Here is a 72,089-nt window from a genome sequence, read left to right as displayed (position 1 = left end):
TTTGACTAATTTGAATTGTGTTTGGTAAGATATATAAAACGAAGAACAACTCCTTATCAAAAAATAACCATTTACGGAGTTTAAACTCGAGATCTATAGACTCAAATTACAACTAAAGAGATCTTGTACATCTCACCTTAACCCCTTTATATTATGGAAACATTACATATCTACACACCTTATATTACTATATTTACTATTATTTCCTACCATTTGTAAAAATCTCAAAAATCTCTCTTTTTTTAACTCTCTCTCCAACTCACCGATACATCCTATTTCAGTTCTCCCAACTATCCTAAATTCACACCAATTTTCAACCCACAACTACTGCGGTTTTGTTTTTGAATTTTCAGTTCAAGTTTTACTGAATTTCAAGCTTCTAATTAAGGTAATTCATTTTTTTCCTTCTCTGTCATCTTACTTCAATTTCACCTCCTTCGATCTTCCATTGATTTCTACTATAATTTTTTATTCTTTTTACTCCTTTGTTCACTGATACATATGGATTCCGTTTCATCTTTTAGTGTTGATCTCACACAGTTGAATCAAAATCAAGGAATTCTTGTTTCACCGGATTCTGATTCATCTTATGAAGGTTACCAAGAAATTAGATCCAAACATCGTAACGATCCCGTAGTTATGGATAAATTACGTGTGAAATTAAAGTCGAAATCTCCAATTTAACAAGCACCCACATAAGCAGAGAAAAAGATTGAAGGTGTTACAACACGCCCTAATCTTTCAAAGGTATGAGTTCATCTAATCTTTATTCTGTTATTTTTATTTTTAAATCTCAATTTTTCTAATACATTTTAATGTATCATTCTTAAAGTTCGTATGCTGATACATAAGGTTCTGATATGATTTTTGTTATTATGTTACTGATACATAAATTCTACTGCTTTTTATAATTTTCATGATACATCATTTACTAATCATGATACATAAGTTTTTTTTTTGATTTTGCGTTGTTTATGATACATTAATTTCTGTTTTTTCTATTGTTTTTGTTATATAAGGGCAAAACAAAGTGTCTTATATCAATATAAATAAGCTCTATATGTATACTGATTGGTCATGCACCTCATACATAAAATCACTTTGTATCATCTATTCTAATGTATCATGTTATGTTATGTTTTTCTTAAAGTTAGATATATAATGTATCAAGTATAAGTTGTATTTATTCATTTGTTCTGTCAATGTAGGGACTGAAGTACGTCATCAAAAAGATCCTTTCCCACTCTTTGAGATTCGACACTACATATACCGCTAATTTTATTGATGATTTCAAATCATCAATAGGTAAAGAAGGTATCCAGTAGTTTAGGCAAACCATCTTTGGTCACTACCTAAATATTCCACACTATAATTTTCAAGTCAAATCATCAAATGTCTCTTACTTCTCGAGGTAAAGCAGAAAAACACAAATGAATTGCACATTCGTCACGTTCAAGGTAACATACTCCATTTCTCCATCAAGGAGTTTGCTATTATTATCTATTTGCGATGTACCGATAATATCAATGAATTTCGATACCCGAATGCACCCCCAAACAAATTGTTGTTTAGATATGTAGCACCCCCTTTGGGAGGTTGCCACTTACGAAACAAAATGTAGTTTTTTTCTTTTTTTTAAATCACAAATAGTCAACAGCATTGCGGGTCCATAAAATACATAAGACTCGAACCAACAATTATTACAAAACTGCTATCTTCCTTTGTGCAAAATGATAAGCCAACATATAAACACAGTACAGACATGACTTGAGTTAAAAGCACACTCCAAAATAGCAAAACCAGTCACCCTATTCAAGTTACAAGCATACAGTTTTATTTCCACAAGCCTTCAAAATATCATGTATAAGTGCTACATGTATCCTGTACAAGTCTCCAAAATATTTATAAAACTAGATGCATATGCAGATGTGATCTTCACAAGGGATCCAAAAAGTCTACTCCAAATGGCCATCTTCATACCTCGTCCCACACATTACCTACGATAGAAAATAACTATCGCTAAGCATAAAGCTTAGTGGTGTAAAAACTTTGGGCTTGGAGCCATTAAATTCTTCAACTCCCTAGTTTATCGCAGGTGGCTCAATAAGGTAAAAGTAAGCCCAAGTGAACAATTATATCAAAGTATCGAATACAAACCTTGAAGAGTTTCAAAATCAATATCAATATTCGAAGGCTCAAGTATCAAGAAACTTATAATTCAATTTGAAAGAGTTGTCAAATAATCATTTTTGCCCAATAGGTACGTCATGCCTTCACACTAAGCACAATCAATATCAAGATGGACCGAAGCCTCAAAATCAAGAAGGACCGAAGCCCATATCAAGAAGGGTCGTCACCCAATAACAAGAGAATCAAGAACCATGTTGAAAGTGGCTTTCCACTCGTACTAAAAAATGGACGAAAATCCCATCGTCAAGATAAAATATAAATCCAAAGTCAAGATGAGCAAGATCCGAATCGAGAGGCATGACAATATCGATGACAAGTCACCGTAACAAGAAGGACAAAGTCCCATCAAAAATGCAAAATACTCAAGCAATTTGTACAAATGGGGGGTTTAGCAAAAGTTTTACAATACTTGAGATAATAGTCATACCATAATACAAGACAAGGAATAAGGAAACAATCCATCAAAATACTTCAAATTTCAAAAAAATAAAATATTCTAAGTTCAAGTGTATACACAAACCTTGGCGTTTTAGCATACAATAGGTTCTACCACAACTCGAGAAGCTCAATTCCTCTCTGCCATAGACCAACCAAAATCCACTTCGTCAAACAGTTCCTCTTAGCTTGTATAAGCACATATACACCTTAAATACACAATAAAATATCTACTTAAGTTTAAGAGTCTCATCATAACGAAACTAAACATGAAATTATTAAAAATCAGCCTAAACTATTCAAATCGGAATTCTAGACAGCCTACTGTCCTGTAGGTTTGCTCAGTTTCGAAAGGGTAAATAGGGGAAATAGGCTTTGTGTCCTCAAGAAACATTATAGACATGTGTCTTAGGGTCGCATAAAATTTTGAATCACCTCTACATCAATTCTGTACAAAAGGATATGCCCAAAATACTAATAGTTGTCCATGTAGGATTTCTAAAACAAAATCTGGACAGCACCTCTCCTATACTTCATCATCCTTTTTCGAGCAGCTAAAAGCAAAATTAGATTTTCGAGCCTAAATAAAAGTTATATCCCTATGAAATAGGTTTCCAAAACCTCTTGAATCACTCGAAACGAAGCTTTACACAAGGATTTATATTAATATTACTAATGGCAGTCATATCCAAAAATGAGTTTGCTACCAAGAACAAGTACCTCCTCGCTGCCTCAACTATAAATTTTACGTTGTTAAACACCGCTACTTAACTGAAGAATACCTTAAATAATTAATTGACAAAATGAAATCGGAGGGCTTACCTTAATTGGCCAAACCCGTAGCTCTCTTTCTTCCTTGTTGCTGCCGTAGGTACTCTATCTTATTCTCTAAGTTTTTCCTCTCAAATTTCTATGTGTAAGGCTGAAAAATGACTTCTTAGTCATCTTAACATGTATATATATGCTCCTTTAAAGTGTGACATGTGACATCCCCTAGAGCGCCACCTCATCCATGCACCCAATCCAAAGCTTCCACGTGGTAGCGTGGGGTCCACCTCAAGTAGGTGTGTCACCTACTTGGTCCAAGTAGGTGCATTACCTACTTGTTTCAAGTAGGTGCATTACCTACTTGTTTCAAGTAGGTGCTATGCCTCTTTTTCCCTCTTCCGTGGGTTCGTAATCTCGTCTCACTTTAAGAATCTATGTAATCCTTGCTACCTAAGCTCAATGTGTACTCAAGTAGCTTTGTTTTGTAAGACATATCAATCAATAGCTTACGTAGAACTTCATAGATAAAGTGGATCACCTGGCAATCCTTTAGAAAAAACCATAAAAAGAAAATTGGAGTGTTACACCTCTCCCCCCTTAAGAAATTTCATCTTGAAATTTACCTTATACTCAAAACAAATATGGATATTGAATTCACATATCCTCTTCTCGCTCCCAGGTTTCTTCATTGCCAGTCTGATTCCTCCAAAGGACTTTTACTAATGGAACTTTCTTGTTTCTAAGATCTTTAGTCTCACGGGCCAAGATTTGGATAGGTTCCTCATTATATGTCAAGTCAGGACTTATCTCAATGGATTCGACAGGAAGAACATGAGATGGATCGGAGCGATATCTTTTAAGCATAAAAATATGGAAGATATTGTGGATTTTATCTAACTCCGGTGGAAGAGCTAAATTATATGCAACTGGACCAACTCTCTCAAGTACTTCATATGGTCTAATAAATTGAGGACTAAGTTTTCCTTTTTGGCCAAATCTCATAATCTTCTTCCATGAAAAAACCTTTAAAAACACCGTATCTTCTACTTGATATTCAATTTCACGCCTCTTAAGATCAGCATAAGACTTTTGTCTATCTGAAGCAATTTTTAGACGATCCTTGATGACTTTCACCTTATCTTCTGTTTGTTGCACAATCTCAGGACCAACCAGTTTCCGTTCACCAACTTCACTCTAGCAAAGAGGAGTTTTACACTTTCTCCTATATAAGAATTTATAGGGTGGCATGTCTATACTTGATTGGTAGCTATTATTATAGGCAAATTCCATTAAGGCTAGGTGTCTATCCCAACTACCTTCAAATTCCATAATGCAAGCTCGAAGCATATCTTTCAAGATTTGAATCACCCTCTCAGATTGACTGTCTGTCTGAGGATGGAAAGATGTACTAAAGTTCAATCTAGTGCCCAAAGCTTCTTGCAATCTAGTCCAGAATCTAAATGTAAACCTTGGGTCTCGGTCAGATATAATGGAAACAGAAACTCCATGTAACCTCACAATCTCCTGAACATACAATTCTACTAGACGTTCAAGTGGGTAGTCCACATTGATGGCCAAGAAATGAGCACTTTTGGTTAGCCTATCAACTATAACCCAAATTGCATCATGATTTCTTTGAGTGCGTGGAAGCCCAGAAACAAAGTCCATAGTTATTCTTTCCTATTTCCACTCAGGTATCGACAAGAGTTGTAACAAACCAGTTGGGACTTGATGCTCGGCCTTTATCTATTGACAAACTAAGCATCTTGAAGTAAACTCCGCAATGTTCTTCTTCATACCATCCCATCAGTAGTGTTCTTTAATGATTTGGTACATTTTAGTACCTCCAGGATGCATTGCATATGTTGAAGTATGTGCTTCATTCACCTGTTCACGTAGAACTAGTTTGATTTGCAAACCGGCAGCAATAGATCCATCAGAGTTAAATGCAAGACAAGCATTCACGGCTCTTAATTTAAGAAACAAAGGCAAGTGGCTTAGAGATAAACTAGCAAAGGCTTTACGACTTAGTGCATCTGCTACCACATTGGCTTTATCCGAATGATAATCGATCGTGTAGTCATAATCTTTAATGAGTTCAAGCCATTTACATTGCCTCAAATTCAACTATTTCTGTGTACCCAAGTACTTCAAACTCTTGTGATCAGTAAATATGTGACACTTTTCACCATATAAGTAATGCCTCCATACTTTCAAGGCAAATAATATGGCAGCGAGCTTAAGGTCATGAGTAGGATAGTTTAGCTCGTGTGGTTTTAATTTTTGGGAAGCGTACGTAACCACTTTCCCTTCTTGCATCAATACACAACCAAACCACGATAAGAGGCATCACTATATATCACATATTCCTTCCCTTCAGTTGGTGGAGTAAGTATAGGAGCTTGCGTTAATAAAGATTTGAGTTTTTCAAAACTCTCCTGGCATTTGCCATCCCATACAAACTTGACATCCTTTCTCAAGAGTTTAGTTAAAGGGGAGGCTATAATGGAGAAGCCTTTAACAAACCTTCTATAGTATCCCGCTAAACCCAAGAAACTACTTACTTCAGTTGGGCTTTTAGGTGGTTTCCTATCAACAATAGCGTGAATTTTACTAGGATCCACTTTCACACCTGCCGCCGACACAATATATCCCAAAAAGGCCACTTCACCGAGCCAAAATTCCCATTTAGAAAGCTTGGCATAAAGCTTCTTCTCTTGCAGAATTTGCAAAATAATTCGAAGATGCTTTCTATGATCTTCATTATCCTTGGAATATATTAAAATATCATCTATAAAAACCACTATAAATTGATCAAGATAAGGTTTAAATACGCGATTCATCAGATCCATAAATATCGCAGGAGCATTCATCAACCCAAATGGCATCACGAAAAATTCATAATGGCCATATCGAGTCCTAAAGGCAGTTTATGAGAGAGAGGAATTGAGCTCCTCGAGTTGTGGTAGAACCTGTTATATGCTAAAACGCCAAGATTTGTGTATACATTTGAACTTAGAATATTTTATTTTTCTAAAATTTGAAGTATTTTGATGGGTTGTTTCTTTACTCCTTGTCTTGTATTATGGTATGACTATTATCTCAAATATTGCAAAACTTTCGCTAAACCGCTCACTTGTACGAATTGCTTGATTATTTTGTATTCTTGATGGGACTTTGTCCTTCTTATTACAGTGACTTGTCATCGATATTGACATGCCTCTCGATTCGGATCTTGACTATTTGTGATTTAAAAAAAAAAAAAAACTATCTTTTATTTCATAAGTGGCATCCTCCCAAAGGGGGTGCTACAAGTGTTGGTATCAGAGCCTAGGTTTATGTTTTTAGGACTTTTGTTGTGACTTGTTGATGTACTGTTTATTTTGTTATATGTTGTTTTTTGTATATAGTACATATGCATCATGTACATGTCCCTAATGCAATGTGATATTCCTTGAGAAAGGAATCAAGTCGTGGCATCTTCTACTTCTAATAGACTTATGAAAGCCGCTCGTGAGGGTTTAAATACCTTTAATGCCTAACTTCATCTATAAAAAGGGGTTGGAGAATATTTTTCTGATTCTAATCTTCCTAGTACAAAGAGATCAAAAGCGGGAAGTAATCAGGGTACGAGAGTTGGGCCACATCCGCAAATGAGTCATAGTGCTCCTGCTGTTGATCCCCTTTTCAACAAATGACCGATTTATTTTGTCACATGGCTAGAAGAGTGCCTGACCCTGATGAAATGAACTTTGAGAAAATGAGAAAAATGGATGGAGCTGAGTTTGAAGGCACTGTTGATCCTACAGATGCCGAGCAGTGGTTGGAATGGATTGAAAGAGTGTTCGAGCAGTTAGAGTGTTCTGACGCTGCCAAATTTAAGTATGTTGTCTCACTGTTACAAAAAGATATGCCCAAAATACTAACAAGTGTCCATGTAGGATTTTCAAAACAAAATCTGGGCAGCACCTCCCCTATACTTCATCACCCTTTTTCGAGCAGTTAAAAGAAAAACTAGGTTTTCGAGCCTAAATAAAAGTTATAGCCCTATGAAATAGATTTCCAAAACATCTTGAATCACTCAAAACGAAGCTTTACAAAAGGAGTTATACTAATATTCCTAACGGAAGTCATATTCAAAAATGGGTTTGCTACCAAGAACAAGAACCTCCTCGCTGCCCCAACTATAAATTTTACGTTATTAAACACCGCTACTTAACAAAAGAATACCTTAGACAATTAATTGACAGAACAAAATCAAAGGGACTACCTTAATTGGACAAACCCGTAGCTCTCTTTCTTCCTTGTTGCTGCCGTAGGTACTCTATCTTATTATCTAAGTTTTTCCTCTCAAATTTCTAAGTGTAAGGCTAAAAAATGACTTCTTAGTCATCTTAACATGTATATATATGCTCCCTTAAAGTATGATATGTGGCATCCCCTAGGGGTGACACGTGTCCAGCCCTTAGGGCGCCACCTCATCCATGCACCCAATCTAAAGCTGTCATGTAACAGTGTGGGGTCCACCCCAAGTAGGTGTGTCACCTACTTGGTCCAAGTAGGTGCATCACCTACTTAGTCCAAGTAGGTGCATCACCTACTTAGTCCAAGTAGGTGCATCACCTACTTAGTTCAAGTAGGTGTATCACCTACTTTTTTTAAGTATGTGCTACGCCTCTTTTTCTCTCTTCCGTGGGTTCGTAATCTCGTCTTACTTTAAGAACCTATGTAATCCTTGCTACCTAAGCTCGACGTGTACTCAAGTAGCTTTGTTATGTAAGACATCCCAATCAATAACTTACGTAGAACTTCACAGATAATGTGGATCACCTGGCAATCCTTTAGAAAAAACCATTCTCTACTTCATTCACACTTTTGTCTTTTCTCAACTGAGGTGTTATAAGATATTTTCCTGGTGCAAAAAATAGGGTAAACAAAAGATGTTTCATTTAGCATTTCCTGATTGGAGGATAGAAAATCAATGAAGACGTTGTTCAAATGACCATTCTCTACTTCATTCACACTTTTGTCTTTTCTCAACTAGGTGATTCACTATTTATGTTGATGAATTTAGGATGGTAAAGGATGGCAGATATGAGCAGTTCACATGGGGTAAAGTAACATTTTTCAAATTATTAAAAGGCATGAGGCAGGAGTTTACTACTGCCAAATAAATGTATCATTTGGGCAGCATGCCATACGCTCTCAATGCATGGATTTATGAATGTGCATCTCAAGTCCCTTCTGAAATTGATATAAGAGTGAGTAATCGTATCCCTAAAATTCTTAATTGACGTGTTATTGCGGTCAAGCCTAAATATGAGACTTTCATGTCTAGCATTTTCAGTGAGGTATATTTCATAAAATCCTATTTATATTTATATTAAATGTATATATATCATCTGATGCTAATTAACTGTAGTTTAAGATTATTTAGTTTTCAATTTTGCACTGATTCAGTATTCATAATATTTATGATACATTCATTATTCTTGAATATGATACATTAGGTATCTATGATGAACTCATGATATATACTTTTAATAATATTAAATCGGATATATTAGAGCTCTGTATATATTAGGTCTCTATAATGATATCATGATACACATTGATCCTTTTTTTTCTTTTTATACTTTTCACTCTTATTTTTTCCCCAGTATATATGCTTCAATCTTATCCCAACACGAGATGAATTGAAATCACTTACCATTTCTAGCAGTGAACCTTCTATTGAAACTACTACATCGACTGTCAAAGCCAAACGAATGAAACTTCAAGAACTCCGTGCTTTGAGGACTTTTCAACAACTAAACCACCAGAAGAATTGTTAAGAATATCTAGTCGTGTTGCTGATACATCTTCTCTACCTCCTCCTAAAAAAATGAAGATTGCCCATGGTAAAAAAATCATTCTAGTAGAAACGTCTAACAAAGAAAAAAATATCCTACCACCAAAACCATCAAAAAAGTATGTTTTCACTACTTCAAAATCAATGGCAAAGACTGCGCATGGTAAAAAATCCATTCTAGTAGAAGGTGAATCTTTTGGTCAATCGGACCAACTTGCTCAAGTGAAATTCAAAGCCATAAAGTAGTTTCTAAAAAAATACGTAAGTTATTAGTATAAGATTTAAGTTATTCAATATACTGTTAATAAGTTGATATATTCTGATTTTTCATATTATTGTATTAAGGTTGATCGGAAGTTCAAGCGACTAGAGAATAAAATTGTTTCAAATTATATTGATCTCTTGAAAGTTATTGACAATACAGTGCACCACTGGCACATCATCTCCAATTCAAAAAGATGATTTTATTCAACCAATCCATGTGGTTGAACAACAACAACCACCTATTGTATTGAAGGAGCACACTGATCCAAATAAATCTGATTCCCCTATAGCACATGCCCAATCTCATAGCCAGAAAGATATTCAGATAGATACATCATATAATTCTTGATAATCCTGTTTTTCTATTTTGATATACTTTTAAACAATTTGATATATTTTATGGTCATATATCAGATCATTAATTTTCATTTTAATAGTTATTTTTATAAGTAATTGTTATTATAATTGTAGGAAGCAGAACCATCCAAGATGATACAAGAAATAGAGGATGTATCAGAATATCACATGATATCACATGCTGCAGAATACTTGAACAACAGGTTGCTACTGATACATTAAAGGTAATGCATCAGAACTAATTTTATGATCAATCTGATGCTACATAGCTCTTGTATCTGATACATCTGTGATGATCTATATATCTTGATACATTTCATGGTCATATATCAGATTCTTTATTTTTCATTTTAATAATCATTTTCATAAGTAATTGTTGTTGTTGTTGGTATTATTATTATTATTATATTTATCCAAGAAGATATAAGAAATGGAGGATATATCAGAACATCACATGGAATCAGATGCTACAGAATTCCATAGAGAGCAGGTTGCTATTGATATATTAAAGGTAATGTGTCAGAACTAATTTTTTGACCAATCTGATGCTACATAACTCTTGTATCTGATACATCTATGATGATCTATGGCTCTTGATACATTTCATGGTCATGTATCAGATCCTTTATTTTTCATTTCAATAGTCATTTATATAAGTAATTGTTATTATTATATTTGTAGGAAGCAGAACCATCCAATATTCCACTATAATTGAAGGATGTATCAGCACATCACATGGAATCAGCTACTGCAGAATCTTTTGAAGTGCCTATTGCTTTTGATACATTAAAGATAATGTATCAGATCAATTCTTATGATACATTCAACATTAATAAGTTTAGTATTGACATGATACATTTAATTTAGGATAATGCATCAAAAGAATCAAAATATGCCATGAAAGATGCAAGAGAGACTTTAAAGAAAATGTTGAGCAGATTGATAAAGACAAAATCAAGCTCGATGTATCGATAATATTCCATACTTGTATCTGATTCATTAAATTTAGTACAGATTATTATACTAAAGTCATAATATTTTTATCATTCTTAAAAAGTAAGATTCCAAAACTTCAACCTCAATATCGTCTGAAACTCGAGAGGTGGTAGATGCTCTAATATACGGAGTTTTATTATCGATTACGCCATTGACTGCCATTAGTCATGAACAAGTAGCTCAAGCTGAATGTCTACTACGTGATAGCCAACTGCCTACCACTCTTCTATCCAAATTCATTGTGTTGTCAGATGATGCGAAGACACCTCTTCCACGAAGTAAGATGCCTTCTAAGATCTTACAATCACCGTACCTAACAAATTTTGAATCGAGTAAAAAAGGTAAGAAAAAAATGTTGACTGATAAGTATTAAATACACCTCTTTGAAGGCTTTGGCATATGTTATAGTCTTCAACCGAGCTTATCACCAACTATTCTCAATGGATAGATAAGGTACTATTAAAGTCGCATGCCAACAAATAAGTATGAGATTTACAATTTATATCAATACAAGCTGTTTATTATCTATGTACTCTCATTTTAATATAAATTTTCATTTCGAAAATTAAAGGAGGAACACTACAAAGCAAAGTGCTCTTCATTCGGGTTTGAAAAAATAGACTTTGTAGTGGTATTTCCTCAGGATAAGAACTGATTCTACCTCATGTCACAGCCGAACAGATATTGGAATGATGAGGTAATTATTTTTTGATATAGTACAAGACACTGTCTGATACATTTCAAACACACTGTCTAATACATAAGAACTATGGATCAGATACATCTAATATAGATGTTTCTAATTTGTTTACTAACTATGTATCAATTTGTATAACTAATATTTTCTTAAAATGTGCAGCACATTGATGTAATATTTTACTACCTTCAGAAGAAATTCAAAATGCAGTTGGTCAATCAGTATCGATAATCAATAACAAGCTGTATTTTCAAAGTTTATATCGAATCTGCACACACAAGATACTATCACAATCCTCCTGATATTTCTACCCAAGAAGAGATGGCACAGACCTCTGTTGTAGCTCATCACGAGAGGTCTGTAAAAAAAATAATCAGAGGTTTCTTAATCTCCATTTATTGCCATGGTATTTGGTAAATGAGTTATACATTCTGATAAACTGTGATAAGGATTTTTATTGGGTTCTGACAGTAGTTGTGTTGAAAAAGAGGTTGATACGCGTCTACGATTTATCCTCTGAAAAAAAAGTAGAAATCCTTCCCAGAGATTCAAACGATAGCAGTAATGCTACCTACATACCTTCAGGATAGTGGTTTTTTTAGAAGAATAAACGTACTGATTGGTCATCACTTGATTCATACAAGGACAAATCAACCGGTAACATGATTGAAGCATGTCACCCTTTTGAAGTTGAATATGTTGAAGGCATTGTGCAACAAGGAAGCGATAGCTTGTGAGTATTAAATACTATGCATATTTAATTCATTAAAATATCATTTTTACTTTTTAAAAGTTGGTTAATACTTTATTTGTAGGGATTGTGGTGTGTTCGTAGTTATTTTTGCTGAATATCTTAGTGATGAAATTTCTAATCCAACTACTGAAGTACATGTCGAATATTTTTGTTCAAGATACGCCTCGTTATTGTGAAATTATGGTTGTTGGAGGGACAAGAATGGTTATGTTAGTGAAAATGACGATTCAAAAAAGTCTAAGAGAGATTTCGTCTCTCCTGGTCAAGGAAAACCGGTGGACGTCGAGTAATTTTTTTAAAATAGATAGTAGTAAATGTAGACTTTTGTTTTGGCACCAATAGTAAACATTTTGTTGGTTATGTACTATTTGTAAGGTTTTTTGGAAAAAATACTATGTTAATAGTTTGCTGTACAACTATTTAGCAGGTGTTGTTGAATATAACTTTTTGTTATTCATAATATAAATCTTTGTATCAGTTACATCTCTCTTATGTATCAATTCTATGTACAAGTCTTTAATATATCAATCTAAAAATATAGATTATAAACACTTTGAATCTGTGGTGCATTGTATGTAATAAGTCTAAATTAATATCAGTTTTGTTCATGATACCTAGCCTTTCAATATACCAGTTACATAACAATGTTTATGTATCATTTTTTGTGGAAGATACATTATTCTGATATATCATTTACAGATAGCAGTTGAAAGCTTATACAACATTCTTCAATGTATCAATCTTAAATATATGTCGAATGGTCATGTATCAGTAATCAATGTATCAAACTCAAATATAAGTTGAAAGTTCATGCATTATTTTAATGTATCCGTCTTTAATGTATTTGATACGTTTTAATAAAAAACTTGCAGTGCTTTGTACCAAATAAGCCTAAATCAATATCAGATTTATATCTAACACATTCTCTTTGTTTTGAAAATATATGAGAGACATCTATCAGATGTACCAGTGACACGTGTCAGCTTAAATATCTTACTTAATCTATTTATTTTGATATTTAATAACTTTAACTACTTGAGTATCAAGTAAATTACAATGAAAATAATTATCAATCATTCATGTGTTAGTTATTAATATTCAATTTTTTTCTGACACATAGAGTATTCATCTGTTCATGGGCATCTACCAAGTTGAACTATGTATCAAATATAACCACTAAAATGTTAAAACTCTTGGTTTTCTAAATTTTTTTTAAAAAACAACTACGTCATTATAAAAAAATACTAGATACATAAGTACTTGATCTAAATTGAATGTATCTTGGGAAATCAAAATATCATTTCTTTTTGGGATTGAAATTACAAGTCCTTCTGTTATGGCCTTCATGACCACAACAACCACAACAGTTTGTACTCGTACTTAGCTTCTCATTAAAGTTCTTTTTTCTTCCTTTCTTTGGTCTTCCTGCATCTTTTTGTATCTTGGTTGCAAAATGACCTCTTCCAAAATTTCTTTCGAAACAGACACATCTTGCTTATCTAGCATTGGAACCGTTGGCAATTCATAAGTATTTGTCAATGCCTCTAGCTTGTAGTAATCAGAGCAGTATCAATTGAAATGTTATGTATAAATATTCAATCTGTCAAACTCAAATCTCATTTGAAAGGATACTTATTAGTTGTTGTTGAATATATCTTCGTGTTGGTAACTTTTTTTACTCCTCTAAATTTCTAAGGTTAAATATCTAAATTCAATGTCTCTGATACATTTCTAAAATAAAATCAATACCATCCATTTATCAGTTATAAAATGTTACTTATGCAAATGAGAAACGAGTAAACAAACTCTTGCACAAACACATGAATATTCTGATCTTTACCAACTAAATAACTAATACATATCATAAAATATAACCAATAAAATGATATAACATTGATTATTTCTCCCCCAAATTTAATGTATCATTTTCTAAAACTTAAGATAACAACTAGTCCAGTGTTAAAAAAGAACCAGTCACGCAACTAAATGATAAATCTATATTGAATTTCTCAATAATTCAAAAAATAAGATACATTGTTATTCCAAACGATTAAATAACATTTATTCAAATTCAATATAAATCTATATTGAAAGATTAAAGTATCAGTAATATTAATGTATCATAAGAACATTATATCACTTCTTCGTAGGAATAAAAGTGCAAGTTCGTCGGTTATGACCTTCTTGTCCACAACAATTTGTGTTTGATGTTAGCTTTTCATATGAATTTTTTTCTTCTCTTTCTTGGTTGTTCGACATCCTTTTGAATTTAGAAGGCAAAAATAATTCATTTGAAATATACTCTGAAACCGATCAATCTTCTTTATCAGACATTGAAACCATTGGAACCTTATAAATTTTAGCTAATGCATCTGGTTTGTAGTAATCAGAGTAGTTTGGATGCATTTCTATAATATTTTTTCTTTTTAAAATAGCAAATTCATGTGCACGAGGTATCTCATCTAGTTGAAATCTTTCACAATTACATATTTTTCGCTCAAGGCATACAATGTATCTTCTTCCAGATTCATAAACTGAAAACATAAACTCAGATGATGGAACAACCTGCAAAGATTAAGAAAGTTTGGGACACATTACATGATCTAAATCAATAAATCTGGAAAGCACACTGTTACATCACCTCACCAATGATACATAACCCTTTGGGGCCAAGATACATACCTTCATTCTTGAACTTTTAGACGCGTGTTTAGAATCAAAATCTCTTTAAACCTTCTCCCTAATATTTCCTTTGTCTACGAGAAAATCTCTCTATTTTTACAGTGCCAAGAATCAAATAGAATTCTAGCCTCCTCCAAGAATTCTAATATAGGTAGCTGCCGTGCCTCAACAAGGCATCCATTGATACATTCGATGATGTTAGAAGTCATCATTCTTCCTCTGTTTATTATTGCATGAACTCTTGACCATTTTACATACACAACATTCTCAAGATACTCCTTAACCCGTTAATCAATTTCTCCACCTTAACCATTAATTTTTCAAAATCTTCTTTAATATAGGATTTGGCCATTGAGTAGAATAGATCACTTAGTGTGTTTTATCTCCTCTTGAATTTTGTACACACATTCTTTTAAAGATGTCATATGCATGAATGATGGGGAATATTTGGGAAAACAATGCTTAAACTCTTCATTATACTTTCATTTTTATCCGATACAGCGCATATTTTTTCCCTCTCCCCAATCATATTTTTGAATTATTGAAAGAACAAGGTCCATGAAGAATCATTTTGGATGTCGACAACTCCATAAGCTAATGACAATATGCAACCTAATCAAAAAAAGTCCAGCCAAATATTTTTTTTTCGTTAATAGTTGAAAGGTGTACCAAATTAAATACAACAGAATATCAATAACAAATAAATTACCTGCACCATCAAGTGTGCTTGCTGATACAAATGTCCCTTTGTAAGTTGCACTAAGATGTGCACCATCACCCACAAATATAGGTCTACAGAAATCAAAACCCCTCATAAAGGGCCTCAATGATATGAACAGATACATAAATTGATTTTGTTCTTACTTGTGCATCCTTACATACGAATTTGGATACACACTATTGAGCATATCTATGTATATGGGCATCTTTCTATAACCATCGGTAGGTTTACCCCTTATTATCTATAGTGCACGCCTCTTAGCCCGCCATTCTCGTTAGTAAGAAATCTCAATCCCAAAGATTTCTCTAATATCTTCAATTACATCATTTGGAGTATGTATTCTTTTATGATTGAACAACTTAGGAGCAGTTACACCATTTAAAAATTTCACTATTGCTTGAACCTTTGTTAACATCCTATTTCTTAATGGACAGGTGTGTTCACTATTGAAGTATTTAATTTTGAATATCTCTGAATTTTTTCGACACGATACCTTCAAAGTACAACCACAGTCAGCAGAATAACACACTAAAACATAGCTGCATGTATCCAATTCATGTTAATTCAAAAAATGTATCATGTATTAGTCAACAACTATAACATTTCACAAAAAAAAAACCAATCACATATATAATAATGTCTCATGAACTTTATCATATTCAAAACAAAATTTTGGCCTGACGTATTATGTATTGTGGCAGATACATCATTCAAGTGTATCACATAAATGTATCAGTGAAAGTTCATGTATCAGTATTCAAGGTGCCAAACTCAAATCTCAGTTGAAAGACTATGTATCAGTATCCAATGTATTATTATTTGACGTATCTGATATATTTAATTAAACTATTTTTTTTATATACATTCACTTACAATTCAAATTAAACTTTGACATTTTAATACGTATCAGATGTGTACATATTCTCATGTATCTAACACTTATTAATATTACAATAAAAGGCACATATCTATAATTTTATGTGTATTTTTTGAACAACAATGTATCATTAATAGTAAACAAAAAAGAGTGTATCATAATAATCTGTAGACAATAAAGATAGCTTTGTATCAAATACACAAAACACTTAACGACTTACGTACCTTTTTACATCAGATCTCTTTACCTTGAATTTGAAGTTGTGCTCTATTTTGTATTTCGCCATAACAGAAATCAGTGGTTATTTATCCTTATACAGTTGTTTCTCCTTCACATCTGTACTATTCGAATCACTTATGTAATTTGTAATTTCTAATTCGGGAATGTAACATGAATCGTTAATTTTTGACTCAACCAAAGCAAGAGCTTGTGTATCACTTTCTAAACCTTCGACACATAAAATTTCACCTGACAAAGGATCAAAGCAATGTATCTCTTCACCATTTTTATCATTTGTATCAATGCATAATGGATAAATTCCAATTCCAGGCTCGTTTTGGTTTCTCCCACCAAATACAGTCTTACTCCCATATCATTTCTAATTATCAATGGAGATGAATTTCCTTCAATTATGTATCGGATTTCTAAGTTTTTCCTCATCTCATCGATATTTAATTTCGCTGCAATTCCAAATTTGAGATTCACAAATGAAATTGTTTGACTAACAACTATTCCTTGGCTCTTGTATCGGGCATAACCCATATCACTCTCCCAAATTATAGAATGTCTCAACAAAATTGTTAAGTTCATCATGTATCAGCCTCTATTTTTTGAAGAAGCAACCTTTGTTCAGTATTGGGTTGTGTTGGAGGCAGAAGGAAATTTGAATTCTAAATGATTTGAAACTGATGCGAATTGATAGCGATTGATACCAATTCCGTGCGTGATTTGCTCAACTAAAATTTAATTTTTATATTTTATTTCTTTTTAAAGCTCAACAGACTCATTAAACTTATGTATCATAAGTTATGTATCTGCTCTCCAAAGACGTATTCGGATGATGTTATTTATAAGGAATTTTTGTAAAATTAAAAAAGATTGGAATAGAATAAAATTAGACTTATATAGTATGTGATTCCTAAATTTTTTACTTATGTTATACACGTCTCTTAATTCGAGCCTACAAAGTTTGAATAGCCTTTATGTCACGCCCCGGGAGGGTACCCTAGACGTGGCCGGCACTCGAAAACCATTTCTGGCCTTCAAGCGAACCACTTGATCCAATCACACTTTCATTCAGTTACACTCTATTAGCGGAAGACTCAAATCATAAGAATACTATTCATAATAAAGCCAAAGGCCAACCACATCTCCATTCAACAACTAGAAAAAATAAAACTAGTCACAACGAAACAATTCAACATCATCCACACTCTAGTCTATGAGGCCTCTATCAACAATATAAGAGGTGCCAATGACAAATTCATGGCTACCACAAATCAAAATAAAGGAAAACTAACTCAAAGCTGAAAAGATAACTGCGGTATCCTCCGAAAACAAGGAGGACTCACCAACTAGCTGGAAATTGTCACGCCCCGAGAGGGTACCCTAGGCGTGGCCGGCACTGAGAAACCATTTTTGGCTTCCGAGAGAACCACTTGTTCTCATTTCTTATCATTAGCGGAAGACTTAAGAATACTAATGTGGTCTTGTCATAATCAAAGGAAAAATAGATTATTCTTATAAGAAGTAGTTTCTAAGGAGAACTACTCCGATTACATCATCAGACTCTGTCTATGAAGCCTCTAATACTCTTAGATGGTGCCAATGACATGTCCATGGCTACCTCAAAAGAAATATCACACTCAACAATAATAAAAGGATAAGGAGTTCCTTCGAATACAAGAAGGACTCACCAAATAGCCGAAAAGAAATGATTTTCAACAATGTGTCTGTTGAGGATCTCTAATACCTGTATCTGCATCATAAAACGATGCAGGTCGAATGACGTCAGTACGTGGAATGTACGAGTCTGTAAAATGGCAGGAAGGTAAGGACAGATATCAAGAAACTCCTCTCAATAAAACTCAGCTCAGAACTCAACATCATCTCAACATGAATATGTAATGCAAGTGTAAAATATAATAATAAAAATAATAGTAATAAGCAATGTTTACTCAGTTGGAAGTTTATCTAACCGACAACCATCACTTATGAGCTAGCGATGATACAACGAAGCGATGTCGTTGCCACATCCATCCAATACCTTGCCAGGGTAAAGGATATCACCATCTTGGATCCACTCATCAAAGTCCTCTTTTTGGGACTTAAGAGGCATAACCTCCATCCTACGCTGGCTACGTAGTTCTGGGATTTGAGTCAATTAAACTCTTACCCAACTCGGTGCTCAATACTACTCCCAAGATATATGCTCATATTAAACTCATCATCTAGTCTCATTGGACTTTAATTTAAATCATCAAACTCATCTCATTTCATGTTCATCAATCATTATACTTCAAAAAAAACATCATTTTCATCTCATCAAAACATCTTGCTCAAAATATCATTTGCTCAAATTCATTCAAACTCAACTCTTTTGCTCTTTTAAAACTCAATAAAATACATATATAGTATTAATTCATATAACTTTCTTTTTATCAAAAATAATAAAAAGGTCAACATCTTTACTCAAAACATATGTAAAAATATTCATGAACATCAAATCAATTAGGATTCATGGGAAAGTAGCCATGAACAATAATTCCAATAATATGAGAGATAATAATAATAATATTAATGCATAAATATATCAAACTTAATAGAAGAAGAATTAATTCATCTAGAATTCAAGATTTGGATAAAACTCAACTATAACTCAATTATAATGAATTTAAATATTGGGCACATGGACGAACTCAATCCAATGCTATGAAAGCCTTACATACCTTAAATCCGAAGGTTTACTCCGAATTGGGACACTCTTGGACCCCTAGCCTTTTTTTCTCGCTGGAGCGTTTTGTGTACTACTCGGAGTATAATAATAACCGGAGTAGTATTTTTATACTACTAAAACTATATTTGAGAAGAAGTATATAGAGAGAAGAAATGCTTAAGAAAGCTTGATGAATAAAATGAGGAAATAAGGTGGTTATTTATAGGTGGGAAAGAGGGACCTAACAATAAATAAAATAATTATAAAGAAAAATCTGAAAATTTAATGGAATATATTGATGTCATGGATGATGTTAAATGGATGACAGTTTATGTCATGAATGATGTCAAATGTATCTAGATCTTTCCATGGTAGGTAAGATGAGTTCTTTTTAACAGAATACTCTTTTTCGGAGCTCCGTTTGAATAAGATAAATTCCTTATTAGGATTTGGTGTCTTCATAAGAATTGTAGATATGGAAGTCTAGTTTCATATCGTTCAAGAATCAACCAATTTGGAGCAACCGACAGTGAGATGTGAATTTTTTTCTATAAACACTCAATTCCGTCACAGCACTATATCTTGCAAAGATTAATTTATTTGATCTACTTATACTCCGAATCTTAAGATGTGTTCTTCATGAAAGTTGTAGGTAATGATGTTGTGGTTACTTAGAAATTTGAATCACCTAATGTGGACCAACCTATGAAAAGTTATGCCCAAAATACAGAGGTTGTATTATTTTCATCGAGAATTGAAATACCGACATACAACATTTTAGGGGTTGTTACAGAAATGAATAGATCTTCAACGATGCGCCTGTTGATGATCTCTAGTACCTGTCTCTGCATCATGAAACGATGCAGGCCAAATGGCGTCAGTACGTGGAATGTACGAGTATGTAAAATGGCCGAATGAAACATACATCAAGGTGGGATCAAATCAACTCAGAATCTTAACTCAGAAGAAGGTACAACTCAATCAAGATGTTCTGAGTCTAAACAAAATATAATTTAGACAGGACCAATCACATACAATCCAGCCCAATCCATCCCAATCCGACTCAGAGTACTATCAAGACCTATATAGGAGTTTCTCTTATCCGACAACCATCACTTATGAGCCAGTGATAGTACAACAAGCCGACGTTGTTGCCACGTCCGTTCAAACCTTGCCAGGGTACGAACGAATCAACAAATCATAAATTCATAACCAATCAAGTCCTATTATATTAGGACAGTAATTTGGAAAACATCCGACTTTAACGGTCCAATTCCTTCCTACGTTTGGCGACGTAGTTATTGGATTCGAGTTATTACTTACTCTTACCCAATTTGGTGCTCGATACTCCTCCCAAGACTCAATGCTCATAAAACTCTATCTAATCAATTCAATCTAATCGTATCGACCAGTCTCATTTGGACCTTTGTCAATTCATCAATTCTATCCCAAATCAAGCCTCTTGACCAATCATATTATCCAATCAACCCCAATCTTATATATATATATTTTTTAAAGGCATGTAAAAGACAATGGCCTAGTTTATATCTTTTTTAATTTATTTTTAGGAAATCTCAAGAATATTGCTTACTTTACTTTTTGTCATCACCTTTGACTAGAAAGAATGTCTTTCCATAGAGTTCTTTTGCCAAACATTATTATTTAATAACTATCCAAGTTGTCCCAAATCAAACCAGACACTTCACGTAAAATTAGGAAATAAATGATAAAGTTAGCTTTTTCTATATTATTAGAATATATCAAAGTGGAAGTATTATGTGAATATACTAATAGGAATATAACTTTTTCTTAAATATAATTTAATTTCATGATGCTAATGGAATTCTATTGAGGCATCAACTCGCAGAAATTGGATTCATGCTAACTAAAAGGTTAATCAAATATTGTCCCCATCTTATTTCTAGCAATTTGGATCTGTGAAGGTGTTAAACTAATGAAAAAATCCTAACCAACATTTTAGTATTCTTTCTATGTTCCATCATTTGGTAATTGAATTAAACTGTAACGTACCAACGGATTTCAAGTTACTGCAAGTTAATTATCTATTGTTAATATAACAAAAATATGTTTAACAACTCATATCAATCAACTCTTAGACATAGCAAAATATGTATAACAACTCATATCAATCAACTCTTAGACATAACAAAATATGTATAACAACTCATATCAATCAACTCTTAGACATAACAAAATATTTATAACAATTCATATCAATCAACTCTTAGACATAACAAAATATGTATAACAACTCATATCAATCAACTCATATCAAACATGAAACATTTATCAATTTCTCAACTTATCAATATCAACATAACAAAATCAAGTTAATAGATGTATGAACTCATTAGGACATAAATCTATTAAGAAAATCCAATTCCTATGAAAATTCAATCTCAAAGAAGATGTAGGGAACACGGTGAATTTAATCCATGTTTTTAGTAACCTTACATACCTTAGTGTAGATTTTGAAGAAACCTTGATGTTAGGTCTTCAAAGGGAAACTTGAATCCTTGAGTTTGAGAGGATTTTATGGGAGATAATTTGAGAGAGAAGGGATGAAGATTAGGGTTGTTTGAAGAGGAAAAAGACTGAAATTATGATCCAAAACGCGTCCAGTTATGTATATAGATATTAGGTAATTTTACCAAAATATCCCTACAAAATCTGGAAAATCGGCCAAAATTCGCTGCAGGTCTTCTCTGTTCGATCAAGCATAACTTTTGACTCCGAACTCAGAAAAATACAATCTTGATGGCATTGGAAGTTGACCCTTATACTAACTCATTCGGAAACTTAGCCGAAAGGAATTCTTTGGACTTGGCTTGATTTTTGGGATCCCTTATGACCCTAAATCACATCTAATATATTTTAAATACTTATGAATCAATCATAGATCATATATACAATTTGAAGCCTTCGAGTTCGAACTTATACGTACATGAAGAATGGTTCGAATCTTAGTGGAAAAAAAAGTTGGGGTGTTACACTTTATTTGTGGCCCAACAGAAATTTTAAGCCATATCCAATAACGACCCTATTTTCTTGAGCCATATTTCCAAATATAGTTCACATGACCAAATTAGAAAAGGTACACATTTGATCGAGCGATAAAATTATAATGACCCATTAGGTAATTTTGAGAACGAGTCTTCCTCCTTTCATAGAAGACCCTTTTCCTAAATTTAAGTTAAAAATATTGGACTTTTCGGTAACTTTGGTTAATTAGTTGAGGGATAATTTTAGAGAATTAATTTAACTGATGGGATAAAGTGTTAATTTATTTAATAGACTATACCACTTTTCTTATATTTATTAAAATAGGTTAGTAGGGTTTGTAAATCTTAATACATAATTAGTTTGGAAAAAGAAAAAAAATAATAAAAGAAAAAAATATATATATTTATATATATAATCTGATGGCTTAATGCCATCAGATGTAACGAAAACAAAAAGAGAGAACAGCGACGCACGAACATAAAAACTGGAGAGAAAAAAATACGGAGGAAGAAAGAAAAAAAAGGGGAAAAGAAAAATAAAGGAGAAGAGAAAAATATGGATTTTCATTCCAAAGCGTCAAGGTAATTATTCTCATCCTTTCCATTAAATTTTCATGTGATTATGAACATATTTTTAGGATATATTGGTGGAGAAATAATGCTGAAATAAGAAAATATGACCATAGGGTTCTTCATATAAAATCTTGATTTGGAGGTCGAATAACGATCCGTTTTAGCTGAAATTTGACATGTGAGTTTATTTTATCATGAGTGAACATAATCGGAAAGAAAATTTTAAATTTGATTTCAATGACATAAAATGAGTTAGTTCCCGAATTTTGATATATTGAGATAGATAATTAAATATTAAGTATATTATATTTTATGAATTCCATTAAATTTATGATATTGAGGAAATTAGAACCTAACCTTAGGCTTAAAATTTGGAAATATGAGAGTTGACATGTTATTTGACATCAACATTAGGAACTTGATTATAGTTTTGGGTAGATTTTGAGTCTAGGCTAGACATATAATAATATGGGTGTTGTTAGTTTCAAAATCTTATTGTGGTTATTTATTTGATTAGATTATACTTATTTGGAGGCCCAACGAAAGGAAAGACTCAAGTACCGGAGTAATTGTTTGATTAATTAAGGCAAGGGAATTTCTAAACCTCAATTTAAGCTGGTAGATGCTTGTATTTTTGTGTTATGTGTACTGGGGAGTAATGAGAATTGGACTGAGTTATTGACTGTATGATTGACCTTAAAAATAGAGATGAGGGGTATAAAATGGTGATCTAATAACATGAATTGGTAGAATTGATATGTTGTGATTATGGATTTATTTTGGACATGTGAAATGACTATGTTGATAGGAAAAATTATTGTTGTTGTCATGTTATTATCGTGAATTATATGAACATGAATTGATTTCATTGGTTCTGACATATTGTGTTGAGACTGAAAATAATATGAAATAAAAGGGGTCGGGCCACACGTTCCATGACAGGTATTATGAAATAAAGGGGTCGGGCCACACGCTCCGTGGCAGTTATTATGAAATAAAGGGGTCGGGCCACACGCTCCGTGGCAGGATACGTATATTGAGGGACGGGCCACACGCTCCGTGGCAGGTTACATGGACAGAAATGTCCCCCATGAGTTTCGAACTGTAATTCAGCAGATGTGTACCGATAGGACAGACATGCGTCATCTCATTGCATTGCATCGCATTTTATTGATATTTGTAAATTCGTGTTTACCCCTTTATTGCTCTGTATATGCCAAACTTGACTTGATATGATTCATTGATGAAACTATTGATGAGTATTCGTGGATTGTATTACTGTTATTATTGTACGAGTGTAGAGTTGGGCTGATTTTATGCAGGTTGTAGTTAAGGAGGGTCAATTGGAAGGACAAGAGTACTTGTATCTATTGAGCTTTGCTTAGTTTTAGTTGTCCACTTGCTGAGTACCGTGTTGTTTGGTACTCACCCCTTGCTTCTACACTTGTGTAGGTTGTGAGTCCGGACTTGCTTGATCTTCTAGTTTTTCCACTACATCCGAGGCTATCATTTAGAGTGTTGAGGTAGCTGTTACATCCATCTAGCGGACACCTCTTACTCTTTTATTATGTTTTAATCCTATTTTAGAGACAAAGACATTGTGACTATATTTTTTTTTGTACTTCGGTAATGTATTAGTGGCTTGTACACGTGATAACCAATTTTGGAGGATTTTGAGGTTGTTTTAGGTGTTTTCGGTTAAGTTAAATTTTGATTTATGTCTTTTTCTTCCGCATCTACTTTCCGTTGGGTATTAGGCTGACTTGTCTCGGTGAGTAGAAATGAGTGTCATCACACCCGTATTTGGGTCGTGACAAAAATAAAATTATTAGTTAAATATATATTAAGATATAATTTTTTTGTATATTTAAATAGATGACTATATAGTATAAAAAATCTCTAATTAAATTTTAAGGTGTGAATGGATGAATTATATTAATAAAATACTTAAAGAGAAATACGTTTAAAGTGTGAAAACAAATTTATGGAGCATATTTGAATAGTATTTTGAACAGAATATTTAAATGATTTATCATTTGTTTCATTCTATATATGTGAACGTATTTAATTAAATATATAATAATAATAAAGAAAAACTTTTAGCATGTAAGTTAAATTTATGCAAGTTAAAGGATAAAAAATGTCTTAATTATTATTGATTAAATGAGTGATGCTGAGAGTTCTATATATCTTTTTGTTTTTTTCTTTCCTAGTTAATGTAATTGGATTTGGATTGTGCCATGATTTTTATCATTTTCATGTGTTGAATTTGGATTATTTTTAGTTATGGTTAGAAGTAGTTCGCTAGGGTTGTTGTTAGGTAATTCTCATGAACCTCGAAACTTTTAGATCGTGACAAATATAATATCAAAACATAAGTTTAAGGCCCTACAGGTCATTATGAAGAACATTAATAGAGTGGTATTTGTGAATATTTAAACATACGTATTCATATATAGCAAGAGGGGTAGAGCTCCTAAGGTTGCGAAAGGTTGTGTTCGAATTGTGAGATATATTCTAGTTTTCTTTTTAAAAAGGCAGATCAATGCACAAAACAATTCGTGTTCATGTAGGGTCTAAAGAGTAATTAATTAATTTTGCTATAAATTCTCTATATATCTTAAGAGATTGAAGAGGGAGTCAATATATTAAATATTAATTAAATAATATTGTATTATCAACTTTTTTGTATATTATTGGAAAAAATAAATATTGACGGCCCTCAGGAAAAAAAATGAAAGTTTTAATTTACACGTGAATTGCATATCAAGAGTATATATCAAAGGAATACAAAAATTATTATCCTAATTAAATGTTAAACTCTTAATTACTATTTAAACTTATTACTCACTAACACAAAAAATTCAAGATAAGATTATTGGATCAATACATGAAATCAGCCATTACTTAACAGATACGTACATCCCATCCTTTTTCGTGTGTTTGTAACTCAAAAGGGTTAATATATGTAAATTAAAATTGTCGGGTATAAATGAATATAACAACAATAAATCCAGTATAATCCCACCGTGTGGGGTCTGGAGAGGGTAGAGTGTATGCAGACTTAACCCCCATCTTAAAAGATAGAACGACTGTTTTCGAAAGACCCTCGGCTTAAGAGAAAAAAACAAGGGGGTATAAATGAATATTTAAAGAAATTTTAAATGGGCCAAAAGGACCAAAACAGAGGTACAAACAGTCGAATAACAGTATTTACTTTTGTGGAACAATTGATTTAAAATAATTGAAGGGACAAAATGTAGGTAGTAGTAAAAAATCACATAATTATATTAAATAAACATTTAAAATGAGGAACTAGATCTCTTAAATTACATTGGTTAGTCAGTAACTGAAAACAGTGTAATCAACTGTATACATGGTACCCATAAAATTATCAGGTTCGAAATTTTCTTCATGCTTTCTCGATCAAGTTTATTGAAATTTATCTAATATAATTTACGAGATATTATATTAGAGTAAGATTTATTTTAAAAAATGATATACGTTAGTGTAATAATTTCTTTACTCTTCAAGTCACCCGATAAATATCCACACGTAAGTAGAAATAGAGCTATAATTTTAATTTTTATGAATTTTATTTTTAAATGACGACTTAAGTGATAATATGATAACTGCGTTATCAATTTAGTAATGAATTTCTTAACACAAATATACTATTTGAGCAAAAATTACTAAATCGATCAAATCATATCTTCTAATTTAATAGTGTAAAAAATTCTTATAATAATTGTGATTTGTGTGTATATCTTAACTTCTAATTAGAGCTCTCAATTTCAATCTCTAGATATAGAAAAGCCCTTAGTAGAAAGAGTTTCCCTACCTGAATTCTATATTGCCCAAAAATTTAAATTAGTTGTACTCCAATGCAAACACAAACGATGAATTTTTTACTTTTTTAAAAAAATATAAAATAATACTCTCTCTATTCCTATTTTATGTGGCATTCTTTCCTTTTTAATTCTTCCAAAAAAGAATGTCACCTTATTATAATTAGAAATAATTTAATTTTAAATTTTTTTAATCTTAATAAAATGATTTACAATCATACAAATATCTAAATATTATTTTAAATCACAAAATTCAAAAATCTTTTTTTTATTAAATAAAGTGTCAAATCAAGTGGAATGGGGGGAGCATTTTAAACATGGGGCCTATAAATACTCTCTATTTCTTTCCTCACCACAAAGGCTAAAAAAAAAACTTTGCCTTGTTCTGTTTTCATTCGTTCCCAAAATTCTCCTTCTTCTCTTCTTTAACATACATTTTGGTCTAATCAATCATTATTTACAAATATACAATAATATATACAATTAAATAATATATATATCTATATATACACAGAGAGAAGAGAGAAATAAGACAAAAATGGAAGAAGAGAGAAGATCAAAGTTTAAGAGGATTTGTGTTTTTTGTGGAAGTAGTTCTGGAAAAAAACCTACCTATCAAGAAGCTGCTACTGAATTAGGAAAACATCTGGTAAACAAAAAAAATCCAATATTTATATTTTCTCTTCTTCTTCTTCTTATTATTCATTTTCTGCTTTTAAAGAATCAGAAAGTTTTGTGCTTTTCATTGATAAAAATCTGTTCTTTTTTGTAATGTAATGTGAAAAGTGCTTGAAATTAGAAACCCCATTTTGAGTTTTGAGTTTCTGTTCCATTTTTCAAGATTCCAACATGTTTTTATTTTTTCATTCATTATGTCTTTTTTGTTCATTCTCTGGTTTTCAAGAATCAGAAAGTTTTGTGCTTTACATTGAAAAAAATCTGTTTCCTTTTTAGTAATGTAAGCTGAAAAATGCTTGAAATTAGAAACCCCATTTTGTATTTTGAGTTTTTGTTCCCTTTTTAAGTTCCATATTTCATGATCCTAACAAAATATCCAACATGTTTTGTTTTTTTTTCATTTTTAAGAAGTAGAAAGTTTTGTGTTTTTCTTGAAAAAGGTCTGTTCTTTTTGGAAAAACCAGTATACTGTCATCAAATGTAAGCTGAAAAAAGCTTGAAAGCAAGAATCCCATTTGGTGTTTTTGAGTTTCTGATCGCTCTTTTCATGATTCTGACAAAATTTCCAACATGGGGTTTTTCTATTCTCACAGTTCTTTCTTAAAAAACAGAACTTTTTAATGTAGGGTTTATCTTTTGTTTGGCATGATAGAGAGAGAAAATGGTGTGTGTTGTGGTGGAGAAAGAATTGTTGCTAGCTGCAATATGTCTGTCAGTTGAGCAGCCTTCTTGCATGATCTTAGTTTATGGGGTCACTACAAAAAAAAAAAAAAAAAATTGCCTTTACATTAGGAGCCAAACATGCCACTATGATATCATGACCCCTCTTGAAGGTCTAAAATTTACCCAAACTCCTTTTCATGATGTTTATGTTGTTTTTTTGGTCTCATGAAATATGTTTTGATATATAAACTATGCATGAAATACTAGTAGTACCTTTGTGCATATGTTGAGCTAATCTTGATTTTTATGCTTCTTTTCTTATTTGTGTATGAATTTTGAGTTTGTATAGAAACAGTCTCTATATATCTGAAGTTGGGGTAAGATTTGTCATTTATGTACTCTAATCTCTTCAGACTACAGTGTGCGACTACATTTGTATATTATTGTTTTGTGGTAATTTTTTTGAAGTGATGATAATGGGGTTCTGAAATGGTGAAATGGGTTGTTGACACGTGTAATGTTTCTTGATTTTATTGGTTTTATGTTGAAGGTGGAGAAAGGGATTGATTTGGTGTATGGAGGAGGAAGCGTGGGTCTAATGGGTCTTGTTTCTCAGGCTGTTCATGATGGTGGGCGCCATGTTTTAGGGTAATTAATCCCCTCCTCTTTTTTATACATATACATACAATATACTAGATATACACTCTCTCTCTATATATATATGTAAACATCACTCTCTCTCTCTCTCTATATATATATATGTAAACATCACTCTCTCTATATATAACACACATATAGATAAGACACACTTGCATAGGAAAAATTTGTGTTGTTGATGTCTGCAAAGACAAGCATCATTTTAACCTCATAATTTTGATCTAACGGATGCCTCGTGTGCCGGACTATGTTTTTGTTTTGTTTCTAGTTAATGGGGTTGGTGTAAAAATAACATGTTTACACTTGCTCTCTAAGCTCTCTTCTATAATGAGATTTAGTTTGAAACGATATGAAATTTAAGAAAAAAGATCAAGACTTTTTATAATTTTAAATGTGTAAATATCATAACATTTTATGTGTTGTATAAAATGTTTGTTACTTGTGACTTTATATATGTCAGCTTCTCAATTATGGATAATATGGAAAATTTAATTTTTTTTTGGACTAGACAAAAAGATTAGTATGTCAAATAAATTGAAACCAAAGTAATAATATTTATCTATGTTCTCAATGAAATGTGTTCTCAAAGGCAGACATCTTTGGATCAAATGTTGGTTTTCTTGATAATTAAAGTGTCTCTTGCTCCTCTTTTTTTAGGGGTCATCTATTGAAGAAACATAAACTAATCCTTTTGTTTTACTATATAGTGAACAGCTTCTTAACATGTTTAAAGTACAATTTAAATCTGTTTTTTTAAACCTCTAAAAGTATCTTTTGTGGTATGGCCTTAATCCATTTTGGTCTGTGGGAATGTCTGTCACAAAGGCAAAAGGAAGTTACATAAAGTTAGAAGCCTTTTTAGGCACTGATTGATGCATCTCCAAATCTTGATAAAAGGGACAGTACACTAATTTTGCTTATTTGCTTAGCACCCCACAAACAACATTTTTCTTGATTTCTCTTTTCTGTTAGAATTCTACAAAAATAATGTCACATTCATATTGGATCTTTTAAAAAAGTATTCGTACTTTTGGAAGATCTGACATGCATTTCTCTGTCTGCATTTTGGAGGATAGTATTCCCACTTATCCTCCAACGTGACTCGAACTGTCAATCTGACATTGCAGGTGTTCAACCAGTAAATCAAGTCTCACTTGTCAAGTTAACTATATATGCTTTAACTTTTGTGATATTCTTTTAGTATTGTTATTAATCTATATTTTTTTTTGGAAACTTTTAGAGTGATACCAAGGACACTCATGCCTAGAGAGGTAATAATCTTTTTTTCTTTTGAATGTTGTCTACTTTAAACAATTATTGAGTTAAGCTTCTTCCACTATTACACCTTTATTAACTTGTAACAAATTGTACTTTAGTTTATAAACTTGTATAAAACTATGTTGTTCGGACTCTAAATATGTTGTTGCACCCGTGTCGGATTTTCGTTGCTAATAGATAACGGGCAAAACAATCGGAGAAGTGAGAGCAGTGTCCGGCATGCATCAAAGGAAGGCTGAAATGGCTAGGCAAGCTGATGCCTTCATTGCCCTTCCTGGTACTTGATCAATATTAAGACTTCTGCTTGAACTCTATATTGCTCGAACTCTTCATAAATTCCACGTGGTATGTATATGTCTGATAACATTATACGTTCACGTTTATTTTTTTGGAATTTTTTCAGGTGGTTATGGTACCCTTGAAGAACTTCTTGAAGTTATTACATGGGCTCAACTTGGAATTCACCGTAAACCTGTGAGAAATCTGCCCTTTAGATCATACATTACATGAAAATTTTCTTAAGAAATTAACTTGGCCGTTAATCAGTGAATGTAATGTGCATATATAATCTTTGAAATAATGTAAGTAGGCTTATTGATAACTTCAAATTGAAACATTTTGCCGTAAGCATATTGATGTCATCTGAGTCGAATTCCGGATTTTTATTCTATGAATTCAGGAAGTAGCTTCTCTACCTTAACAAAGTATGAGTAAGATTGCATACACATTAGCTATCCACTTCAGACTCCACTACTCAAGAGACTACACTTGAATAGTTAAGCTTTTTAAGCAATTCTAATGAATTCTACACCGATAAATTCAAATCTAGGTTTAAAACATCTGCCCTACTAGCTTCGTCCCTAAGTGTCATGCTTATGCCATGGTGGTGCGAAAAAACATGCTTAAGTAAGAGTATGACAAATTAACACTAGAATGATAGTAATGTTTTAAGGCAAAGTCTTACAAATGGATTTCAAAAGTAATCAAAGAAATTTGGTGAAAACTTGCTTTCTAAAGTTGGTCATTGCATGAAATTTATCCCTTTTGACTAAAAATTTTCCTCTATGCAATCATTCTCCAAAGGGTAAAAAAAGAACTTGTTTGTCAACCAAAAAAAGTGTCGAGTCGTTTTCATCTATCTTCTTTTAGCTATTTCTTTTGCTTGCAAGCTATTAATATTATTTGATGACGATAATGTTCTGTTCCTCGTTTTGATATTTCCTTTTTAAATTCTTAAATTGAGACAAAAATCTTCAAGAATAGTGTTTGTATTTTTACAAGATATGAGTTAACATACAAACCACTCTTTTCAGGCTCTATCAATGTAAATATATTGAATATATTGTTGTTATACTGCCTACCTTCAAACATCTCAAACTTTCAAGATTTCAACTACTATGCCTTTATTCATGTTAACTCAAGTAGAGAATTTAAAATGTGGATCTTGACATTGTGTGTCATCATGTTTCTCAACATACAATCTTTTCACATTCTTCATAAATAAAATACTATTATTATTCTTTGTGAGATTTTTTCCTATTCAAGTCAACAATACTTATCAAATTAAAAAGGAGATTAAGAAAGTATCAAAACACGTGGGCCTTAATAGTTGGTTCACATGGAAAGATAATACTTGGTCTTGTGAGTTTTAATCTCTATTAATCGTTAATCATGCTTTATGATCCCCCTTTTAATGGCAATATTATACAACTATTAGAAAATCTTAGTCAAAAGAAAGGTATTTTTTGCTTTGATAATTATAATACGATCTAACTACATACAATTATTTTCTAAAAAACATAGCGTATTGGGTTCTAGGTATATATTAATTATAGAAAAATCGGCATAAATAGTCATTTATCTAAAAGTATAATCTTTAAATAACAATTGTCTAGTGGATGTAAAAATTACTATCTGAGAAATAAGTTAACGGACTACAAGCCGTCATATTCGACCTTGGAAAAGACGTGCCTTGTGGAAATAACTTTGATCGAGCAATCAGATTCCAACAATTATTATAGAGGTTAGCTCAATTGACAAATATTTAGAGATCACTTGTATCTAGCTTTAGAAGTTAAAGTCATACGTCAAGCAAACTGAGTGTAGTATTTAAGTAAAAAAAAAACAAACAATTCAAATGTTAGTTTATCTATTATTTTATTTTTTGAGTTTTGAATAAAAAATATTAAATTCTATCAAATTGGTAACTCAGGTGGGGCTATTGAATGTGGAAGGATATTATAATTCATTATTGAGTTTTCTTGATAAGGCGGTGGATGAAGGCTTTATTTCACCAATTGCACGTCGAATTATCGTGTCTGCTCAGACCGCCCAACAATTAATCAAACAACTTGAGGTAATTAAATTAAATTAAATTAAACACTACATTTTATTAATTATAATAGTACTAATTAAATAGGGACTAATTATTTTCTTCATTTTTTTATAATGAAATAAAATATTATTAAGATGGTCATTATTTGGGATATTTTGATTACTTTTTCACGTTCAAACACAAATTTCAACTTTCAAAAGTCTCTTTTTGTCTCAACTTTAAGTATATATATTTTCCTTTCAAATTTCAATCAAATCATATATTGAATGTCTTGGTAAAATAAATAATTGACATTCTTAATCTTGTAAAGTATGAATTTAAAACTAGTTTAAAAGTTAGGAATTGATGTTGTGTTCAAACTTGCAAAAGGGCTCCATTTTTAAAGTTAATTTTTTTTTTAATATGTGAGACGATTTATAGCTATACAAATATGTTCGTCTGTTGTTATTTTTAATATCGGAATTATGTGACTTAAGTCATGCAAATAATAATTTTTTTCTGATATATTTATTTTTTGTTTTAATCCTCTTAATTACTCACAGGAACACATACCAGAGACTGATGAAATCACATCAAACTTGATATGGGATGAAGAAATTCAAAGATTTAATTACACAACAAATGAATCTGGAGTTCCTACTTAGTAAAATATGTATAAGAAATTTGGTATATAAATATATTATATATAGAGTATACATGTGATGTTGCTAAGGGTTTTTGTTGGAAAAAAAGTTTTATTTTGTGGGGGTTAATGACTCAAAATTGCAATATACATATATTTTGGAAGAAAAAAAAAGAAAAGGGAAACATGAAGGAAGTATAAGTTTAATTTTTCTTATTTTTTTGTTTTTGTAGATTTCATAATAGGTTTTAGTTTATGCTTTTGTGTATGGTGTTTGATATTTGTATTTGAAAATTTTCACATTTAAGGATAAATCACTTTCTAGTAAAAAAGACTCTGTACTTAGGTAGATTTGTGCTCGAAATTTCTCATTAAAATTTGAATAAACTGTGTTTCTACACTATAATTCTAATATGTAATTATTATTAGAGGAACAAGTCAATATGAAAAGTTAAATTTGTTGATGTTCATTTCATCATCCTGGTCCCACATGGAATTGCCAAACTTGTTGGGCGAAAGACCCGTTAAATATGAGGATGGGCCCAAGTGTTGGGCTTTGGATAGGGAGCGTGTAACTGCCGGTCCAAAGGACAAATGGTGGGCCAGATGACCCGCTTTGTGCTAATCAATTATTATACTATTGCTAATGATTAATGTTTCACTTGTGTTGTACTTTGTTTGTCTTAATACTAAAATGTGATATTAAAAAATACTTTTGCAATATATTGATTCTAAATTAGTGCCTCTATATCCTAACTTTGGAAGCAACATAATGAATTTTCATTTAAAACATTAGATTGAGTTAGAGTTTGATCTATAAAACATCTAGAATTTTTAATATATATATTAGAACCTTAAATAAATATGACAAGTAATATGAATTTTATCTGAAATAATCACTCTACCTTTCTTAAAATTCAAATGATGCCCTTTCTCCTCCTACCTGGCCTTTCCCCCTCTTTAGATTCAAATGTCACACAAAATTTGCTTGACAAAAATAATTGTGTTACTAGCAGCCTCCTCCTCCTCGTTCGCGTCCTTCAAATCCAATTGTTATTGTCACCACCATTTCTACCACCTCTCACTTTTTTTCTTGTTTTATGACTTTTTTGTATCGACGTGCATTTTTTTTATTGATTTATTTTATCCTATCAAAAGCGATAAATATTTCTGCACTTTAGTCCACTTTATGTGTTAATAAACACACATTTAGATATGAGATGTTCCATAAATAAAACTAAGAGAGAATATATTTGGCCTTACACAACAACCTAAGAATAGCTAGAAGGAATAAGAACAAAATAGTGATCAACATATTTTTTCTTTCTAAAAGAGTCATTGTGCTATCATTATGTTTTCTTAAAAGAAATATATATAACCCATCTTCTTTTTTTAAAAAAATGTAGACATTATTTGGATTCTTGATTCCATTCTTATCAAAGAAAAACTAAAGGACCCTGCAATATTATATCTTTTGTTGGGGACCTAGGAGGCACAATTCAACACGGATTGGTTGTTCTTCTATAGCTAAATCATTATATTCCATGTTATTGTTATATTTTTTAAAAAGAAATATATTATATTATTAAACTTAGTTTTGTCATTGCTTTAGAATTATTTAGTAGGTGTTTGTCCCCAAAATTATCTCCATTTTACTCTATATTTAAAATTCATCCATAAATAGGTTCCAAAATAATATTATAAGTGCATGTAAGTGGAAGCAAACAATTTTTTCTCTTTTACATTAAGCAAATCTGCAAACTAATATTTTTATTAAATATTAATAATGAAACTGTTACTGTTCTCATCATATTTTACAAAGAATATATCTCTGTGTTGGTCACTTTTTTTACTCCTCTAAATTTTTAAAGTTAAGTATTTGAATTCAATATATCTTAATACAATGTCTCTCATATATTTCCAAAACAAAATCAATACCATCCATTTATCAGTTATAAAATATTATTTATTTAAATGAGACACAAGTAAACTAACTCTTGCACAAACACATAAATATTCTGATCTTTACCAACTAAATAACTAATACATATCATAAAATATAACCAATAAAATGATATAGCATTGATTATTTCTCCCAAAATTTAATGTATCATTTTCTAAAACTTAAGATAACAAGTAGTACAATATTAAAAAAGAACCAGTCACGCAACTAAATAACAAATCTATATTGAATTTCTCAATAATTCAAAAAACAAGATACATTGTTATTCCAAACGATTAAATAACATTTATTCAAATTCAACATAAATCTATATTGAAAAATTAAAGTATCAGTAATATTAATGTATCATAAGAACATTATATCACTTCTTCGCAGGAATAAAAGTGCAAGTTCGTCGGTTATGACCTTCTTGTCCACAACGTCCACAACAATTTGTGTTTGATGTTAGCTTCTCATCTGGATTTTTTTTTCTTCTCTTCCTTGGTTGTCCGACATCCTTTTGAATCTAGGAGGCAAAAATAATTCATTTGAAATATACTCTGGAACCGATCAATCTTCTTTATCAGGCATTGAAATCATTGGAACCTCATAAATTTTAGCTAATGCATCTGGTTTGTAGTAATCAGAGTAGTTTGGATGCATTTCTATAACATTTTTGCTTTTTAAAACAGCAATTTCATGTGCACGAGGTATCTCATCTAGTTGAAATCTTCCACAATTACATATTTTTCGCTCAAGGCATACAATGTATCTTCTTCCAGATTCATAAACTGAAAACATAAACTCAAATGATGGAACAACCTGCAAAGATTAAGAAAGTTTGAGAGACATTACATGATCTAAATCAATAAATCTGGAAAGCACACTGTTACATCACCTCACCGATGATACATAACCCTTTGGGGCCAAGATACATACCTTCATTCTTGAACTTTTAGACGCTATAATCAAAATCTTTTCAAACCTTCTCCCTAATATTTCCTTTGTATACGAGAAAATCTCTCTATTTTTACAGTGACAAGAATCAAGTAGAATTCTAGCCTCCTCCAAGAATTCTAATATAGGTAACTGTCGTGCCTCAACAAGGCATCCATTGATACATTCAGCGATGTTAGAAGTCATCATTCTTCCTCTGTTTATTGTTGCATGAACTCTTGACCATTTTACATACACAACATTCTCAAGATACTCCTTAACCCGATAATCAATTTTTTCCACCTTAACCATCAATTTTTCAAAATCTTCTTTTCTATAGAATTTGGCCATTGAGTAGAATAGATCACTTATTGTGTTTTTGCTCCTCTTGAATTTTGTACACACATTCTTTCAAAAATGTCATGCATGAATAATGGGAAATATTTGGGAAAACAATGCTTAAACTCTTCATTATACTTTCATTACTATCCGATACAACGCATATTTTTCCCTCTCCCCAAACGTATTTTTGAATTGTTGAAAGAACAAGGTCCATGAAAAATCATTTTGGATGTCGACAACTCCATAAACTAATGACAATATGCAACCTAATCAAAAAAAGTCCAGCCAAATATTAATTTTTTTCGTTAATAGTTGAAAGGTGCAAAAATTAAATACTAACAGAATATCAATAACAAATAAATTATCTGCACCATCAAGTGTGCTTGCTGATACAAAGATCCCTTTGTAAGCTGCACTAAGATGTGCACCATCACCCACAACTAAAGGTCTATAGAAATCAAAACCCCTCATAAAGGGCCTCAATGATATGAACAGATACATAAATTGATTTTGTTCTGACTTGTGCATCCTTACATACGAATTTGGATACACATTATTGAGCATATCTATGTATATGGGCATCTTTCTATAACCATCGACAGGTTTAACCCTTATTATCTATAGTGCACGTCCCTTAGTCCGCCATGCTTGCTGGTATGAAATCTCAATCCCAAAGATTTCTCTAATATCTTCAATTACATCATTTGGAGTATGTATTCTTTTATGATTGAACAACTTAGGAGTAATTACACCACTTAAAAATTTCACTATTGCCTGAACCTTTGTTAACATCCCATCTCTTAATGGACAGGTGTGTTCACTATTGAAGTATTTAATTTTGAATATCTCTGAATTTTTTTGACACGATTCCTTCAAAGTACAACCACAGTCAGCAGAATAACACACTAAAACATAGCTGCATGTATCAAATTTATGTCAATTCAAAAAATGTATCATGTATTAGTCAACAACTATAACATTTCACAAAAAAATACTCAATCACATATATAATAATGTCTCATTTATCATATTCAAAACAAAATTTTGGCCTGACGTATTATGTATTGTGGCAGATACATCATTCAAGTGTATCACATAAATGTATCAGTGAAAGTTCATGTATCAGTATTCAAGGTGCCAAACTCAAATCTCAGTTGAAAGACTATGTATCAGTATCCAATGTATTATTATTTGACGTATCTGATATATTTAATTAAACTATTTTTTTTATATACATTCACTTACAATTCAAATTAAACTTTGACATTTTAATACGTATCAGATGTGTACATATTCTCATGTATCTAACACTTATTAATATTACAATAAAAGGCACATATCTATAATTTCATGTGTATTTTTTGAACAACAATGTATCATTAATAGTAAACAAAAAAGAGTGTATCATAATAATCTGTAGACAATAAAGATAGCTTTGTATCAAATACACAAAACACTTAACGATTTACGTACCTTTTTACATCAGATCTCTTTACCTTGAATTTGAAGTTGTGCTCTATTTTGTATTTCGCCATAACAAAAACCAGTGTTGATCTATCCTTATACAGTTGTTTCTCCTTCACATCTGTACTATTCGAATCACTTATGTAATTTGTAATTTCTAATTCGGGAATGTAACATGAATCGTTAATTTTTTACTCAACCAAAGCAAGAGCTTGTGTATCACTTTCTAAATCTTCGGCACATAAAATTTCACCTGACAAAGGATCAAAGCAATACACTCTTCACCATTTTTATCATTTATATCAATGCATAATGGATACATTCCAATTCCAGGCTCGTTTTGTTTTCCACCTCCAAATATAGTCTTACTCCCATATTGTTTCTAATTATCATTGGAGATGAATTTTCTTCAATTATGTATCGGATTTCTATGTTTTTCCTTATCTCATCGATATCTAATTCCGCTGCAATTACAGATTTGAGATTCACGAACGAAATTGTTTGACTAACAACTATTTCTTGGCTCTTGTATTGGGCATAATCCATATCACTCTTCCAAATTCTAGAATGCCTCAACAAAATTGTTAAGTTCATCATGTATCAGCCTCTGTTTTTCGAAGAAGCAACATCTGTTCAGTATTGGGTTGTGTTGGAGGTAGAAGAAAATTTGAATTCTGAATGATTTGAAACTGATGCGAATTGAAAGCGATTGATATCAATTCGCGTGCGTGATTTGCTCAACTAAAATTTAATTTTTACATTTTGTTTCTTTTTAAAGCCCAACAGACTCATTAAACTTATGTATCATAAGTTATGATTCATTAAACTTATGTATCATAAGTTATGTATTTGCGCTCCAAAGACGTATCCGGATGATGTTATTTATAGGAATTTTTTGAAAAATTAAAAAAGATTGAAATAGAATAAAATTAGAGTTATATAGTATGTGATTCCTAAAAATTTTACTTATGTTATACACGTCTCTTAATTCGAGCCTACAAAGTTTGACTAGCCTTTATTTGTGGCCCAACAGAAATTTTAAGTCATATCCAATAATGGCCCTATTTTCTTGAGCCATATTTCCAAATATAGTTCACATGACCAAATTAGAAAAGGTACACATTTGATTGAGCGATAAAATAAAATTATTAGTTAAATATATATTAAGATATAATTTGTTTGTATATTTAAATAGATGACTATATAGTATAAAAAATCTCTAATTAAATTTTAAGGTGTGAACAGATGAATTATATTAATAAAATACTTAAAGAGAAATACGTTTAAAGTGTGAAAACAAATTTATGGAGCATATTTGAATAGTATTTTTGAACAAAATATTTAAATGATTTATCATTTGTTTCATTCTATATATGTGAACGTATTTAATTAAATATATAATAATAATAAAGAAAAACTTTTAAAATGTAAGTTAAATTTATGCAAGTTAAAGGATAAAAAAATGTCTTAATTATTATTGATTAAATGAGTGATGCTGAGAGTTCTATATATATTTTTGTTTTTTTCTTTCCTAGTTAATGTAATTGGATTTGGATTGTGCCATGATTTTTATCATTTTCATGTGTTGAATTTGGATTATTTTTAGTTATGGTTAGAAATAGTTCCTAGGGTTGTTGTTAGGTAATTCTCATGAACCTCTAAATTTTTAAATCGTGACAAATATAATATCAAAACATAAGTTTAAGGCCTTACAGGTCATTATGAAGAACATTAATAGAGTGGTATTTGTGAATATTTAAACATACGTATTCATATATAGCAAGAGGGGTAGAGCTCCTAAGGTTGTGAGAGGTTGTGTCCGAATTGTGAGATATATTCTAGTTTTCTTTTTAAAAAGGCAGATCAATGCATAAAATAATTCGTGTTTATGTAGGGTCTAAAGAGTAATTAATTAATTTTGCTATAAATTCTCTATATATCTTAAGAGATTGAAGAGGGGGTCAATATATTAAATAATATTGTATTATCAACTTTTTTGTATATTATTGGAAAAAACAAATATTGACGGCCTTCAGAAAAAAAATGAAAGTTTTAATTTACACGTGAATTGCATGTCAAGAGTATATATAAAAGGAATACAAAAATTATTATCCTAATTAAATGTAAAACTCTTAATTACTATTTAAACTTATTACTCACTAACACAAAAAATTCAAGATAAGATTATTGGATCAATACATGAAATCAGCCATTACTTAACAGATACGTACATCCCATTCTTTTTCGTGTGTTTGTAACTCAAAAGGATTAATATATGTAAATTAAAATTGTCGGGTATAAATGAATACAACAACAAATCCAGTATAATCCCACCATGTGGGGTCTGGGTAGGGTAGATTGTATGCAGATTTAACCCCCATCTTAAAAGATAGGACGACTGTTTTCGAAAGACTCTCGATTCAAGAGAGGAAAACAAGGGGGTATAAATGAATATTTAAAGAAATTTTAAATGGGCCAAAAGGACCAAAACAGAGGTACAAACAGTCGAATAACAGTATTTACTTTAGTGGAACAATTGATTTAAAATAATTGAAGGGACAAAATGTAGGTAGTAGTAAAAAATAACATAATTATATTAAATAAACATTTAAAATGAGGAACTAGATCTCTTAAATTACATTGGTTTAGTCAGCAACTGAAAACAGTGTAATCAACTGTATACATGGTACCCATAAAATTATCAGGTTCGAAATTTCCTTCTTGCTTTCTCGATCAAGTTTATTGAAATTTATCTAATATAATTTATGAGGTATTATATTAGAGTAAGATTTATCTTAAAAAATGATATACGTTAGTGTAATAATTTCTTTACGCTTCAAGTCACCTGATAAATATCCACACGTAAGTAGAAATAGAGCTATAATTTTAATTCTTATGAATTTTATTTTTAAATGACGACTTAAGTGATAATATGATAACTGCGTTATCAGTTTAGTAATGAATTTCTTAACACAAATATACTATTTGAGCAAAAATTACTGAATCGATCAAATCATATCTTCTAATTTAATAGTGTAAAAAATTCTTATAATAATTGTGTGTATATCTTAACTTCTAATTAGTGCTCTCAATATCAAACTCTAGATATAGAAAAGCCCTTAGTAGAAAGTGTTTTCCGACCTGAATTCTATATTGCCCAAAAAAAGAATTTCACCTTATTATAATTAGAAATAATTTAATTTTAAATTTTTTTAATCTTAATGAAATGATTTACAATCATACAAATATCTAAATATTATTTTAAATCACAAAATTCAAAAATCTTTTTTTTATTAAATAAAGTGTCAAATCAAGTGGAAATGGGGGAGCATTTTAAACATGGGGCCTATAAATACTCTCTATTTCTTTCCTCACCACAAAGGCTAAAAAAAAAACTTTGCCTTGTTCTGTTTTCATTCGTTCCCAAAATTCTCCTTCTTCTCTTCTTTAACATACATTTTGGTCTAATCAATCATTATTTACAAATATACAATAATATATACAATTAAATAATATATATATCTATATATACACAGAGAGAAGAGAGAAATAAGACAAAAATGGATCTACATATTTTCCACAGCATTTGAGATCTCTTGTGTACCATTTGCTGCACAACCCTCAATTTGGCAGGACGCAGAGCTTTTAAACCAAATGATCAACATCTCTTCACCTGGGGCCTTAGCTGAGGTGGAGGATAGATCCTATTCTGGTTGATGTCATCACATTTTTGTCGTGGAAATGTCACTCGGCACTTGGAAACAAAGTGAGGCAGCATGTAACTGCAAAAGAAGCTATCTCTTTTTTCTCAAGGAACCGATGTGTTTGCAGTTTCTACTGATTCTTTAGTTGTCTTTCCAATTAAATCGTAATTAATAGAAGCCAGCTGTGACAAGTTCTGGAAACATCCACAGAAGAAAGATGGAAGGCAAATGAGAGAGAGAAAAGAGGTCAGTTAAAACATTTGATTAGAGAAATATACTAATGAAATCGATCGTGTCCACTAGTTCCTCTCAAACAGCAACAAGAACATCAGGTCAAATGTGCTCGTCAATCAATACTGAAGAATTCATCAGAAAGATACATAAAGCGAAAAAAAAGAAGAAGATGGCTTCATGTTCATGAATGTTATTCAAACAATAGGAGGGGAATAGCAAGGCAACATTTCTCACCTTAAACGAAAAATTACTGAAGGAGTAGTTCACATTCAGGGAAGGGGTACTAAAGTCTGCTAGATTACCGCATTCATCTCCCTGTTATGACAAATTATGGGTTAGAACAGTGATAACAACAACATATACCAGCACTAAGTGGGTATAGGAAAAAAAACTTTGCTAATTTATCTATTTGAATAACAAAGGGTAAAACGGCGGGCAGGTATAAACCGGTAGTCTTCTGTTAGAATGCCATGTCGTCATCAAATTTTAGTCGTTGATATGCTCTGCAAATCTGAGAAACATTACCTCTTCATCCTGTGGATTGCTGTATGAACTACTTCCACATGAAGCACTGCCACTCTCACTCAACTCATAAAAATCACTACCTCCATTGACATTCTCATCTTCTGGATTCCAAATGTAACGGCTCATAAAATAGCTAGTGTCATGTGCATCAGCAGATGGGACAAATGTAGCCTGCAGAAAGTTAATTACAGCATTATTATACCTCCACTGAATAAATCCTTTTCGTTGGAGAACGGAGAGAAGATAGAAAGAGAAAGAAAACCTTTTGCCTTGCAAGTGTGTCCCAGTTGATATCCCTAAAGAAAGGAAGTCGCTTTACCTGTTAAAATAAAGGTGGTAAAAAGGAATAAACTTGAATTTTCTTTTACATTTTGTATTAATAGAAGTAGCTGGATTACAGTGTAACTTGTTAATGGGAGATTTTTACCTCTCCTGCTCCTGTTGCACCTAACCTTTGAATTGGGTTTTCGATTAACAACCTAACGAAAGAAAAAATGAAGTTAAGCATAGAAGCAGGCAGCTTGTCAATCATGTATCAAGTATCTTCTTGATACAGGCTACTGAGACTTTTATGAGTAGTTTAGATAGATTATTTAAACATGTGAAAGAAATTGGCAAATATCAACCTTTTTATGTATTTTTCCTAGAAAGCATATAATAACTCTGACGGTAGATGATAGGGTTTCGTTGGCCATGCCAATTCAGAACCACAAGCATTTCTGGTAATTAACTAAAACCAAGATCCGGTAATTTACTAAAACCAAGACCTTTGTAGCAAGACCTACTTGTTAATCAAGTCATACGCTTCAAAGCTCATTTCCTCTGGTATCTTGGGCCAAGGTATGTCCCTGTTAATGATATTGTCAAAAATTTGCTGCAACAAAATAGGAGTTTGATATTAGATTCTGTCACACGTTTATACATGTCGAGCAAAATGAAAACACTATGAACTAACAACTCATTAGCAAAATTCCTCTAAAGTCAGATGAAATGAATATAGAGGATTTGGCCAATTGGTGCCAAGAAAAACTACCATCCACAGAAAAGCCCTTATTGAAAAACTCAAATGACACACAGAATGTATAAAATAAAGTTAAAAAGCATTCGGGTCTTAAATTGGTTCATACAATTAATATAGCAGCACCAACAGAACAAAAAAATCCTAAGCGCTCCTCATGAAGTAATCTGTTCCGAAACAATTGGTCATAGATCCAAGAATTAAAAGCACCGGAAAAGCAATGTGTTGCAAATTAGTCATTCTTAAAAACCAAATCATACCTTCTGACGCATGCAGAATTAATTGTATTGCACTCAAGAATGTATGACAAAATTAGCACGATGTAGTTGGTGCAACCAATTATATAGCTACATATTACAGAACCCCAGAGCAGAAAACAGGATACCCAACTATAAGGAAAAATACTCCACGTGGATATTCTAACCGGAGGTGTGAGCGGTTGGTTGTAGCTCGAGTAAGGAGAGGGAGAGGTAGGCTGAAAAAGAACTGGGAGGAGGTGACTAGATAGTACATGACACAATTTCAGCTTAAGACATGACCCTAAATAGAAAGGTATAGGGTCGAGGGTTAGGGTAGAAAATTAGGAGGTATTGGAATATCGTCGCACTTTAGGTGGTGGGAAAGGCAGGGGCTAACCCCATCTCCTCTCCTTCTTATTTTGTGTTCTACTATTTGTTGATTCATTTGCTTTGTATCTCGATATTTTGTTGTCATATTATCTTGCAATCCTGCTTCGAATAAGAGGGTGTTTGGATTGACTTATTTTAAGTAGTTTTTGATTTTTAAGCTCTTTTTTATTTTTGGTGTTTGGGATAGACAAAAAGTATTTTAAAACACTTATGTTTAGGCCAAAGAAGTACAAAAATAAGCTAAAAGCCAAAAGTTGGGTATGACCAACTAAAGTATTTTAGCTTATAAGCTACTTAAAAAAAGTCAATCCAAACACCCCTTAACTTCTCTTTTGAGACCATGGTCTATTGGAAACCATCTCTCTTCACCACAAAGGTAATGGTAAGGTCTACCTACATTTTACCCTCTCCATACCCCACTTGTGGGAACGTTGAGTAAGTTGTTGTTGTGTGGCTTATGCCCTTCCGGAAACATAGAGCTCATCCCTATTGTGTTACAATCATGGAACACACTCTCATCCATATCTAAGGGGTGGGATCTAATGTATTTGTTATGGGTTCAAGCAAACCTAGTAGCTTTTGTTTTTGGGAGGAAGCACCACAACTAAAGTTTGATATGATAATAAATAATGAAAATAAATTAGACACGAGAATTTTACGTGGAAACCCCTCAAACAGATAGAGGGGAAAACCACGGGGTAGAAGGATCTTACTATGATAATATGGGAGTACACCGTTCTCAAATACAAGGAGAAAACAATAATTAATACTTCTCTCTTGTAAAAGGAACAACTACCAAAGAGGACACTCAAGAATACAATATTTATCTTGGTGTATAACTCTCTTTGTATTCATTTCTCTCTTTTTCTGAATGTTTTTTTTTTGGATGATATAAATGAGGGCAAAAGACCCTCTATTTATAGGAAACAAAAATGCGTAAAGTATTTTACGCGTTAATTTTCTACGCGTTTCTATCAAAAGAGGTAACAACCTTTCAAAAGTTGCTGCCAACTTTTTCTTCTTTTTCTTGGACGGTGCCCTTTTTTTTACTTTTATTTTCCTTTACTGACTTTTCTTTGCAGCTTTTGCATTGTACTGCATTTTGATTAAGAAATTCACTAATATCTATAAATATTGGAGTGGGAACCGAATTATTATTGCAATATTTATTTGAGATCGTTGTAGGAACCCATAAACTTTAAATTCTGATTCCGCCTCTGTATCTCTAACATGTTTCCCCATTTATTCAACTATAATTTTCAGTGAATTTATATAGGAGGTTCAACATAAAGATTGAAAAAAGATAGATACAATCATCCAAGTTCATGCTTCAAATCAACCTATTTGTCAGTCTACAATGAGGACTGGTCATCCTGCAGAACTACAAATCTGTGATATCCATCTTAGTGGAAAAAGAAAGTTACAAAAGAGAGGAAAATCCTGATTTAATGAAATTGTTTTCCATTTGTTGTTCTGAGTTTTGAAAAGCATTCAACGTTGATATAATCTTGCATCTAAAATAGCCTTCAATATACTAATCAACAAAAATCTTCAAAACTGAAGTAACAAGCAAAAGAATAGTGAACTCTACAAAAGAACAAAAATGCTGAGTTTTCATAAGGCATGCCAAGGCCGAGGCCAGATCTCCTTGTCTAGTAGTCTGCAAGTGAGGGTTGCTCAGTTGGTTAAGCACCTCTACCCACGACCGGTAGGTCCTGGGTTCGAGTCACACTGGAGGGGAAGTGTGGAAACACTATAAATCCTCCAAAATGGGGGTTAAAAAAAAAAAAAAAAAAAAAGTAGTCTGCAAATTAATAGACATAGAAAGCATACCTGAGGATGTTCTGCATTAAAAGGAGGAATACCGACAAGCAGCTCAAACAAAATGACACCCACTGACCACCAATCAGCTGTGGCACCTAGAAAAAAAATAGATTTATTATTGCAGAACTCATAATGAAACAACTTGTATAAAGATGTATGCACTCTCTCTCCTACTAATCAGACACAACCTTGGATTAAGCATGGAGATTACAACGTTGATTTTACTTAACTAATATTTTAGGTGAAAGTAGAAAGAACTTTTAAAATAGTTCTCAAAAGTTGGTTTGATTTGAAACATGACGTGTTTAAATATGAATTCTTGACGCTAGTAATGGAGATATAAGTGTCTTAGAAGTTCGTGAAACTCTTTCAGATGTTCCAGAGGGAAGTGTACTGCATAAACTGGGAAGAGGGAGTAGTTTGTGACTATGAAAGTTCAATTGCCAGATGGGTCCATACCATGTCCAATGCCAAGAAGTATCTCAGGTGCTAGATAATCAGGGGTGCCAACAACTGCATTTTTCTGCCTCTGTTCTCTTTTGAGTGAATGTTCATCCATCTTGGATCTATCTTCCCCAAGATAGGTAGAACTTGGAACTGATGGTCCTGCTAAGTCATCAGTGCTATTGATGAGACCAACCTTTGATAGTCCAAAATCTGTTAACTGTAATTATGAGGATTAGATAGTGAGAACTAGGAACTAAAAGAAAATACAAGTTACAGAAGATGTTGTCAAGCTCTTTAAGCAATTACCTGAAATTCAGCTCAAATTAATGACAATAATTCCAATACACAAGCTTTTCGACCTTTAAACAACTAAAAACAATACTAATCTCATAAAAGTATTTTTTTACCTTGATGTGACCACTAGGACTAATCAACAAGTTATCTGGCTTCAGATCTCTATGAATGATATTTAAAGAATGGAGATACTCCAATGCAAGAACCTGAAAAGGACAAATTAGATCTATGTACAACTTCTGAGAACGGTAGAGAAGTTGGTAGGATGTCAAAGTTTAGCAAGCCTATTAAATTAGTCCTTACTAGTTCTGCAATGTATATACGTGCCATATCTTCCTCTAAGCAGCCCAAATTTCTCAGCAATGAAAAAAGATCCCCACCATTTAGGTACTCCATGACCAGATAAAGGTTCTCCCTGCATGTGAAGGAGTAAAAAAAGCGGACCTGTTCACCCACAAGATAACCATTAGTATGGTGTCTTAGCAGTGCTTTGTTTCTTATTTTAACAGTGTGATATCTGTGAATAATTTCCAACAAACTAAACATGGTTCACGAAGGAAGAGTATATCTGGCATCGACTAACCACAAAAGGATTGCGGACTGATATTAAAATGTCTCTCTCAGCCAATATACTTTCTACCGAATTTTTGCGTATCATGTCAGCCTTTTTCAAAACCTGTGAAAAATAGGGTCGTTAAATTCAGGAGATGAATGAAACTACAACCTAAACTCGGCAGGAAAAATTTGCAAACAATGGGATACAATTTTTACCTTGATTGCGAATAAGTCACCTGTTGCCCTTTTCCTGGCGAGGAAAACTCTCCCAAAAGCTCCCCTACTGATTGGTTTTATAATTTCAAAATCTTCAATAGATGTGCGTTCCTTGGACAATGTATTTATAGGGCTTGCACGCATACTGCGACTTGAATCATCTTCTGTTGAACTGTCCTCATCACCTATGGTATTGGATAGTTCTTTTTCATCTTCAATGTGCCCACAAAGTAATACATACTTCTCCCTGTAGAGTTTGAGAAAAGAAGCAAAGTAGAACTAGAATGACATCTGAGGTCAAGATGAATTAAACTTGAAACGTAATCTATTCCTAATTTCTGTGAATGTTATCATTTTTACAAGAATTTACAAGAATAATAAAACTCACTGCAATAATTTCTCAATACGTCTCCCAAAGGTCTCAACAACAAGAGCATCCACCTTCCTATCCTGGATTGCATATTTTAGGTCTTCAAGTCGGTCAAGCAAGTACTCCAATGTACTGTAATCATTGTTGTTTGCATTGGAAACTGATCGAGCAATATCCAATAGTCTATTTATCTGCCATGATTCTCCACAATATAATTAACAGACTCAATCAACGTCAAATTGATAAATAAGGAGCCTATACTATTTAAACCCCAATTAGGTGGCTAGGAATGTCAAAACTATGACAACAACCAGAAAATGAAAATAATGATCAATAACTTATACTGCTAATAAAGATGCAAACCCCAATAGTAGCTTAGTTGGTGGTTCAATACTCCTACATGTGCAAACCTGAGGTTCATCCTCAAGTTCCTGCTACTAACTTCAACAATTTAGGGCTAACTTGGTCCATTTGTGGTACTGCATCCTGTTGTCTTTACGCCCACATCTACTTTTTTCTTTAATTTTCTTGAGAACACTCTTAATTGCATTATTTCACGTTAAGTTTTTGCAAACAATTTCAATAAAAATATAAAAGTAAAGTATTATTTTAAAATATGAACATGCAGCACAAGTTTGCCATAGTTTATAAAAATAAAAAATTGGGACTGCTGCCTGCCTGACAATATAAACAGTTGAAAATATATGATAGGTAACTTTGATGAATGATTTCAAGTATCTTAACAGATAAAACGATGTATACCACAAAAAGCCTAAAATATCTGTAACTGATGAAAAGAAAAAAACAGCATCAAACCCTGTAAATGTCAATAAGAAGAAACCAACTTTGTAGTAATGACCTGTACTGGGGCATAAGAACAAGACCAATCTTTTTCCAAGAAAAGTTTCTTGTATCAGATTGGGTTGTCCTACTCTCCATTGCGCAATATAGTTGAATTTGGGCTAAACATATAGTTTAAACAAAAATAGATTTTTTCTGGGCTGTATACTTTAGTGTACATTATATCTTTCTTAACAGTTATCCAAAAGAAAAACAAGCAGCAATATATAAAGGTATGAGTAAAATGATTTTGGCTGTATGTAGTAGATTGAAAATGTAAAGGTAAGATTAAAATGAGTAAACCTCAAGAAAACATCCAAAACTGAGAGGACAGTACCATAAATTTCATATTATTTTCTATACCTGCTGATAACTTTCATGTTCAGATACCATTATGCGACCACTCAGCATCAGCTCAATCTGACCAGTTCGTGGAGTCACTAAAGGCGACCTGGGTGTTAAGCTCCCAGCTAATGACTGTTTCCTAGATATGTCAGTCAAGCTGTTGACATTTTCTAGAAGACATCTACTATCAGACTCAGGAAGATAATCTAGCATGTCTTCAGAGCATCGTTGAGACAAGCCATTCTGCTTGACTAACAAGGCATCCAACTCTTCAGGCATATTCAATGTAGACCCTCTTGATACATCAGGACTTCCTACCCCTGTGTCTGTGCTCTTTGGTGTCCATGATTCAAGTATTCTTTCAAGAGTATCCACAACTCTTTCTAATCGTTCATTTACTGTCCATCCCTTTAAATCACATCTATCAGCAATCGTGCATATTCTCGAGTGCTGTTCTACGTACACAGTTGGTATTTCAACTTCGCATATTCGACAAATAAATGAATCTTCATATGACAAGCAAGGTTGATCCCACATTCCCCAATTTACCTTCTTAATCTTTGAAGTTTCCTCAGAATTCTCAGGAGGGCATAATGGAGTGTTTCCAAAATGATCCATCTCCTCTTTGTGTTGCAGACTATCAGTCTTTCCCTTGTATGGGGTAGTTTCAACAGAGTCATTGGCCCTACGGCTTCTGTCAGCTGCAGAAGGAAGCTTCTTCCAAGACGACATTCTGTAGATGTTTGCAGCGGAAGAAGCAACATTTTTTGCGCTGGTAACCTCCATGGTATCTCCAACTTCATTTATGCGGTCATGTTTAACAGGCAGATTGCTTTGCTCGTATCCTAGGAACTTGTGACCTCTTCTTGCACTTAACTCCTGGCTTTTTGACCCACTAATTCGTTCTGGATAAAATCCAAGGTCACTAAGTTGGTGAAAAGACAAAATGTGGTCTTCATCATAACCACTCTCCTTCTGGAACTGCACAAGTCTAGTGCAACGAGTGAGAATAAACAGAAGGTGGGTGTGCGCTTGTTTAACGGTTCCCACAGGTAACTCTTGACGGTGGTCATCTAGAGTCTGAACAATGCCTTCACACTTTGACCAGAATTCACTTGGTGACATCTTAGTGCAACGCCTTGCTGTAACCAGCAAATCTTCCAAACTCTCTCTCCATTCAGGATGAGATTCTGAAGTCTTCTCAAGTATCCCAACCAAATCTCCTGCAAATATGCCTAGGTCAGAATTGACCTCTTCCTTTAACTTGTCAAATTTTGCTCGAACCATCACCATAATTTCCTGTAAATGGCATATCAGACAGTAAAAAAAGGATAAGCATGTAAAGGGCCTCAGACATCAAATTTATGTGGCAATAATGGGAGCTAAGAAAAGCCAACATACTTCCATACGCCCATGAGCACGAGACTTCCAAAATGGAAGTGGACGGACTCCTTTTGAGTTTAGTTCATGAGAGAAGCTCTTGATATCTGGAACTCTCTTTCTATGACCACTGGTAACTCGCAGTATAGCCTGAAAACGTGGAGATTGCATTTCCTTGGAAGAAGCTGCATGGCTTCCCTATTTTGAGAAAGATTACAATCAATTTGCTTCACCAAATGATTGAATAAACCTTTTCCAAAAGGAATATAAAATCATGAAACAAAACCAAATAAAGTAAAAAGTGAGCACCTCTGCACTTGAAATACTTGGTGACGGCACTTTCAAAGGTCTTGACTGACCCCATGGAACTTTTTTACCTGAAAAATTATGCACTATTCAGAGTGGTAGTTATATGTTTCTTCAGTGATTTCTCATGTTAAATTATAAAATTCTCTAACAATCTTCCGCAGCCACCACATTTGTAAAATAACTGGTATTTTTCAGTGCAAAGACAATGGATCATAGCTTGTTTACGAATTCACTTACGACCTATTTGGATGGAGGCATTTGGATTTAAGAGGAGATTTCACATTTATAAGTTACAAAGTTATTTGAGATTTCAGATCCAAGGAGGTGAAAATAATTCCAGGTTTTGAATTGAGATACACAAATCCAAATTACTGCATCCAAACAAGCCTGAAAATCTTAATATTTCCTTCACAGAGGTTGAATTAGAGGGAAATCCACCTTGTTCGGACGAATTTCCAGCAGAATGTTGAACAACGGAGGATGATTTAGAGCCAAGACTGTCGACTCCATCAAATGGCATAACGAAAGAATTGCTAGGCCTAAGAGGTGATGGAGAGGAACGAGTCCTTATATGATTTAGGCCGAGAATTGAAGCCTCGTTCGTCAAGGATGATTCACTTGTGCTTTCATGATCATCCTCCTCATTAGCGTTTTTATCGGGAAGGCTATCTTCAGTAACTGGATGGCGTAACGGTATAGGAGGAATCTTCCTTAGCTTCACATTAACGGACGGCGACGTTGATGTCGTCAAGGCCGATTGGCTCCGGTGGGAAGAATGTGAATTTAGTTTATTTTTTCCAGGCTTGAGATTGTCAGAAGTCGTCGACATTATTGTAGAATTAACGATCTGGTTCATAATTGCATGGTGATCAAAAGAGTAATTGATAACGCTGATCATCAAGTTTGGTTATTAAGTGATAGAAATGTGATACTAAAATGGAAATTGGGATTGGGAAATCCAGATTTTGGGATAATTAATTGGAGAAGATTAAAGAGTTTCAAGAAGAGGGAGATTTTCGCGGAAAAAAGAAAAAGTTAGAGGGCGACACGAAGGGAAAATCTTAATTCAATGTCTCTCATACATTTCCAAAACAAAATCAATACCATTCTTATCAAAGAAAAACTAAAGGAGGCACAATTCAACACGGATTGGTTGCTCTTCTATAGCTAAATCATTATATTCCATGTTGTTGTTATATTTTTTTAAAAAGAAATATATTATATTATTAAACTTAGTTTTGTCATTGCTTTAGAATTATTTAGTAGGTGTTTGTCCCCAAAATTGTCTCCATTTTACTCTATATTTAAAACAGGTTCCAAAATACTATTATAAGTGCATGTAAGTGGAAGCAGACAATTTTTTCTCTTTTACATTAAGCAAATCTGCAAACTAATATTTTTATTAAATATTAATAATGAAACTGTTACTGTTCTCATCATATATTAGATGCTTTATCAACCGTTTCATGATCAATCATATTAAAATTATAAAGTCATTAATTAGGTTATATGCATCGATCATATAAATTATATATCATCGATATATTTTAATTACAAATTTTGATTGAATGGTAAATACTTTTTTATCCTTACCCAGAGGTTTTGAGTTCGAAATCTCTTATAGATGGAGCACTTTAGCCTAATGTGGGACTTCCCGATGCGAAATACGAATTTAGTCGGGCTCCAATTTAGATAGCGAACACCGAATAAAAAAACATATATATATGATTTGATTATTATATAAATAATTTTTATTCGTAACCTTTGCTATATAATGATTAATCATTTAATCATCTTGGATTAAGGGAATAAGACAATTGGTCAACATAATAATGACCACAATGGATGGGGTACATGTGAAACACATTAATGTATTAAACTAATATATATTTTTTATTTTTTATTCTATGTTCGAAACTCACATAAAAATCATAACTAATTCAATTCACGTAACTCATTTAAGAGGAAGCGCTTAGTCAATGAAAATATTATTTTGGAATTGAGGGATTTTATTCCATCCCTTTTCAAAAGAAAAACAATGTTAAACAATTTGATTTTATTTTTTTTTTACTTAGATATATGTCCTCATATATAAAATAATAAGCAAATGAATCATGTGAGGCCACATGATAAGGGCATTAAAAATCTCAAATGACATTGATAGAATATAACTCTCTCTTTATTTTGTATAATAATAGTTCGAATTATGACTTTTAAACTATAGGTTATTCCACCAACATGGATTTTTGCAGTGGTGGAATTGTTCCATTCTTAGAGCCCGTTTGGATTGGCTTTAAGTTGGTCAAAACCAACTTAAAGCCCCTTTTCAGCTTTTGGACGTGTTTGCCTAATGCTAACTTTAAGCCAGAAAGTTCTTAAAGTCAGTCAAAAATGAAAAGTTAGGATTCCTAACTTTTTTTTTTGTTAAGTGCTTAAAGTCATTTTCTTTGACCATGAAAATTACTTTTATATCCTTTATATTTTAACTAAATTCTCAAACTACCATTTTTATTCTTTTAACCCAAAAATTCACATAATTTTCCTCATTTAAGCACTTTTATCCAAACACTCAACTGCTTATTTATAAAAATAACTTTCAGCACTTTAAACTTCTAAAAGCACTTCATACATAAATGTTACTTTTTTAAGCCCATCCAAACGGGCTCTTAATCAGATTTCTCAGGTTCGAGTCCTAAGCATGAAAAAAAAATTGTTGGAAGCATCATTTCAGAATGGATCCTGCAATGCGTAATTCGAATTTAGTTGGGATTTCACGGACTCCGAACAAAAAAAAATTAAAAAAAATTGATAGTAATTAAATTAGACGAGAATTAAATATACATTGGTTATATGCTAATGATTAGATAAAGAGAGAAGTATTGTAAATACTCTTAAACTTAGTGCAAATTATTAGTTTCATCCTCGAATTATTGATAGGCTTAAAATTACCCCTCTACTTGACTAACTAAAAGTATTTACACCTCCAATCTGTCACATGACATAGAAAATTGTCTTAAACTCTTATAGGAGGCATGAAACTCTTAATAAAAAGCCGAGAGAAGTTAGGGGTGTATTTCACTCATGTTGCAAGATCGAGGGTGTATTTAAGTATAATTAGCCAAAGAAAAGGTTGTTTTAAAGACTGTCAATAATTTAGGGCTAAAATTAATTTAAGGGTGTTTTCAATACTTCTCATAGATAAACGATAAAAGTAAATAGGTTATATAAATTTTAACTTAAGAATATATATATATTTGGGCTGCAGTTCACCATTCCAGCCCAATAAGATTGGGCCAACTATTATAAGTTCCTGAAAAAAATAGTTATATTATCTTGGCCCAACCACCGTACACCACCGTCGCGCCGTTAATCGCCAGCGACCTTCCTCCGCCGTGAACCGCCGTGTTCATCTTTAAAGTCGCAAAACTCTCGATAATTTCAACCAAATTCCAAAACCCACTTCAGAAAATTGATTTTAAAGTCTCCTAATGTTGAAAACTATCAGTTTTTTGCGCTCATCACTAAGCTTCCGTGCAGCTTATTCACTGCATAGCCTACCGGAAAGTGCCTCAGTTTCTTCAAAGGGCAAATCTTTTTACCATTCTGAATCGACCCTTTTAATCTCTTCTTCTTTTTTGAACAAAAATCATGATGAATTTTCAGCTGATGTAGAGAAAGTTTATAGAATTTTAAGAAAATTTCACTCAAGGGTTCCTAAACTTGAGCTTGCTTTGCTTGAATCTGGTGTAGTAGCACGTTCAGGATTGACTGAACGTGTGTTGAATCGTTGTGGTGATGCTGGGAATTTGGGGTATAGATTTTTTGTATGGGCATCAAAGCAACCTGGTTATAGGCATAGTCATGATGCTTATAAAGCAATGGTAAAGATATTAGGGAAAATGAGACAGTTTGGTACTGTATGGGCACTTGTTGAAGAAATGAGGAAAGAGAATCCTCAGTTTTTGACACAAGAAGTGTTTGTTGTCTTGATGAGGAGATTCGCCTCGGCGAGAATGGTAAAGAAAGCAATTGAAGTGTTGGATGAGATGCCTAAATATGGTGTTGAGCCAGATGAGTATGTTTTTGGGTGTTTGTTGGATGCTTTGTGTAAAAATGGTAGTGTAAAAGAAGCAGCTGCATTGTTTGATGAAATGAGGTTTAGGTTTAGTCCTACGATAAAGCATTTTACGTCGTTGTTATATGGTTGGTGTAAAGAAGGGAAGCTTATGGAGGCGAAAGTTGTATTGGTGAAATTGAGGGAGGCAGGTTTTGAGCCTGACATTGTGGTTTATAACAATTTGCTAAATGGTTATGCAGTGTCTAGGAAAATGGCTGATGTATTTGATCTGTTGCAGGAGATGAGAAGAAAAGGTTGCAATCCTAATGAAACTTCGTTTACGATAGTAATTCAGGCACTTTGTTTGCAGGACAAGATGGAGGAAGCTGTGCGGGTATTATTGGATATGGAGAGAAGTGGATGTGAAGCTGATGTTGTAACTTATACTACTTTGATAAGTGGATTTTGTAAGTGGGGAAAGATTGAAAAAGGTTATGAACTTCTGGATAATATGCTGCAGAAAGGGTATGAACCAAATCAGACTACTTATTTGCATATAATGTTGGCTCATGAGAAGAAGGAAGAGTTGGAAGAGTGCTTGGAACTTGTGAAGGAAATGGATAAGATCGGTATACCTCCTGACCTTAGCATCTATAATATAGTTATTCGTTTAGCTTGTAAATTGGGGGAAATTGATGAAGGTGTGCGAGTATGGAACCAAATAGAAGCAAATGGGATCAGTCCGGGGGTTGACACATTTATCATTATGATTAATGGTTTTGTTGAACAAGGGCGTCTAATCGAAGCTTGTGATCACTTTAAAGAAATGATTGGAAGAGGTCTTCTGTCTGCTCCTCAATATGGTACTCTGAAGGACCTATTGAATTCTCTGTTACGAGCAGAAAAACTTGAACTAGGTAAAGATGTCTGGAGTTGCATAATGAACAAAGGATGTGAGCTTAACGCGTCTGCATGGACCATTTGGATTCACGCATTGTTTTCAAATGGACATGTGAAAGAGGCTTGTTCATACTGTTTAGATATGATGGATGCTGGCTTGATGCCTCAACCAGACACATTTGCCAAGCTTATGCGGGGTTTAAAGAAGCTTTATAATAGACAGATTGCTGCAGAGATTACAGAAAAGGTGAGGAAAATGGCTGATGAGAGAAATATGACTTTCAAGATGTACAAGAGACGTGGTGAAAGAGACTTGAAAGAAAAAGCAAAAACACAACTGGATGGGAGAAAGAGGAGAGCTCGTCGACGCCGTTGGGGTAGCCATCATAGTCAGGCTAAGACATTGTGATATGAGATATCAGTGAGGAGGCTGCTACTACATTGATGCTGTTTGACTGCACAAGCATCCATTCTCAGAACTAAGGGAAAGGATGAAGTTTCCTGGGAAGCACAAGAGGTCTCCATAGGTCCAAGAATACATGTCAGGTGCAGCAGCGATGAAACTCAACCCCACAGTTTTGAGACAGAGCACAGAATATGTTTGTGCTGCCATGGACAATGAAGGTCTCAAGTTCAAAACCCCTTGCCTTGCCTGTAACAGCAGGGGGTTCAATATATACTTGGGTGTCGATTGCTTGCTAATGTGCCCCAGTACATAGTCGATTATGTAATCATCCCATGTAACATCAACCGGAAGTTCCACTGAATCTTGATTGTCTTCAACATCATTGTTAGGTCCCCTATGGTGTACGATTCTTGTACTTTTGAGCTGTTGTTGAATGATATACTTCACCAAGGAAGTAGAACTTGACCTTTAGCTTTTAAGGTTCCAATTTCAAGGCTTTATTTGTAGCTGATGTTATAGTGAAATTGTTACATGAACTTTACCGACTCTTGTTAGTTCATCTATTAAGAAAAAGAACAAGCTGTTATAATTGTTATCAATCTTTCTGTACATAGTATGAGCCAATTTGTGCACACCTCAACTATAACTAATTTGTCAAGTCTGTCTTGTAAACACAAGCTGCTAATGTAGGTGTCCACCAAGGCCGAGACAAGAAGACTACACTAACTGTTACATACAAAACACACATCTTATTTCATATACTGCTTGAATCTTGACACAAGTGACTAATTTCAAACATAGAAGTTTTGAGAACCATCCTTTTACATGCTGTCATTATCGATTTATGATCTAAGTTCAGAGTATATAGAAGACTGGGGCATACATTATTCGGAAAAATGCTCAAAACTCGAAGCAGGTAGGTTGAGAAAAAAAGTTACAGAAGCTCTACAACCTCACTTAACAACAATTGAATAGAGATATTGCACCCATCTCATCCCCTTATATGGATGCAAAGTATTCTTTGCTGCCCTTAGGATCTGGCTTCATTGACTTGTCACCAGGCTTCCAACCGGCTGGGCATACCTCATCCGGGTTCTCCTGAACATATTGCAATGCCTGTCGCAAAAGACCAAAAATAATTATTACAATCTAAGCAGCAGATTTGTCTAATGAAAGAAATGATATTGGCGTCGCGATATGTTTGTTACCTGAAGTGTTCTCAATGTTTCATCAACGCTTCGACCAATTGCAAGATTATTAATGGTGGAGTGTTGAATAACTCCTTCCTTGTCAATGATAAAAAGTCCTCTCAATGCAATTCCCTAAAACAACATAAGAAAAAAATCAGGGAGCTGATTCCACTTCAAATGATAAAGGCACTTTCATGCTTATTTTGGAATAAACTACTGAACCCACACGGAAGATCCAGAGACACATTGACTGAAAGATACCAGGCGGTTCTCATCACAAAATGCAACATCAAATATGTTGATAAATTTTAAAGCAAAATTAAAAGTTGTCTTGCACAAAGCCTCTTCAAAAAGTGGCAAACTTTAGAAGTCATTCTCTGATGTTTACAGAAAAATGGTGCAAAACTGCATAGAATCAGATTTCCATTTTGCCTCGGAATAAATAATAAAGACTCTGGCCGACAGCTATGAAATTCATGGTTATGAGGTTGAATGGAATCTAAGGTGATAATAGCTTAAAAACATTATCTATAGTCAAGTGAAATGGAGAAAGGTACACAAATCCATCCTAAAGCACTTATTCAACATGTTTATGTGCTTGATTGCTTGTATCACTGCATCCAAAGCACTCTCCCCAAACTAAAAATTTCTCACTTCTATATCTTGTAATTTAAAAACATAGACAAATAATGAGAGGGATATGCCAGAACAATATCAACAAGTAATTCTAAAAGCTACCTACACAGTACGAAACAGCTACAATCATACCTGATCTGGTATCAGCACATTGTAAGATTTTGAAATTGACTTTGTCACATCTGAAATTAATGGATAATTCAGATCACCAAGTCCACCAGACTTCCTATCAGTTTGGACCCAGGCAAGGTGGGAGAACTACAAGAATACATGAGGTCAACAATGTTAGGAAAAAAAATTATGCTAACATGACCAATGACAAAAATCAGTACGATTGAATAATTGGCATTAACTTGTGCCTTGTACTGAGACGTTTTTTCAAGCATATGTGATATCTTGATACAAGTAAATCCTATTCGTCTTGCTAATGAAATTACTTTTATTCACTTATTCCTCTTGTTGTTTTAAACAACCGAGAAACCCCTGATAGCCCCGTAATAAAACCAGTTGTTGCTGATACCTTCTTCTCAGTTCCTTCTTCCTTTTTCTTCCCGGTCCAATATTTGTTCTCGAAGGTCTTCATTTCCGTATCAGCTAGCACATGGTTCAAATACAGTGATAATGAGACCATTCCTCGACCTTTCTCCACTTAAATCCACACATCACACTTTGCGCTCTTACCACTAGGCCAAAGGCCTAAGGCACCTATACTTATTATTCTTCCAAATTGCTTGTCTTGTTGATGGTGTCGCATAGATAGCTATACCAAAATCATAATCACATTTCAAGTCTCTCATTTTTTTCAACTTCTTATCTTTCACATAAGAAGGGGAGCCTTGGTGTAACTGATAAGGTGGTTGTCATATGACCAGGAGGTCACAGATTCGAGCTATGGAAATAGCCTCTTGCAAAAATGCAAGGTAAGGCTGCGTACAATAGACCCTTGTGGTCCGGACCTTCCCCGGATCCCCACATAGCAGGAGCTTAGTGCACGGGCTGCCCTATTTTTATCTTTAACATATGTATTCACTTTCTTATTCAATACTTGTTTCCAATTACAATTTCTTTTGTAATGTGCCCAGTTGACATTTCCAACTACAACTATTTATGTATACCCTCGATAATTTCTAGAGCTAGTTCTATGCCTCTTCTTCATCTAAGAGCACAATGCACAAAGTTCAAAACAAGTGAAAAGGGCTTTTTTAAATAAGTGAAAGGGGATGTAGAGGAGGAGGAGCACAATGCAAGAAGGCACAGACCATTTAGGTATGATTTCCAAGTAACGAATCAACCACTCTAGAGGAAAATTTAAAACGAAAGAAAGACATACCACACTGTCTATCGAGACACCCAATATTTCTGTGTTCACGTTCTTAAATTCTTCATAACGATCACTGAAAGCAGTAATCTCTACAGTAGAAGGAATAGATTATATCAAAACAATACATTAAGAAATCACCATAATCAGTTAAATATATTATAATTGCAACTAGCAGCTGAGTGATATTTAGGGACAAGCTGACCTGTCGGGCAAACAAAAGTGAAGTCTAGCGGGTAGAAAAAGAGAATCACGTATTTCTTCCCAATATACTCGGAAAGTTTAACCTGCAGAGAAAATATTCTTCAATTATAAATAGCCCAAGAAACCCGCCCAAAATGACTGGATGTTTAAAGGAACGTCTTGCAGTTATTTAAGGGAGGAAGGAAGTGAAAAGAGAAGTTCTAGTTCTAGGAAAACATTGTTTCAAAGTCTGATATAACCTAAAATGCACGAAGAAAACTTTGCATATTGAAGTTCTGCTGCACTCTGTTCCTTCCATATCCTGATTCCTTCACTAATTGCTAAACAAAAAGGATAGCTAATAAGTAACATGCCTTCCTGAAGTAATCTTTACTCTTTTGTCCACCAAAAGAATAAGGTGTTCAGTAATAGAACATCTCCTAACAGCAAGATACAAACTTTTTGCAGCAAGGCCAGTGAAATGGCGGATAATTCTTTTTCTCTTTTTGATGAAAGAAGTGGCAGATCCTTAAAATAAATGAAACTAGAGGAAGTCGAAAAGAAAAAAAAGTGAAAGCTCTGAATTTGATAAGCAGAAAAGCGAAACGCACGGACATAGACACACACACAGAGAGAGGGGGATCTCGTACTAACAATTCATTTAACACCAATATATTACCTTCATGAACTCTTGATCGAAAACAGCCTCAGCCTCAAAATCTGGTGCTTTATTTCCAACTAGTGGGACTTCACTCTGTTGGGAGAAGTAACAGGAAATGACATTAGAGAGATGAATGACTATCCAGAAACGAGGAAATACACCTTTTATACAAAGTAGAGCAAAAAAACAAATTGTTGGCGGAATGGGAATTCAACAATCTAAAATAGGAAATATGAGTGTATGTTTACTTAACTTGGTTGGTCTTCTAAAACAGTTTATCTATTTTTTAATATAAAAGTACACACACACACACAAGAAGATTTTAATATCTATCTGAAACACCAATAGTTGATCGGGTTATGTCTAATTAGTTTCTAACATCTTTCATGTAGAAAGACATGTCTAGAATTTGTTTTCTTCTAGTTTATAATGTTCTTGCGAGGCAAGGGGAAGGTCAAGACTTAATGCTATGTAACTACACTTCAGTATATCCGGAACAAATAATTCAAGCACTAAGAACTTCTAAAAACGGACTGATAACATGATATATAGAAGCAGAATCAAGGATGAACTAAATCTTTGACAGGAGCGGTTGATCCGTGAACACACTTGTGATAGGCACATAGAAGAGCCCAACCAGCCAAAGGCTCAGCCAATCTCCAACAAAATAAAAAGGCATTAAGAAAACAGGAAAAAGGGAAAAAATGTAGCGTACAGAGGCGTAAACAACGAATATTACTGCATCTACTACACCATGTTGAAAATAAGACGAAACCACATTGAAATCCAATACTCAACTCCACTACACAAAAAAATGATCTTTTTTGGTAACCCATAAATCCCGAGGTAGTAGCACATATTACAGGACCTGTCTTACAACTAACCCACAAATCACAAGTTGTCTATGCCACTAGACCCAAGCACTCAGACCAAAATTGATAGAAATATTAACAACAACAACAACATACTCAGTGTACTCGCACAAATGGGGTCTGAGGAGGATAGAGTATATGCAGACTTTAACCCTACATCGTGGAGGTAGCTCACTAGGCGAGCTCTGACCTCCTTGCCCTTTTTCCCCCTCCCCAATGTAATAAGAAAATCATTAAAAACAAAACTGGGAAATGCTAGAGACAACTAATCTCAAACAAACGGAAATCTTAGTAGCTCAGCTGATTGATCGGTAGCTAACTTTCACCTTATTAGAGAGAATTCAATTCCTCAGCCTGTAATCCCCTCACCCATTTCCCCTACCCCAATCTAAAAAAAAAGACATTAAAACTCTCAAAATAAAAAACATTTCAAATAAATATGCAACAAATGGGCGAAAATTTAAGCTTACAGAGGCGCGAACAATGAAGGATGGGGATTTGTTGGAGCGAGAAGAAATGGAAAGTGGGATACGAGAGAATAAAGTGTTACAGTTGCGGAGTCCATTAAAAGAGGAAGAAGAAGAAGGAACAATTTTTGACTGAGAAAATGAAGGCAATTTGGATGAAGCAGAAGCCCTAGGGTTTGATGAAGAAAGAAGAGCAGTAGAAGTAACACTGCAAGCCATTGAAAATGGAGGAAAAACAGTAGCTCTAGAATTTGTGTGTGACAAAAACATTGATGGATGAAATGATATAATATTAGTCTCTCTAATTCACTTTTAATATGTAAGTCTCTCTAATTCACTTTTAAGATGAAATGATATAATATTGGTCTCTCTAATTCACTTTTAATATGTAGTCTCTCTAATTCACTTCTTTTTTTTTTCCAGGTGTACAGATCTGTATTTCCGGTGACGAACAATCGCTGCAACTCAACCAAGTACGCCGACGTAAACAGTACTCCGACGTGAACAGTATTTTCCGGCGGCAACCAGGTTCATTTTTACCGGAGTTGGTACCTCCGGTTTTTATATCTTTATATATCTATCTTTTGTTCATATACTTGTAGTTACATTTTGCCGATTTTAAACCCCCGAATAATTTATTAGTTCATGCGCATTTTCGTGGCTTTGGATAGTGATGGTAGACTAGGGTCATGTTCTCGCTCATGGACAGGGACGAGGGTAAGGAGGGGTAAGTGGGTTAAAGGAGCGTCTAGACTGAGAATAGGTTCTTGGAACATTGGGACGTTAACGGGTAAATTCATAGAACTGGTTAAGATTCTAAAGAAGAGGATGATTAATATAGCCTGTGTCCAGGAGACAAAATGGGTCGGCTCTAAAGCTAAGGAGGTAGACGGGTATAAGCTTTGGTTTTCTGGTAAATCGAAGTATAGAAATGAGGTAGACATTTTAATAGACAGTGATTTAAGGGATCAGGTGGTGGAGGTTAGGAGAGTCAATGATAGGATGATGTCGATTAAAATGGTCATTGAAGAGATCACGTTGAACGTTATTAGTGCTTATGCGCCGCAAGCATGCTTACGCGAGGAGGATAAGAGGCGTTTTTGGAAGGAGTTGGACGAGTTAGTGGGAGGCATACCACCTACTGAGAAGCTTATCGTAGGAGGGGATTTCACTGGGCACATCGGGTCTATTTCGAAAGGGTATGATGATGTGCATGGGGGCTTTGGCTTCGGGGACAGAAATGGAGGAGGAATCACACTTTTGGATTTCGCAAGAGCTTTCGGATTGGTGATAGCCAACTCGAGTTTCCCAAAGAAGGAGGACCACTTGGTAACCTTCCGTAGTTCAGTGGCTAAAACTCGAATAGATTTTTTACTCCTTCGAATTGCGGGAGACGCGACTGAGATGGTTTGGGCATTGAAGAGGAGAGTCCCAGATGCAACAGTGCGGAGATGTGAGAGGTTGGCCATGGATGGTTTCAGAAGAGGTAGGGGTAGGGCGAAGAAATATTGGGGAGAGGTGATCAGACAGGACATGGCACATTTACGACTTACCGAGGACATGACCTTAGATAGGAGGGTGTGGAGGACACACATTAGGGTAGAAGGCTAGTACATAGTGGCTTTATTCCCCCTTATTCGTAGGCGTATTAACGCACTATGATTTTTTGTACTCTGATTTATGTTATTTATGGTATTTATGTTATTATCTAATAATATCTACTATTTTTGTGCTTTGATTATACTATTGTTTAGACTGTTTTTGTTATCTACTTATTTACTCTAATATTCTTGTCTGACCTTTTTTTTATGCTTCTATTAAGCCGAGGGTCTTTCGGAAACAACCGTCCTACATTGGTAGGAGTCAGGTCTGCGTACACTTTACCCTCCCCAGACCCCACGATGTGGGATTTCACTAGGTGGTTGTTGTTGTTGTATTTTTAAATTACTTCCTTCATTTTTGTTTGATCTGATATAAAATTTAAGAAATAAAAAATAATTTTGTTATATTTACCATTTAACTTTCCTTTACAATAAAGTTATAAGTGAAACTAATACAATAAATTACAGTTTGTAAATAAAATGACAAAAATGAATAAGAAATATATTCAGGCTGAGGCGCGGATATCTCGATCTTTTTAAAAAGATTCAAACTCACTACAACATAATCTACATCAATCTAGCAGTATATCACTTGATTTGTTTCCTCCATAATACAACATTCCAACAACGTCGTATAACTCAAAACAACTCCGGATTAGTTGAAGAGTTCAAAACTCCACAAAAACACCTTCGTTCGACATATAATTACTCTCTTTTGTATGGTAAATACAATTGAAGACTTGGAATAATTTTTTTGTCTCAACTCTCTCTTCCACTACATTAACCTTAATATAAATACAATATAAACTTCTTATCTTTTTTACCCTCTTTCATCCTGTATATTTCTTGTACGTAAACCTATCACTATTTATAAATGAGTAATTCTTTCTTACAATGAATAAGAAGATTATGGATAATAAATTGGGTAAATGAATGGCCCAAATGTTACATAAGTTACAAGAATAGACAAGTAGAATAATAGTGAAATGAAAAGTTAGTTGTTACAAAAGTTACTAACAACTAATGACCACATTCTACCAATTGATGAGAGTAGAGAGACACAGATGTAATGTCCACCTATTGACATAACATGATACATAATGTGACATATTATATGTATTTATTTTTAATATTAAAATGTCACACTAACACATTGTATTGTGTTTAGATAAATTGTATTATTTTTTCATTGTTACATAATGTCACACATCAATGCTATGATAAATTTACAAGAAAAGTAAAACACAAGTAGAGCATTATAAAAAGATAGGACAAAAAATAAAATAAAATAAGTCAAAACAAAATGAAAAAAATATATTAAGGTAACAGATGTGATCACACCAAATTAGTCAATACACAAAATAAGACTTTTTATCGCTATCTAACGATGAATTTAAATGATACAATACAATAAAATTTAAATCAATAATCAAAATAAATATGATATTTAAACTAACAATACAGTATAACATGTAACAATCATCCAATCAAGATGTAAATGATTGTCAAATAAGAAAAGATGGCATTCCTTTTTGGATGAACCAACAAGAAAAATGTATCACATTGAAACATAGCTATTTTTTTTTTTTATATATTTTATCCTCACAATAATGATTTATTCCTCAAATCGAAAATAATATTTAAATAACGGTACAAAAATAACTATAATAAGAATCTATCCTTTTTCTTGAGAGTGATTTATAAAAAATGATTTTAGAGGTTGATGGTCTTAAACTTCAAACATGTTTGCCTTTAAGGCAAAACTTCAAGTTTGACAAATTTCCATGACAACGCTTTTAACCTTGAAGGTTTTGCTCATCCATTATCGAGTTCATCAGGTGTAACACAATTGGGCCTTCAAATAATAAACCTAACCCATTGGGTCAAATATATACATTATCCAATCAATTGCCCTTCTTTTTTCTTCAACTACTAACAACAACAATAAAATTAATATAATCTTCCAAAATAAAATATGAAAAAAATAAAATATACGCTAATTTTATTATTATTTTAAAAATAAAAAAAATATTTTTGATAGATTCTTTGTTAGACCCTGTTAAAAGAACTTTTCAAGATAACGCAAATCCAAGAAATGCCATCTCACTCACATCCCCTTATCTCTTTCCATTCCATCTTCCACACCACTAATACAAATTCCGTCCCCTACGCCCCCACCCCCAAATTCTCTACTTTCATCCCAAAGAACAAGAAATCCACCATGTGAGAAATCACCATGCAAGAAACTCTCCATCTTTCTTCTTCTTCTTTTTCACTTCCTAAAACCTCCATTTCTCCTCTCAAATCCTTCAAATCATCCACAATTTCTTTCCCTCAACACCCAAAACCACCCACCCCAATCTCCACTTCTCTACCTACCCCACCCCCACTCACCTCCCAAAACTTCCATCTTCAAGAAAAGCTCCTTTTTTTGGATTCTCTTGGTGTAGACTCTTTACATTGCCTTTCTTCACAACCCCTTATCGTTTCTTCCTCTTTATCTGAACTCAAATCGATTATTGACTTCCTTTACTCCGTTAATCTCACCATTCTTGATGTTCGGAGAGTTTTACACATGTGCCCGGAGATTTTAACCGCAGGAATTTCAACCACCCTCCGACCTGCCGTCACTTTTTTGCTCCGGGAAGCTCATGTCACCGGAGAAAAACTTCCGGGTGTTCTCCGTCGACGACCCCGTCTTCTCACAAAGTGTGTAGAACAGCATCTCCGACCGACCCTTTACTTTTTGCAGAGTACTATTGGCATTGAGGATGTTTCGAAATGTGCAAGTTTGCTGTCTTGTTCTGTGGAGACTAAGTTTATACCTCGATTGGAGTACTTTCAGAGAATTGGGTTTTCAAGAAGAGACACTAAAGTGATGTTTAGGAGGTTCCCTTCGTTGTTTTGTTACAGTATAGAGGAGAATTTGGAGCCGAAATTCGATTACTTTGTGGTGGAAATGGGAAGGGAGTTGAAGGAATTGACTGTGTTTCCTCAGTATTTCTCGTTTAGTTTAGAGAATAGGATAAATCCGAGGCACAAGATGTGTGTTGATAAAGGTGTGTGCTTGTCATTGCCTGTGATGTTGAAGTCACACGAATCGCGATTTCGTGATAGGTTGGAAGTATGTTGTAGCTCTTCTATGCCGGTGAGACAATCTCCCTTTTGGTACAGTACAAAATTTGATCATAATGTAACATAGATTGAACTTAAAACCATATTGCTACATTTTTGTTTATAAAAATATATTTTTGATGATCATTTTGTTGGTTAATTTTGTGTTGGTCTAATTTGTATATGTTTAAGCTTAAATGGAACGACATGATCAATGAGGAGTGATAGCTGATCCCAACGTGCTTGGGATCGAAGCATAGTTATTATTTGCTAGTTTGTGTAGATTCATGTTGCGGTAACTACTGTGATTCGATTGAATATGTGGTGAACATAGATTGATAAGGTTCTACTAGGAGTATAATGAGGTCACTGGATCCAAATTCCAGAGTGCTAACCAAGTTAATTGACTATGTGGTAAGTGTAAACTAAAGGAGAGTTTTTGTTAAGAGTTAATCAAGAAAAGGCAAACTTTTTCCATTTTTTCTACATGGTGAATGGCTGATGGTGTTCCAGTTTGATTAAATTTTTTTCTTTTGTTGTGTTTCTGTTTGCTAATATGCAGCAGGGTGTGTACTGCACTATATGTCTGCGAGTATGCATTTGGATATATTGATGCCATTGTACATGTAGAAACTAGTAACACAATAAGCATGGAATTGAGATGCATGGCATTCCTTGATACGTTTTGGAGTAGTTGCTGATTTTATTTGATTACAATGCCTATGCATCAAATGCAATGTGAGTAAGGATGTTAAGACGCTTGCATAGGATATATCTTGTCTTGTTTTTAGGTTTGTATGATTTAAAGCATTTGTTTTATTTCTCTCCCCTACAATCTGGCCCTTTTCTTATGAGGATGAAATGGTTATCTTATTTACTTTTCCATGAAGTGGAACGGGGCAATTCATCATTTGCCATTTCAAGTATTTCTCTGGTTAAATCCTATTGCTATTAGGAAGAAAGTTGCATTGATATTGGTCATTGGAGAAACAAGTTTACATCTGTGAGAAGCAGATTCAGTTAGCGAGTGTATGATATCTTTTAGTTGCAGAACTTCACCTTCTCACATTTTTATAACGAAACTATGAGGTTATGTTGATGACGAACAAGTTGATATATGTAGCACCTTAGAGGCTAGAACATAACTTTGCTGCATTGATTGCTTATTATACCATCCTTGTTTGATATAGTCAATGTAAGTTGTGATATGATCGTATAATTTGGAGAGCACTAATACCTGATGTTCAGTGTGCCTCGAGAACTTTGTTTATTAAGACTCGTTTATGATATTCATAATGTGATTAATGTTGGTTTTAGTTAAAGATTTTCTCAGTACTGTCATTATAATTCTCTCTGGTTTCTCTGTAGCAATAACCTTATTGTCTTTGATTGACGAGTACTCTAAACGTTGTTTCGAGTAAGTGTGAATATAATGGACATCTCTGTTTTGAATGAAGCAAATATGCCAAAAGGACTTGTTGAGTAGTTTTGTTTCAAGAGGACATTAAACTTACTCATGGTTGTGATGTGAAAGTGTTTGAAGCAAAATAGAATGTTTTCTGCATTTCTCCTACTTGCTATGTGTGAAATTTTAACTTGATTCTACATCACATGTAATGAACTCAAGTGTAATGTAACAGTAACCAACTTCTTAACTATATTAATATGACTAAAGTTCTATTACAAATCCAGAAAGTAAATGCAACAAATCAAATAGCAAAAGCCAAAACAGAAATGTAGAAATACTGAACATATGAACATAAGAACTAAGGATTGATAGAGTGAAGACGGGAGATGAGAAGCTTAGACTCATAAACGGGGATGAGAAACACTGAAATGCCTTTGCACATAATTCATGATGATACCTCTGTTAGTGATGTCCTGTTCTATTTAATGACAACCAACGGTACCCTCTGGATTCCAAATTATCCTTTGTAAAAGCCTGACCCTATTGCTTTTACTTGGCCCAATATCTATTTGTGTGATATCCTTGTTGCTTTTGTATATTAAATGTCCTAATTAAACCAAAACGTGCCAAAGTTACCCTCAAAACGTTCCAACTTTTTCAAATCACAAAGTAAAATGTAATTGTAAATCAAGCACTAGCTATTTATTGTGGTGTTGCAAAGATGATGAAATTCTAGCATTTCCAAACACAATAACATCAATCAACATATTCAACATGATTCCATATCATCGACTCAAGAAAAACGTTTTTCAAAATATGTTTAAAAAATACAAAAGTGAGGAAGCAGTGATAAAATAAAAGTATCTAAAACAAAAATAGTAGGATAAACAAAAGATGATACTACAATAATATTAATCTATCTTTTATACTATATTAAAAATATGAAGACTCTTAAAATGTTAAATTAACTTTTTGTCCTTCATTAAAAGACTTCTAATTATTATTCCCTTAAACGATTATTTAATTTTATCAGATTAACATAATTTCATTTTATTTTATTTTTCTTAAATAAACTAAGGAATAAAGATACTAATTCCCCACCAGCAGACGAAATTTCTCAATGCTCTCGACATTTAATTAATAAAAGAGAGGATATAAATATTTTGGATCCCCACGTGTATTTGTGTGGGGTGGGGTGGGGTGACTAAAAAGTTATTATAGTTTTAATACGATTCAGAAAATACCATAAAATAAATATATATGTATGTATGTATTTTTTTATGAGTGATATTTCTTAAATTTAGCATAGCGTTTATATTAGACACAATAGTAATTTAACTATTTTTATAATATATAAAAATATTCATTCAAATACTTTTCTAATGTTTAGGACTTTAATTTTTTAATGCAATTTAGTAAAAATAACTATCTACTTAACCTTAATTACTAGAGTTATTTATGGTTGAATCCAAATTAGTCTAGCATGTAAATAATTATGTGTACTATATAAGTTAAAGTTTGTAGCCTTCAATCAAATCATGGATGCTCATGGTCATGAGGTTTGTAAAGTTCAAATATTTATTTTATTTTATTTTTTATGCTTCTTTGTTAGCATGATTTTAAGAAATAGTCATCATATTTATGAATGAGCACTTGCTCGAATTGTGTTTTCAAGTAATTAAGTCAAATTCGATGATGCATTGATTTTTCATTCCATCTTAGAAAAATGTATTTTCAAGTTGGTGATGTGTAGTAAAGGTATTATATTATTTTTTATCTTTCGTTATGTATTATGAACACTCTGAAATTATACCTTTTCCTATTAAATACACTTTAATTTTCTCTAACTTTTTAAGGTTAAAACAAGTAAAATAGGATATTTTGAGTTAAAAATTTTACAATGATTATTGGCTTATCTATTCAGATCCAAATATTTAAGTTATGCATTATATTAAAATATTATTACTTTAAATATAACCTTGATAATAATTGTTAAGTTTGCATGTATAATTTTTATTTAGTTGTTATCCTTATATTCAGAACTTTGAAATTAGTTAAAGTCATAATTAATAAATTTTACTTATTTGTAATTAGTAAGGACTCCTAAATTTAGGACTTTCAAATTGACTAAAATTTTCCATATTGAATCTTTCCTTATTTGAAATATATTAAAAATAAAAACCTTTAAAACTATAAAATCAATATTTTTACCATATACAATCCTATTTAAATTATGGTAAATAAAACAAATAAATAAAATATTAAAGAAAAAGGTTTACATTTTTTAAAATAAGTTTTTAATCTTCCTATATGAAATTCTTCTTATTTATTAGATAGACATAACATTTATTTTAACGTCACGTGCAAATCACGTATACTAAACTAGTAGTACTATAAGGAGGAGAGATAGAGCAGAAAGTGTGTTCCTACTAGAGCCATCTTCTCCAAGAAAAAGAGGAAAATCTCGACTATCGAACAATTTTTTATCCTAATCTTCGATCTCCATGCTCCCCTCTCTAAAGCCATGTTCTCCAAGAAAAAAAGAAAAATCTAAATGACCAAGCTACTGGCTGCAGTTTCAGCACAATCTTAAGTGACCAAGTGTCTAGTCCTTGCTCCCACCAAGTGCAAGACTCCAAACAACAAGACACTTACATCATTAATGATATGAAATTCTCAGCTACCCCTAGCAACTCTAATCAGCCTGCTACCTCTAAAACTCTAAGGAGAAAGAGAGCTAGAAAGAAGAAACTAGAAAAGCAACAAGAAGTTGCAGCCCCCACCCCTACAACCACTGTTCATATAAGTGAAAAAGATAACAATGGTGAGGTGGTTTCAAACTCTTGCTCACAGTATGTTCTCCTAGATCAGACCACTCCAATAAGAAGTCCAGTTTTAGTTGTGAAGATCCCCTTAATCTTACCCCTTTGAATATTCAGCCAGCTCCTTTTATGCAACCTGAAAATGCCACCAACATCCTATGCACTAACAATGAGGCTCAAACTTCAACTCCTGCTAGTGATGATGAATATGGTGTTATTCATTCGGAGGATGAATATGACCAAGACTTTCAAGGTGAGGTTGAATTTGAGGATGAAGAAGAGACTATTGAACAGTCCATTAAAACAGCTGCTCCACCTAAGACCATTATTAAAGTCACGAATGACGAGATGAACCAACTAGCTAGTGAGCAAGGCTTATCACCTAGAGGCATTCATCACAATCCAAAATTTACTACTATTCATGCTTCTATTAGCAGACCAAACACTAGGATCTACAACCTTAGATCCCATTAATGATTAACACAATTGTATGGAATGCAAGAGGTATCAATACCAAAGGAGTCACAGATAGACTAAAGTCGCTCAAACATATCCATCAAACGTCCATAATTTCCATCCTAGAACCTTTTTCTAACAATGCTCATCTCCAAAGCTTTAGAATCAACCTTGGTATGGATGGCTCCGCTTGCAATCCTAATGGCAAGATTTGGATCTTCTGGACTCAAGATGTCGATTGTAAAGTTATTGATGTTGACGACCAACAGATCACTTGCGAGGTGAAACACATAGAGCATCAAAATGCATTCCTTATGACATTTGTTTATGGAAAATGCAAAGATACTCTTAGAAGGCCGCTCTGGGATAGGCTCCTTCACCACGCTCCCACTAACCTTCCTTGGTGCACAGTTGGAGACTTCAATGTCATTACCTCCACTAATGAGAAACTAGGTGGAATCCCTTATAACATGCGAAAAAGCTTCGAGTTTATCAGAGTTATTGAAGCTTGTGGCCTTACAGATTTAGGGTATCATGGCTCAGACTACGCTTGGTGTAATCAACGAGATATGCATAAAAGAATTTGGAAGCGACTCGATAGAGCTATGGTGTCCGATAATTGGTTAGCCGTTATGCCTCACACTTCAATTACCCATCTTCCCTCTACTGGTTCTGACCATAACCCTTTACTAATAAAGATGAATGCTAGGCAGGATTCCGCGATTAAATATTTTAAATTCTTGAATTATTGGGTGGATAACCCTACTTTTCGCGAAACTGTAGAGTCCTGCTGGAGCAGACCCATGACAGGGAATCCAATGTTGTCCTTCCACCAAAAAATGAAAAGACTTTCCTCCACCCTTAGCAAATGGTCGCGAGTGGAATTTGGCGACATTTTTGCCAAGGTTAAGGAATATGAAGAATTGATAAAAAGTGTCGAAGAAAATCTGATAGTGTCCAATAATGAAGAGAATAGGATGCAATTGCATGCACTCAACGCCGAATATATCAGATTTCTTAAAATTAAAGAGAACATTCTCAAACAAAAAAATCAGCTACATTGGTTCAAGGATGGAGATGCTAACACCAAGTATTTCCATGCTCTAATCCGTGGTAGGAGAAGGAGATTGTTCATTCACAAGGTTACCAACGAAGACGGGGATTGGATTCAAGGTGACGAACACATTGCTAGAGCAACATGCGATCATTTTCAGAAAATATTTACAGGCGATGAGTCTCCGATTCTGGAGAACACCTTGAATTATGTTCCTAGAATGATCACAGATGCTCAGAATGAAAACCTTCAAGCCACACCTACCATAGAGGAGGTGAAACAGGTGGTCTTCTTCATGAATCCTAACTCTGCAACTGGTCCGGATGGTATGAATGGAAAATTTTTCCAAGCTTGTTGGGAGATTAT

General features: G+C 33.3%; 6 protein-coding genes across 7 annotated transcripts; 3 read left to right on the top strand and 3 right to left on the bottom strand.

The window, feature by feature from the left end:
* Positions 1–27,463: 27,463 nt before the first annotated feature.
* Positions 27,464–33,382, top strand: LOC129885144 (cytokinin riboside 5'-monophosphate phosphoribohydrolase LOG7-like). Of its 2 annotated transcripts, none has more exons than XM_055959346.1 (7): positions 27,464–27,620; positions 28,863–28,960; positions 30,210–30,240; positions 30,425–30,524; positions 30,651–30,721; positions 32,460–32,603; positions 33,125–33,382. In XM_055959346.1, exons 1-7 carry the CDS (start codon positions 27,510–27,512, stop codon positions 33,224–33,226), a joined length of 657 nt encoding a protein of 218 aa, XP_055815321.1. In that variant the 5' UTR covers positions 27,464–27,509; the 3' UTR covers positions 33,227–33,382. The 2 variants fall into 2 exon arrangements, with proteins under 2 accessions (XP_055815321.1, XP_055815322.1); XM_055959347.1 differs by lacking the exon at positions 27,464–27,620 and adding an exon at positions 28,616–28,689.
* A 2,334-nt stretch (positions 33,383–35,716) lies between these two features.
* LOC129884394 (uncharacterized) lies at positions 35,717–36,433 on the bottom strand. The gene is made up of 2 exons (XM_055958700.1): positions 36,086–36,433; positions 35,717–35,968 (listed from the first exon to the last, which is right to left on the bottom strand). The coding sequence occupies exons 1-2, from the start codon at positions 36,431–36,433 to the stop codon at positions 35,717–35,719; spliced, it is 600 nt and encodes a 199-aa protein (XP_055814675.1).
* Positions 36,434–41,220: 4,787 nt separating this feature from the next.
* On the bottom strand, positions 41,221–51,706 carry LOC129887707 (probable serine/threonine protein kinase IRE). The gene is made up of 17 exons (XM_055962905.1): positions 51,017–51,706; positions 50,579–50,646; positions 50,291–50,467; positions 48,908–50,188; positions 47,723–47,895; positions 47,335–47,581; positions 47,147–47,239; positions 46,867–47,007; positions 46,677–46,769; positions 46,282–46,486; positions 45,832–45,917; positions 43,137–43,225; positions 42,779–42,830; positions 42,614–42,670; positions 42,352–42,522; positions 42,061–42,141; positions 41,221–41,786 (listed from the first exon to the last, which is right to left on the bottom strand). The coding sequence occupies exons 1-17, from the start codon at positions 51,474–51,476 to the stop codon at positions 41,697–41,699; spliced, it is 3,564 nt and encodes a 1,187-aa protein (XP_055818880.1). The 5' UTR covers positions 51,477–51,706; the 3' UTR covers positions 41,221–41,696.
* Positions 51,707–53,898: 2,192 nt separating this feature from the next.
* On the top strand, positions 53,899–56,536 carry LOC129887705 (pentatricopeptide repeat-containing protein At3g49730-like). The gene has a single exon (XM_055962903.1). The coding sequence runs from the start codon at positions 54,067–54,069 to the stop codon at positions 55,942–55,944; it is 1,878 nt and encodes a 625-aa protein (XP_055818878.1). The 5' UTR covers positions 53,899–54,066; the 3' UTR covers positions 55,945–56,536.
* A 134-nt stretch (positions 56,537–56,670) lies between these two features.
* LOC129887706 (2-Cys peroxiredoxin BAS1, chloroplastic-like) lies at positions 56,671–61,566 on the bottom strand. Its single transcript, XM_055962904.1, has 7 exons — positions 61,272–61,566; positions 59,948–60,022; positions 59,291–59,372; positions 59,098–59,177; positions 57,900–58,025; positions 57,150–57,263; positions 56,671–57,057 (listed from the first exon to the last, which is right to left on the bottom strand). The coding sequence occupies exons 1-7, from the start codon at positions 61,536–61,538 to the stop codon at positions 56,941–56,943; spliced, it is 861 nt and encodes a 286-aa protein (XP_055818879.1). The 5' UTR covers positions 61,539–61,566; the 3' UTR covers positions 56,671–56,940.
* A 3,387-nt stretch (positions 61,567–64,953) lies between these two features.
* LOC129887704 (transcription termination factor MTEF1, chloroplastic) lies at positions 64,954–66,130 on the top strand. Its single transcript, XM_055962902.1, has one exon. It carries the CDS (start codon positions 65,106–65,108, stop codon positions 66,069–66,071), a length of 966 nt encoding a protein of 321 aa, XP_055818877.1. The 5' UTR covers positions 64,954–65,105; the 3' UTR covers positions 66,072–66,130.
* Positions 66,131–72,089: the final 5,959 nt, after the last annotated feature.

This window comes from Solanum dulcamara, chromosome 4, assembly GCF_947179165.1.
Source record: "Solanum dulcamara chromosome 4, daSolDulc1.2, whole genome shotgun sequence".
NCBI classification, from domain to species: domain Eukaryota; kingdom Viridiplantae; phylum Streptophyta; class Magnoliopsida; order Solanales; family Solanaceae; genus Solanum; species Solanum dulcamara.
This window is presented reverse-complemented; position numbering and strand designations above follow the sequence as displayed.

Coding starts and splice junctions, on each gene's coding strand:
- LOC129887705 (XM_055962903.1), top strand. CDS start 54,067: ATGTTGAAAACTATCAGTTTTTTGCGCTCATCACTAAGCTTCCGTGCA.
- LOC129884394 (XM_055958700.1), bottom strand. CDS start 36,433: ATGGCCAAATTCTATAGAAAAGAAGATTTTGAAAAATTGATGGTTAAG. Junction 35,969..36,085: donor CTAAAAGTTCAAGAATGAAG/GTATGTATCTTG, acceptor TAATCTTTGCAG/GTTGTTCCATCATTTGAGTT.
- LOC129887707 (XM_055962905.1), bottom strand. CDS start 51,476: ATGATCAGCGTTATCAATTACTCTTTTGATCACCATGCAATTATGAAC. Junction 47,008..47,146: donor CAGTCCGCAATCCTTTTGTG/GTTAGTCGATGC, acceptor GTGGGTGAACAG/GTCCGCTTTTTTTACTCCTT. Junction 43,226..45,831: donor TTAATGCAGAACATCCTCAG/GTATGCTTTCTA, acceptor ATTTTGTTGCAG/CAAATTTTTGACAATATCAT.
- LOC129885144 (XM_055959346.1), top strand. CDS start 27,510: ATGGAAGAAGAGAGAAGATCAAAGTTTAAGAGGATTTGTGTTTTTTGT. Junction 28,961..30,209: donor GGTGGGCGCCATGTTTTAGG/GTAATTAATCCC, acceptor GGAAACTTTTAG/AGTGATACCAAGGACACTCA. Junction 30,241..30,424: donor GGACACTCATGCCTAGAGAG/GTAATAATCTTT, acceptor CGTTGCTAATAG/ATAACGGGCAAAACAATCGG.
- LOC129887706 (XM_055962904.1), bottom strand. CDS start 61,538: ATGTTTTTGTCACACACAAATTCTAGAGCTACTGTTTTTCCTCCATTT. Junction 60,023..61,271: donor CCTTCATTGTTCGCGCCTCT/GTAAGCTTAAAT, acceptor TTCTCCCAACAG/AGTGAAGTCCCACTAGTTGG. Junction 58,026..59,097: donor GTGTCTCGATAGACAGTGTG/GTATGTCTTTCT, acceptor GTATTCTTGTAG/TTCTCCCACCTTGCCTGGGT.
- LOC129887704 (XM_055962902.1), top strand. CDS start 65,106: ATGCAAGAAACTCTCCATCTTTCTTCTTCTTCTTTTTCACTTCCTAAA.